Below are 72,089 nucleotides of genomic sequence, written 5' to 3' on the forward strand. Positions count from 1 at the left end.
CCTCTCTGAAGTCAGGCACTTAATTTATAAGCATCTAATTATTTTATCATATCTAGCTCTTAAACAGAAGCCTTTCAGGTCTGACCGAAGTAACTGGAAATTGCATGCACACGTTGTAAAAAAAATTTTCATTCTGTTTATCACTTGAATATAATGAGGACTTCCTTTCCTTCTCCTGTCCTACTTTCAGAAAGTTTTACTGTTTTCCTTTAACAAACTATACCTTCTAGACTATGTCTCTCAAATGTTGTTCCTAACAATGTCTTGGGGTGAAAGATACTAGTGTGCCGGTAAGAAATGGCCAGTGCTGACTCTTGCTGTGTAACGCTCACTCAGGTTGGGTACCTGGAACTGCAAAATGAAGCACATGCTCCTGCCAGTGTGCCAAAGTATCAGCCATATGATCACGAGCTTCATAGTCATGGGTGACGTTGTTCAAAAGCAGAAAATTTCTGAGGCACCTGCAGGAAGTAGCCAATTTCATACCTTAATTCTGAATATATCTAACTTTTCTTTGGATCTGTCTTGATGGGCAAATCTTACTCTACACAGTAAATCTTGTTCTACTATTTTTAAGGCTAGCCATTTCCAGCTTTTCAGTCTGAAGCACGTGGGGAACATTTTGAGGTTTTTAAGTGTTATTTTTTTAAGGAGCACAATCAAAAAATCTTTTTTGGCCAAGACTACATGGAAATGATCTGAGGGTAGCTAGGAGTGCTTTTGTTGTTACTCTTATTATTGCTGAAAATCTAAGCAAATAAAAAAGAAAATTTAAACAGGGCTGTGCTTAGTGTCTTGCAGTGGATTCTGGAGAAAGCTATAATATACATCTATACCCTGGGTTTTCAAATTTCTGGAATCCTCTTGTCTTCAGAAATATCAAATGAACTCCCAGTATAAAACTTCACAGTTTTAAGGAAAAGGATTAATAAAACTAAAAAGTGATGCCTCATAAACATGCCATTAGATTAATTCTGTCAGTCTCCACGTATGTTTTTTCTTTTGCTTGGCCAGTAGCATGAATGACAATGAATGTATTGTGAATTTATGATCTATAGATTTAGTTGATAGACATGCCTGAGTCATTTTTTCTTACCCTTTCCTAGGTGTTCATTCTCATGGGCAGGGGTGTTAAATGTTTCAGATGTTATGAAATTTTACACAGGCTGGTGGTTAATGAGTTCTAGAAGTTGTGAAGCTCAACAGTGTTGTATTCTTAGGTTCTCTTAAAAGCCTCATCTACCTCCTACAGTCAGTGATGTTGTGGTAGGGACTCAAAGGAAAACAATTTGAGTTCTGATGTGTGCTACTTAAAAAGAGCATATCCATACTAGCATATTAACATGCAAATTCTATATGCAGGCCTGCCAAAAAATATAAGCGTTCCATCCAAAATATATAAATACAGCCTACTTCTCTAAAGAGGCATCATTTCAATCAAATGTAGATTTGGAGCACTGCTCACTAAGAATTTATACTCTTCTTCTCAGTGTTTATATTAATATGAAACAGATTGCCAAGTTTTAATAAAAAGGCAGTTATCTTCTTCTCCTAATGGATTAAACACGGGACATTTGAATTTCAGTGCTGCATCCAAGAGCATAGGTGGCCCAAGTACTTTTGTCCTATTTCAACGTCTAGTTATAACATCACATAGACAGAAACGTATGTATGTAAAACAGCTGGTGTTCACAAGGGGGACCAGGAGGACATAAGGAGTTTGTCAGCTTCTGTCTACATTGCAGTGCAGCACGTCTTCAGAGTACCTCTAAAGGAGCATGTCTACCTCTCAGAGAGGAGAGTTCCTTATGACTTCGAGGACGTCTGAAGGTTTCACAGTAAGGCAAAATGCAACTTGATGCTTGTGTTTGTCAAATTTGTATTTCAATTCATACAAAACCAAATAATTTTGTATTTGAATGTCCCTATTTTGCCAACTGTGATTCACAGAAGAGGTGACGTGATTCAATAGTTTCGTGCTTTTAGCATCCTAATTTGTCCATGAAGATTGCTTTGCTGACTAAAGCAACCACATGGCCCTGTGTGATGTGGAAGACGGACATGTGGAAAAAACCTGGGATGAATATGGTGAGTGGGGCTTACCATTGTCTTCATGTTAGGATTTATGTAGATTTAGGAGTCTTCACAAAATCTGCTGTAAGAGTTTCGAGAGAGGGCTTCTGTTGTGCTGTTGGTACTTATTCCTTTTTTATTTAGCTTTGGAAAACTGGTGAAACTTCATTAGATGCAGAAAAGAAAAAAAACTAGGAGTAGGAGTCAGAGATCAACCTGGGCTGCCGGCTGCTCTGTGGACTTGCTAATTGCACACATCCCCCTGAATCTTGTCTTTTATCGGTGCTCTGTCTGAGTTTAGGTGACGGTGCACTGTCCTGCTACCTCAGGATCTGCCCAATTAAAGGGCAATAACTAAGTCTGCCTTCATATGATCCAAGAAGCTTGCTTCCTCCCTCCCAACTTTTCCAAGCCTAGTACAAACCGGTACACACTGGGAAAGACGCATGACCCTCCTTAAAGGTGCTGGACCTGCCAGCTGAGCTGACATGAATGCATCGCCATCCATCATAGTGTTGTTGGGGAAAGCTTAGCTCCCTGCTGATGCACAAGAAAGCCCATATTGTTTAATGGTTTAAATAGCTGTTTAATACATTCAGGCTTGTTTTTGCTGTTGTTGTTGGGATTTGTTTGTTCTTTTTAAGAAAGCATAGGGCTAAATTCAGACCTGGTGTAAGCAGATACAACTTTATTTACTTGTGAAGAGCTGCAGTCAAACCCAGCAGGACTATGTTCGGTCCGGTTTGGAAGCATGTTCAGGCAGTTTTCCTTGTCTGTGGGACCATGCCGTCCTTTGAAAACAATTCTTCGCATGCATGTGAAAGCATATTTATGTGTATCAAAGGGTTTTATGACATAGGGCAAACTGAATTACTAGAAATGGGAACCTGATGGCAATTCCTGCCTGTATTTCTTCTTGAAAAGCTGAAAAATTGGCAAATGAACTAAAACCACGCTTAGACAGTAATGAGGGAACTATAGCAAATAACTACATGTGAAAATGATCCCCCGGTCATGCAGTGTGTACACACAATGAAAGATGGGATTTATGTATATACATAGGCATTATATAACAACACTGTAAGTGCTGTGGAATCACAATGCTGGTTATTAAATTATTTGAATTTCTGGTAGAAAACGGCAGAGTAGTGCTACTGTATTGTAAAACATTTTAGGATAAGAGCTGATGACCTAAAGAGGATAAAAACTGAATGGCATACAGGGCAAAACATTATATCCACATAGCTAGCTGTAAATAGTAGATTTTTATGGTCTGACCTTTGAATTTAATTCTTATGAAGTAAGATTGATTCTCAGAATAGATCCCTACCCAGAAGCACTTTTAGCAAATGAGGCCACAAAAAAAGACAAAAATAAGTTTGGGCTGTTTTAGTCGTTTCCCTTTGTTCACCAGCAGATGCTCACAAAGGGCTCCCGGCCCTATCCATCCCCTGATACACGGTGCTCTCAGGCCAGTCTGAGCTGCTTTTCTCCCTCTTCATCAATAGATGTCAATAGCAAGCTTCCTACTCCCAAAGACTTCAGCCATTTCAGGGCTTGCACCAGAACTGTAAGGAGGAAATAGTGACTCCCTTCCCAGCAAGAGTTCGGCTTGTTGTGTACTTTCAGTTTGTCCTTAGAAGCTTGTTCCTAATATGACTAGGCATACTTCTATATTTCATGTTCTGAGACTCTTGAAACTGAGCCAACGTTTGTGAGCTTCAGTCATCTCATGACACGTAGAATCCCAAAATTTGACCCAGATTCAGTGAATTCAACAGCATTTTGCAGATTTGCAGGAACGTGACTCGAAGTCTCCTCTCCATCTTGATGAGTGCTAAAGAAAACACAAGTGATTAAGCTGGGCAGAGCACATGTTCATATCTTTTTCTGTTTCTCCTGCCTTTCTTTGGTTTCGGTTTTTGATTTCCACGCATGAAAAGTTCTGGCCAAGGATGGCAATTACATGCAAAATAACCTTCCTTGAAAACGAATGACTACATTCTCCAGTCATGTATATTGAATGTGAATGAAATGTAAATGCACTTTGCTTATACATTAGTGTAACAGTGCAGAGAATCAGAACCTGGATCTGAAAAGCCATATGTGGTGGTGGTGCTTCTAATATGCTCTGCCTTTCCTTCATTCCTCCCTTCCTCTCCTACATTGCAAGATAGCAATCCACAGGTGATATTGAGCATGACAAACTCCAAGAAACAGTCTGGTAGCAAACAGTATGTGAATCTGCTGGGTAACTTGTTTTGCCACTTTACTCTCAGTCCCAGCTAAAAATAAATAACTAAGAAGGTGGTGGTATCAGCAGTTAAGAGAGCAGAAATGGTGACACTGGCTCTCTTCTGTCAGCCAGGGATTTGGATTGCGAGGACAGGCGCCCACCCGCTAAGTGCATTGCCTGCATTCGCCTGCCATTCGCCTGCCATTCGCCTGCACAAATCATGCCAGTTGTTCATAGAGGCATCAGCAAATGTCAGCGTGCTTTAAGTGCTACAGCCAGCAGCCCTGCTGAAGCTAGCACATAGCTGTGGTGCTAGGAAGCCTGCGTCATAACCTTCTTCTGACCAGCTTTTTTTTAAATTATTTTTTGGATGGGAAGTGGAAGAGTGAACTCCTCAGAGTTATGGAGGATTCAACTACAGATAAATGCTGAAGTAAAAAGAGTTATGTCTGGGAATCCAAGAAGAAGCTCTGTGGCATCTCCCAGTGCCCTCTTCAGATGAATTTGCTTTAAATGTTTTGTTTTTCAAGGCAAAGATTCTGCAATATATTCTCAATTTCCCCATCTTCAAGACTTCTTTAAAGAGAGGCGAGAAGAGATATCTAAAACCAGTTGTGGCAGTTTATTTTAATCAGGTATTCTTCTGGTACAGAACAGACCATACCTCAGTAAATTCACCTTGCATAGATCACCAAACCAAACAGACACAATTTAGGACCATATATAAGTCACCATTATCCCACATTTGGTCTTGCAATGCAAAATTTGGAATTATCATCATTGCACACCTATCACATATTATTCCCTGACGTTGCTATGTGGCAAAACAAAGCTTTTCCAGAAGCCAAAGTAGGTTCTTGGAAATAGTAAATCGGAGGCTGTCGGGGAAAAAAAAAAGAAAACAGACACTGGTATCTGGCCAAATCCATCCTTTCAGACAGGACATTGGCATTTCTCTGTTAGGTGAGGAACTGACTAAAAGCATCAACAGTTGGGATGTAAGAATGCACTTCAAGGCATGCTATTGGTAGAATAAGGAGAAGCCGTCAAGGAGAACAGGCTCAAACTTGTTACAAATCCCATCTCATCTCCCTGATTGTCTTATGGAGACCCTGTCTTCTGCAAGGAGGATCAGAGCTCCAATTTCCTGTGATTTCAGGAAGTTCTTCATTTCAGTTTGATCAAGCTGATGTCTGGGTGTGCACAGAAGGTTGCCCTTGTGGTGTCTGAAAAAGAAGAGATCAGGTATTGCCACGGTTAGCTGTTCTTGAAACAGAAAAGGATTGGCACCAAGCTGCAGTTCCTTATTTGGAACTAGACTTCTGACCTGAGGAGTACTCAAGCCACCACCAAGGGCTTTTGAAAGTGTGGGCTTCAGATTGCTGTTTGCACTGCCTGAGACCCCTGAGCACTGGCTCAAGGTGGCCCCTTCCCAAAATCCCATTTGACAGCCGATTCAGCCTGGCTGGGTGCCAATTCTCAATCACAAGTATGACTCACTTCAGGGGTGCTACCTTTCTCTACCTGTAAAAGGAACACATTGCTTTTCAGGCCCTGTGATACAGGACTTTCCCGACTGAATTCTTGCTTGAAGCTCAAGAGCTTGCATTGAATCAAATGTGTGTTCTAGCTGAATACCCAGCCTTGGCTTAAAATTTCCTGGAAGAAAACCTTTATCACATCGGTTATTTCAATGGTCAGTTAGGTTTCTGTCTTTCAGATTGTTTTTCTTGAGCTTCCAGCCATTGAAGGATGCTGTATATTTGTATCTTTCTCTTACCAGAGTTATGTTCCCCATAGATTGTAATCAAGTGACTCTGTAATTTCTTTCTGATAAGCTAGAGAGACAGAGCTCTAGGAGAATCTCATGGTTAACAAATTTTCTAGATCTTAAATAATTATTGTTAGAATTGAGAAGGAAGTAGTTACTGGTGGTAGAGTCTTTTCCTTCTCTCTCTCTCTTTCTTTCTTATATTGAAAGATATTGAGATCTTCAAATTACTTTCTTATTTTAAGACAGAAGGAAAAAGTAAAATATCCTATTTTTTCACCAAGCACCAACCCAAAGAAAATGGTATTGGATTATGTTTAGCTTCAATAAAAGGCATTTGCAGCTGGAAAAAAAGTAAGTGCAAATGTCTCCCATTGATGACAGTGAAATTAGAACTGGTGGAATATCCTTCATAACCCAGGATTTCCTAACAATTTTTGAGCTTTTCTGTGACTGACGGCACAGTTAGCGTAAACACGGAACATCAGAAATGCTGGGAACAGATTCCGCTGCAGCAGACAACTTTGGCTAGGAAAAGTTCAAGTACAGACTTCACAGTGGCACAAGGCTGTGTTACTTTTTGAAATTTCCATCCCTGATGATGCTTTCTGCCACATGAGTTCTATCTTTCACTCCTGTTTCGCATCACACTATTCCTTTGCATGCACTTTGGCTAACAGGCATCCCCTGACTTAAAGATGTTCTGCAGGGATGCGTTCTGTCTGCCTGCCAGCTGAGAACTCCTTATCATCACAGCCTGTCAAAAATCCCCTTGTGTTTAGCAACAGTTGCTCTTGCTGCTCTTCTTTCTGGTTGGTAGCGTTGTTATCTCTTCTGCAAGAACAGTGTTCATGTCTGTCATTTCAACGACTCTGAATTTCTTATTTTTGTCAGGATTGATGGCAGTGCTGCTATTCCTGTTTGTTGTACGCTCTCCAGGACTGAGTCATTCCTCTGAGCTCTGTGACTGCCAGGTCAAGTTCTTTTCATACAGGGGAGAGGCTTGTAGAAAGATTGGATAAGGAATATTGCCCAACTAACGCCTTAAGGTAGCTTTCTGTGATGTGACTAAACAATGTGTCTCAAACCAGTTTGACATATAAGATGATTTTATTTTAGTAAAAAACAGCAAATGGAAAGAAACAAAAGTTTTTACAGTGACCCATGGAAGTATTCCTGTGGCTTTTCCAAAAGCAGGATTAAAAACACCAGGGTGATTTGATGCAGAAGATAAATACGAAGGTGAGTTTACCAAGCGTGGAGGGAAGGATTCACACTAGTTGTCTTTGTTTTTTCATGTGAAATTCAAATGCTCAAGGAAACATTTGTGACCATCAAACTATTTTCTGATTGTAAATCATTATTCAGCTAAACTTATACAAGAATTATACCAGAAACACTTGTTGGGTTTTTGTTGGTTTGGGGAGGGGGGGAGCATTTTTACTTTTCCTAGTTAAAGGTTCACTTGTCCACTGAGGTGTAACCAAGCTAACATAGATCATGAGTCGCAAATACAAGAATATAAGTGTAGTTCGACTGGGCCACACCAGAGGTCCATCTAGCTGAGCGTCCTTTCTCCAAGAGTGTCAGCAGCAGATGTCTAGGGAAGGCAGCAAGAACAGGGCAACTCTGCAGTAATATTTCCCCAAAATACAACCTCAGTCCCCACTTATTTGTAGTTTAGGGATTATTCTAGTCTGGAACTGCTTTTTTTGTGTTTACATACCTTCAATAGGGTTTTATTTCATTTCTTTTTCCACTAGGTTTTTCAATCTAAGTAACTGTTAACATCCAAATTATCCAGTCGCAAGGTGTTCCACAGTTTACCGTTGATTTATGGAGGAAATCTCTCCTTTGTTTCTTTCACATTTCCCACCCATTAGTTTCATATAAGGTCTCATTGTTCTGTTTTGACTGGCTTTGTGTTAGAAGAGGCAGTGGGTGTCTGTTTCCTACTTGCCTTCTGTAAGAGAAGCATGATTTGAGAGAGCAGTGCTGTATCTCGCCAGGTGTCTCCTGCTCTCCTCAGTCACTTCTCACAGAAGATGTGCCCTACTTTGACAGCTCTTCTTCGCCAGACCTTTTTCCAGCTTTGTTACATCCTTGTGGAGGCAGAGAGGCCAGAACTGCATGCACTGTTCCAGACACCACCACCACAGGTTGCATGGTGGCATAATCATATGTACTTTTTGTCCTCTGTTTCCTACCAGTGCCTAACATCTGATTCATTTTCTTCACTGCTTCTGCACGTTGAGATGGTGTCTCCATTGTGATGGTGTGTATTGTAATGCCAAGATCTCATTCATGAAAGACAGTGGCAACAGGCTTCGGGGCCCACCACTGAATAGGTAAAACTAGAATTGTCTTTTCTTTTATGCATTATTTCACATTTACCTACATCAAATATCTTTCATTTACTCAGCTACTTAATCTTGTCAGGTCCTTCTTCAACCATGAAGAGGCCCTTGTCCTTACCACCCTAAATAACTTACTATCATCAGTGTACCTTGTCACCTCATTATTCACTCCTTTTTCTGTATCACTTATGAACATGTTGAACAGCACAGGCCAGAACACAGATCCTGCAGGATTTCACTCATGACTTTCCTCCACCTTTCGTTCCTAACTTTTTCTTTCCTAGCTTTTAATCAGTTATTTAGTCATGTCAGAGTTTTGGTTCTCATCCCATGGCAGCTTAGTTTCTCTAGCAGGCATTGGTGAAGAAACCTTGCTGAAAGCTTTCTGGATTTTCAAACAGGAGAAAACAGATGAACCTTCCTGATCTGTGTGCTTCAAAAAACTAATATGAAGACTTGTATCTGTAATCACTGAATATATTAAACAAAATACAGCGATATTTTTTTAAAATTGAGATTACTTCACACACAATTCTCCTTCCAGCAGTCAGCTCTGTTGTGTCTGCTATGTCTACGTAGCTGACAGAAGACAGTGATACTTACCTCGGCAATATCCTTTCTGCTAATCCAAATGGTATCACAAGCTTGACTGTTGTTTTAAGCTGTGACTTTTTTTTGCTCCAGAGTTTGATTTTGTATAGGGCAATTGATAGCACTATTGACCCAAGACCAAGTGTGCGGTTTGCTTGTTTGAATGATACCTCTTGGCAAATAATCATCTTTTCTACTTGTTATTTTGGCCATAAAACACACCCTGCATAAAAATCCTCACTGAAGTCAGCTTTGAAAATACACATACCACATTACAAACATGTACTAGGCTAAAATATTTTTGACATGTATATCCACTCAGAAAGTTATTAAGAAATATTCAGCTTGATATTATTTGAAATGAGGGAAACACTGAAGTATGAATATCAGGAGTTTTAATCAAAATTCCATTGGGACTTCAATTTGGGATTGAAGCTATACAAAATATTTGCATCTGAAGCAAAATCCACAAATATTTGGATTTTCATCAGTTCTGCTTGGATGCAAAACTGTCAGACACTGCAGTTTTGGCAGTCAAAAATTGCTTTTCCTAAATGTTAACTGTGTTTCCCACCCATTGGAAAAATTGCAGAAGACCCAGGGGGCTTCTAACTCGTATAAAGCCAAGTGCCAAAGAAAAGAACTTCTCCAGGGGTTCCTTGTTTCTCCTCAGGGGTAGTCTGTCACCTCCAAACCTATGCTTCATTTTCGCAGAGGAATAATTCCTTATGGCAACTTTCCATGATTCGGCCTTGGAACAGGGTAATTCCCAGCAGCGGCGGATGCTGCAGTCTTACAACTTTGTTTAAACATCTGCTTAGATTAAGAAAATATTAGCACAATACTGGGCACAATGGTCTTTCCATAAAAGGACCTTAAAATGTCTCTGCTCACGAAGTATTGTTTTCCCCAGCACGCAGGGGAGGGAACCGATGGCAGGAGTGAAATTTCAATGTGTGTATATATTTTTCCAAAATCCTTATGAGGAAAATGTCACAGACTTGTGTAAATAGCTTCAGAGATGCAAGAACCTAATTCCTGATGATGAATGTTTTGAAACCTTACTGCATGACAGAGATACTGACTCATTCTGTCTTCTCAACTTTTCTCACATATAAGATCTATCAGCAAAGTCATCAAATACTATGAAGTTTTATTAGCTCAAGATAACTTTTTTAATAACAATAAATTATTTAGTGAAGAGTGTTAAGCAATTAACAGGGGAAAACCTACCTGCTTTTCCTCTTTCTGTTTTTGTCTTTCTGAGACCTGCTTTGTTTATACCTACTTTATGTTTCTAGATATCTAGAAAATACGTCCCACTTACAAATAAAGTTTAGAATTAATCTGTTATTTGGAGTTGGTGCCTTCAGCAAATGATTGTGTAAATGTACGTTGGTTGTGAGATTTGCTCATGTTAACTGTGTTTTGTGACTACTGTTACAAGAACTTTTTTCTCTTCGTTCACATCTCCAGCTCTGTGGCTGACTAAAATAGGAAGCATTCCTGCCTCCTGCCTGAGGAGATGACTCCTGAAACTGCAGAGTTGTTTCCAAGACAATTATTCAGGAACTTGGTGCAACTGTGTGTGCATTAACACCCCTTCTTCTCTGAAAACCTTCTCATTGGCACGAACACACTCACATGGGAAAGGAGGCAGGACGCAGAATCTAACCACATCAACATCTGTATCTAAAGAAATACTCCTGGCTGGTGCATGGATGAGCTATTTCACACCCACCTCTCCCCTGCAATGTCAGTAGAAGAATAAAGTAGTGATATTGTGCAGTGGAAGAAACAACATGAAGAAGAAAACATATAGATCCTTCCCATATACACCGCAGATCAAGGCAAATCCAAAGTTGTTGCACTGAATTTAGCAAGATTACATTCTTGCCAATAAACAGACCTTATTCCTTTTTTTTTTTCCCTTTGAGGAGCTACTCAGCAATGTGAAGTGTTTGTGTTGAAAATTAAACCTTACTCTCACTTGTATTTTAACTACAAGACCATCCCTCCTGCTAAAAATAAATTGACCCTGGCCTGAGCAAAGTATTGGACTGAGTTTTGTGTTAGCAATGAAATCTTATAGCCAGTAAAGTTTTAAGTTTCATTGTGAACCTTTCACTCTGTTCTAACTTCATAATTCTTTGAAAGCCTAATGCTGAAATATTTTTCCTTATCAGTTGATGTGTTTGTGTATGTATGTGTAAATATGTATATATACTCATATAAAATAATAACAAGTTATATATGTAAACATAATATATATATTATGAAGACAAGATTCTGTGGATATTGGTATGAAATAGAAATGACTACATTACTCATGACTGATAAAACCATGAATGCTTTTCTCAAATGAGTGCAAATACAATGTTTCAGCCAAGCAAAGTTTGTATGAGATTAAGAACATTATAATTAGATATAAAAGTGGGAGTTGCAATGGGAAGTTTCACTTCAGTCGTAACTATACCAGTCACAACTGCTGCAATGTGTTTATTTCAGCAGAGATAAGTAAATATATGGGACTGGTTTACTGCTAATGAGTTACACCAAGTGAAATAACAACTTCCCACTTAATGTTAACTACCATGATATTGATAATAACTTTGTGTCAGTATGGAGGGCGGCATAGCTCAATTTTTTATTCAAAAAAAAAAAAGCAAGAAAGAGAGGGAGAGACTGGCCCACACCTAATTCTTAGTTATACTAAGGCTCTTTGAGGTCTTTGACAAAGAAAAGGGATTTTAACTTTGCTGAAATTATGGACCTCCTCTGTTCTCAGGTCTGTAAAAAGGCATGGAGTACCAGCGATAGTCAAGGCCTGTTTTAAGAACAGAGACAGCTAAGTTGTGTTGATAGTATTATTTTACAGTGCTGGAAGAATTAGCCCTCAGCTGATGTTCAAAACACTAAGGTTTTAAATTTCTGAACAGACAGTTGTGCCCCTCCAGCACCAAGAGCAAAACGTTCCCGAGCATCACTTCAGGAAAAGAAACAGAAAGGGCTCATGTTCAGTCCAGCCAAATGTAGAAGGTGTTGCTCCGGGCACAGGTATAAATGTCACTCTGTCTAACAGATAGCACCTTGCAAAGTGGTGATAGAAAAGCATTTCCTTTTCCAAAGAAACCACAGGGCTGGAAGGAGCAAATCTTGGACAAATGACAAGCAGTTACAGCGCTCAAGGGCTGCCATGTGTCGAACATGATGGCTGCACATATGCAAGGAGATCCAGGCGAAGTCAGAATCATTAGCACAGTGATTTTAGATAAGATTCATCCCACGTAATTACAGGCATCTTGCTACATCTGAGCTAGGCTCCCTAGGTGCCCTTTGTAATTCTGGGAGAGCTAGCGGAGTTTGTAGAAAGTAATTTATCTGTCCTGGTTTACATGCCTTCTTTGGGAAAAAAAAGAGGAATGGAAACCTAGAAGTTCCAATTTTCTGCCATGCGCTATAAAGTAGTAACTAGACAACCAGTTCATGCATTGTAGATATCTATGAAGAATATATATAAAGCCTGTGTATGTGCACAGACTCCAGCCTTTGACGAATGGTGGCTGCTCAGTTCATGGTTCCCAGGCTGCCTTCTTGGTAGAGCTTCCATCATACAAAATGACATGACGCAGGCATGGTCTATTCACGCATGCAGGATATATTCACATTTCATTCTATTTCTACTTTGTTCCATCTTCATTCCTGCCTTCCCCTCCCTGAATCCTGCCCCTGGAGGTATCCTAGAAGGTGCAGGAAAGACGACGACCGTGGAGCAGCTGAGCCTTAACCTTGGTTGTTCAGAGAATCCCTTCTGTGTGTCACTTCGATCTCCGGTTTAGGCATCTTGTTAACTAAAAAAGGCAGGAGCAGGAGCAAAGGTGGTTTCTGCTCAAGAATTTTACATGAGAAAAATGTCCCCTTCTACCTCTAACTACTTCTCCATTCATGTTTGCCTCTTATATTGATTCTTAGTTAAACATGGGATAAATGTTTTTGAATTTTAAATCTGAACTTTTGCAAGCATCGTGATAGACAATCACATCCTTATGAAAAATGCAGCATGGTTCTAATTAATTTTTTCAAACATCAATATCTCAAGGCTTCAAAATATTTTTCTTTAACAATGTTAATCATCAAAATAAAAAAAATATCTGTGTTCACTGAAGCCTAATTGTTTGCAAAGATTGTAAATCATCACCAGTTAGAAAACTGTCTTTTAGTAGTTTTTTTTAAAAAGTCCTTTGTTTCCTTTTTTTGCTACTTTTTATTTGTGGGAGAAGGTATATGGAAGTAATGAACAGCATGTTAAAGAAAAAAAAGCAACAAGGCTGACAGTTTTTTGGGCAAGTTTCAGCTCAATGGGATTTCAAGTGGCAAAGATTTAGAAACCCTCCCAAATCATGGCTGACAGGGGAGAGACAAAGCAGTATCTGCTGAAATGAATTCACTTTCCCAAGACCTAGATGTTTCACATTGCAAAAGATTGCGAAGTGCAGTGCTATGCAAAAATTTTCCATTTTACCTCGCTAGGATAAGACGGCACCGCTGCCAGCTAATAATATACCACATCAAATATACTCTTTAATATGAAACCCCTTTAACATAACTTGGTCTTAACACCTGGTGCATAGAAACAGCAAACCCGAGAACAACAAGATCTTAAGAACATGTGGACAAAATCTGCTCATGTGCTGGCATTTTAATTATGTTTGCCCTGACCCTTTTCCCATGTTCTATAAAACAGACCAACGGTATAGAGGGGGGGGGAAACCCCACCTCAGTAGCACCACCTCAGCTAAACCAGATAAGTGCCGTGCTCAGGATATTATTACCAAATAAAAACAAAACAAAACAAAAATATACTGGAAATGAATAAGGAAGCTGAAGCCGATACTTAAAATAATAGTGTAAAGAGCTGTCACATAGTTCCTCTTAATAGCTTCAAGGACACCTTCCTCTGGCTTTTAAGCAGGGTCACAAGCAGTGTTACGTGCTTTTATGGAGTCAGACTGTTTCTCTTCCCATCCTCCATGCAAAAGGTGAGCGGGGTGAAATGGATTACAGGGATTACAGAAGCTTGTGATCGAACACACCACTGAATCGGCGAAGCAGCCTCCGAGGTGATGAATTCCAGCCCCCAAATTCAAACCTGAAAACAACCCGGGTGGAATTATTCCACGTGGAGCCTGAATGAAAGAGCCAACGTTCGGCGTAGCGAGGGCCCTGCAGACGGCCAGGACACCTCCCCGAGCATGAGCACTATGTGAGGAACCCTGCTAGTAACATGCCAAGGAGGGGTTGGCGTCATTTTTTTAATGGAGAAATTGTACTGCACGCAAAATGATATCGCACTGCAAATCCTCCAGGGAGATGGCTGAAGTTGCCAAAATGAAGGTGCTTTTTCTTAGTGTTCGAGTACTTTCACAGTCAAAGCTTAATCTTATCACTGAGAGCACTGCTGTCTTCTGTTGGCAATATTTATTTTTAAGAACTAATTAAAACAAGCTGGTAGCAAGTCCACCTGAGTCACACTTTTCTCTCTGAGTCCTATCATTTAACAGCTAAATGAGGTTATACAGGTTGCATCTATGAATACGAAAATCAATAACCAAAGAAACAGCACAGGGAAGGCTTATTTCCTTTGATGGTAACACTTCAACTAGTCATGATGAGGGGCTGAGCAGAGCATGGATTCACTGCTCTGAGCCTCCAAACAGCAAGAAAAGGAGAAGGTTAGCTGCACCCCAGTGACCCAAGCCACAACTGTCCATAATCCTTGTTCAGAGCAGTTGAGAAGGCGTAAATGCCTGAGCAGTGCTGGGAGGCAGTTTGGGGTACCTGTAGGCTCCTCAGGGATGATCTGAGCCTATTCCACAAGGACAGGCTATTGCAGACCATTGTAATGACAATTTGCTCCAGGCGGATATTACTGCAATATCCTTGCTCTCTCTGCTCCCTACCCCTTGTCAGCAGGAGCAAGGCAACACCTCGTGGTCTGATCCTCAGAGAAAGCAGTTACCTGCCCTTACCACTCTGCTGCACCTCGCTCGGAGCGTGAATCCGCAGCTGCTCCAGTATTAACATAAAACACATAAGCCTGGGCGGAGGAAGGAAGCTGAAGTGGCAGGGACTATGACAGATGTTGCGAAATGTCGACTTATTCATAACAGAAAGTCAGGCAAATCTTTTGAAAGCTTTTTTTTCCCCCCTCCCCCCCACTTTTTTTTAATGTGCAGACTTCAAAGCAATGAATTGTGGCATCTGTAACAGCTACCAAACCGTGCCAGTTGAAGCCAATGGAGCACAGTCTACAGTGATAGAATGCAAGTCATGCAATTATTCGAGTTTGCAGTCCTGGTTTTTGAAACAACATATGGTCTGCAGCAAGGAAGCCAGGATATTTTAAAAGAGCTCCTACAGGGTTTCAAACTTTGATTTTACAGAGGTGTGGGAAAAGAAGCAGACTCCATTCAGGCTCTGATATTTAAATACATGTGTTGTCGTTTTGCTTATTGAAGAGAGCTGTGCTGTGCTTTTACATATGCAGAGTGTATTCTGGGTTTCTAAGGAGCAGGCGGTAACATATAGGTATTTCACACACTTCCTCCTTTTTATTCACATTTAAGGAAACCGGGTGCAGTACTGGACCCTTAGTGAATGGCAAGTGGCCTGAACAGCTTTAAAAAAAAAAGTTTAACGTATCAATGTGAGAAAATTCCTGTTAATTGTCACAATGAAACTGCCCATCAAAGTATTCACTGAATCACTGTTGTCAATGCAAAGTGAGGATCTGTGAGGTCCCACCAGGACCTACAGGCATAAAGCCCTATGACAAAATGGCGTGAAAGACTCTGGTTGAAACATCTGCCTATCAGGTCAAAATGAGTGATGAGGATCTGTGCTGTGTCCTTACCTGTTCACTCCACACTGAGGGCTGCCAGAGATGACAGGCAAGCCTAGCACAGTTGTGATACCATGAGTTTCAATTTGCGTGTATGAATGATTTATATGTGCAGATATCCCTTCAGTCTACTCATTCCCTCTCAACCGTGAAGGCTTCTTAGCCCAAACTCCACCTTTTAAAAGATGTGCATCTCCAAATCAGGCTTCTGTGTCAGTGCCTGTCTCCGGGACACTGTCTTTCTCAGGTTTGGTAGCTATGTTTGCTTTAATGAAAAGAAATCTAGTAGCTGCTCTGTGCCTTTATCTTATGGCTAGCTACCTACATCCCTTCAAAAGCTCTTACCACTGCTGGATGTTGAAAAGCTAATCCTGAACATAAAGCAAGCCTTACAGAAAGCATAAAAAAATCAACACTAGGCACAACCACAACCATGGTATAGGATGTTTCTGTTTATTAGATGAATTATAACTCAGTTTCCAATGTCACTTTTTTATTGTCTGCCTTTTAAATCTATTTTCTTCGGTATATACCGCCCAAGGCTAAGCTCCCAGGAAGTGTGGGACACCTTCCCCAGCTTTCAACACCAGAAAGTATCCCTGTCACATCTGGTTTGAGCCTATACCTGACACAAATCAGAGCTCTGACTAGTAACTCCTGCAACAGGTCCAGATTATTTGGCTGAGCTGCAGCTGCAGCAAAGCCCTCTGACCTCAAATACAACGAAATATATTAAACCTATTCTGAAAAGTTGACTGGGTTAGCTTCAGAGTGTGAGATCTTAAGTATATATTTTTCATGAAGAGGAAAGAAACATCAGTCAGCTCAGAAAAATGGATTTGTTCTCATCAGCAGCCAGGTGCTGATGCTTTATGGGACTACCCAAACTCTTTACCCCAAGGTTGTGTAGGCTTTCACCAAGCCTCCCTACTTGCTACTCTCCATCTCCATACAGTCAGTCTCCTCCTACACGCATCATATTGGTCCCTGAACTCTCTCCAGTTTAGCAGGAGTCATCTTCTATGAAGCTTCAGCAATCTTCTACACCATGCCCATGGTTTGAGTAATCCAGAGAGAGTCATGCAGGAGGCAAGGAGCAAGCAGCGCAGTTTTCTCCACAGCCCTTCTTTTGAGAGGCTGAGAGGGCCCAACCACTCTGCTTTCTGTTATATCCTTACTCAGAGATGCAGATGCTGTCTCAACTTTTCTTCTGGTCTCCCTGGCACCTTCTCACAAGGGAAGGTTGAAGGAATTAAATACATGTGGCTTGGCTACCAGATCACTGAGGAAGGCTATGATAATGCTTTCTAGTATCTGAAGTACATAAAAATCTATGAAATAGTGGAATTATTTAGACTCACAGAGAATGTATAACTATCAAGAATGGGATGGCAATTATTGAAGCACGCGATGCCCGAGTGTTTCCTAACATGAAGATCTACAGCTTATGAAATCATCCCTAGAAGAAAGTTATCAGCAGCAAGGTCTCAATCAATGGTAAAGCAGACAGAGTATGCTATTACTGACATAGAAATTAGTTCAATCTGATTTTGCTTAGGCCCCCAGGAGCCTCTAGAGCACACAAGGTTTGTACAGAACTGCCAGGTATTTGCAAGGTCACTCCCCTATTCACACTGAATCACTACTTTTTAAATTGTGCCCCCATTCTAACAACTTCATGTTTGTTTCTGAACCATCGAAGTTTTAACTCAAACTCCTGTGTAAGAAGCCCTCTTGCTTAACATAGTGTATTTGGGTGTATTTGATAAATCTCATCCTCTGCAAATTGCTGCAGAGAAGGAATGGAAAAGTATGCACTCAGAAGTGGTTTAAGTTAAAGTAAGTTCCAAACCATTTTGACAAGTGTTTGGATTCTTGAATCTGGTCTTAAGGCTGCTCTATGCCTGCTTTTAGAATAGAAGCTGAAGCTTTCCATTTTGCAGCCTGGGAAAAGACCTGCATAGGATGTATTTATGTTTGATTTGTTTTTATGCAGCTGACAGTGATAAGTGCAGAACCTGCTTCACCAGTCATTATGTGCTTAGGAGAGAATTTGATCTCCCGGGAGAATGATGCCACTTGGATGAGGTAGTTGAGTGCATCCTTTTTTCTAAAGGCATGTATGCAATGTGTAGTGTACGGATAGTTTTGCACAACAGAAATAAGCTGTTTGCTCATGCATGTAGACAATCTGCATGTAGCAGTTCTTGTGCCTATGCAAACTCTCAAGCAGCAAAAAACCCAACAACTACAGCAACAAAAAACAACTAAAACACAGTTCTTCCAGATGCAAATTTGGTGTGCAGAAGCACACATGTAGTAGTGGAAATCAACCCCTCATGGCTCCTTTCAACTTCCTTTGAAGTCAGTAGCAAAATTCCCATTGAGTTCAATAAGAACAAGAGGCAGCCCTTGATCTAGTAAAAAGTCGTTATGAGGTTTTATAAGCTCTTTATACAACACTTTATTCCAGTTGTATATGAAATACATTTTGACCCTATATCCACCCACAAGACTTTGTGGCTGGTTGAGAATAACGTGACACCTCCACTCTGCCCAGCCAGTGACTGTCACTCAAAGCTCTGGTTGTGCAGATGTAGCAGGGATTCCAGGATACCTGAGCAAGTTTTGCTTTTCAGAGAAGAGCCACTAAAGAGAAGATGACAGCTCAAGTAACTTGCGTCCCGCTCTTCAGGAGCAGGTTAGGTCAAGGCCATTTCTGGCCACTGATTCAGCCTCCCTCATGACAACGGACACATGACAAATGTCCCTGCTAATTCTGCTTAGTCTTGTGGTAGCCTTGGACACAGCTCATCACAGGGGATTAATACCAAGACTGGAGAACCTGGCACAAGGAGATGGAACTGCATTAGAGCAGTTCTGTTTCACTCCTTTCTGATCAAGTCCAGAGGGTGGTGATGGGCAGCTATTCCCTCTGCTTGAGGGCGCTCAGCTGTGAATTCCCTAAGGGATTTCTCATGTTGCTTCAGCTGTTCTACATTTATATGAAGTCTCTGGAAATTTGTGAGACAATTTGGGAAAATTATTACACTCGGTACTTTGTCTGCTTTCCAACTGACTCAGAAACCGTGGTCACTGGGCTTAACCAGTACTGACAGGAGTTATGTTTTAGGCAAGAGCCAGCTGGCTGAAAGTCCACCCAGAAAATATGGAAAAGATGGTGATCGGCAAATATAAACACTGGTGGACCTGGCAGCAGCAGGAACCGCAAGATGGTGATTTACACCTCTGTTATCTCTCAGTTTTGTGGCACCCAGATCACACTTCAGGCCAATTAAGAGAATCTCTAGAGCTTCCAGGCAACTCCATAAAACTGCTGCTCACAACCTGGGCAGCCTGCTCTAGAGGAAGCAACCCTCTTCCACACAAATGCTGGGGTCATGAAGATGCAATACACAAGCAAGTCAACTCAGTCGAGACTATGCAGCCCTGCACCTCAGCCCTAGAAAAAACACTGCTCAGACTCTGATCCACAGTTCATATTTTAGGCTTGAAAACATGAGCTTTATCTACATGATGGGAATTTCACTACACAGTGTACAGCAGGATAGATACCAGCAAGAAATGTCTGGTTTATGGTTGATTCAGCTACGAAAAGATAGATGTTTCATGGTTTAAAATATTTATATGAGAATAAATTTTCTTGGATCTTTGAAAACTTCCCCATTAAATTGTACCCAAATACTGAAAAACTTACTACAGGAAGAGAGATACTGTCATGTTAGACATTTAAATCTGACTATCTGGAACAAAGGCAAACTTTTTGTGGAAAAGTACACATTAGTAGGCTGGATTAATTAAATGCTAGTAATTTTAGCTCAGGTTAAAACATCTGAGCCCTTAACGGGTTCAAAAGCACAGTATTAATCAACAAAGAAGGTTTGTAATCGAATTTGGCCTTGGGAAATTCTCTTATATATTCTTTCTGGGTGATATTATTGGTTTTGGGGAGCTTATCTGCTATCTTGCTGGGAACAACTATCCACTTTAATAAAGTGCCTAAAATATTGTAATAAACACACAGCTTATATCAATAGCATCATATTTCCCCACATAGTATTTGTGTGTGGTTTAATTAGATGGAAGGATTACAGGAAAAGTTTGTGTCATAATGATTCTTTAAAGCGAAACCATAGATCAAAGTTCATAGCTGCCAAATATACAACTTTCAAAACAAGCTCAAGTGCTGCTATTAATCATGGCTGCTGGGGGATTTGATGACAAAGATTAAACTGCTGTAAAGGATACTGCTGTGCATCAGATTCTTGCAACTGTCATCAAATACTCTGCCAACTATTAACAGGTCAGAAGAGTTGTCCAGCATTTACCACGGGTGGCTCCATCACTGCAGTTGGTGTGGCCATCTATGCCATGGTGACAACCAGTGACACCCTCCCAGATAGACATTTGTGGGTTGTTATTTTTTACAGTGTGGCTGAAGTCTTAAGGTCTGCCTGTAGAGCAAACAAGAGAGGGAAACTGCGGGACCTCAGCCTCACAGCCCTGTATCCTCATGGGAACATCACTTGTGTGGAGTATTTTCCCTCTTATTTTCCACGTGGAGTACCTTCCCTCTTGCTTACTGCATGTTAAGAGTGCCCACCTGTGGAGCTGAGGTGTTGTAAATTCACCTCCTACTTTATTTCTCAGCAACCACTCTGTATAGATAAGCCCTCAGAGAGTGCCTCAAGGACCAGCTTTCATCCCATTTGCAATTACGCCAACCCTCTCTCCTTCCACACAGGATCACGTAATATCCCTGTGGGAAGCTACAGCATTCGCTTACACAGAAACATAATATGAAGGAAGTATGTAAAGCATACTTTGCAGGGCGGGAGCCAACAACCTGTGACCCACCAGCCAGTGCTCTGTGGTGGGTCACCGATGGCCATTAGATGGCATGTAGAGAGTTGTTAACCTACAGACCTGCAATATGCTGCTGTCGCTGCTCATATGTAACAGTGTGCTTGAGAAGTGGCCTTTCTGAGGTGCAGCTTTGCAGAGTCTGTAACTGGTATCAGAGTTTTGCACTGAGCTGTTGGTGTAACAGATGTGAATGACAAGTCTGATGCAACAAGCAACTGGAGATTCAAATCCAAAACCACAGATTTGACTACAGTCTTCAAAGTTTAGGGGAGTTACAGATCTGAATCCAAACTTCACAGCTGCGGCCAGCTATAAAACAAACTTATCTATACAATGGGTTGAATCCAAACTACATTTGAATATCCTTCATCTCTGGGAAAGTTTGGAGACACATCTGGCTGGAAATTTTTAAGCATCATCTCATCTTTGCTAATAGTATCTTTCAAAAAAAAAAAAAAGAAAAAAAAGAACAGAATGTTAAAGACTTAAAATGGCAGACATTCAACCTTAGATTATTTTAAGTAATTCAGCCTTCAACTTACCAAACAAAGGCCTTCATTCTACCCAACACTTCAAAGTTAAAGGTATCACAGATCACTCCTTAATGTAACAGTTCCGTCCTCTGCTGAATGCAAGGACATGATACCAGACAGACCATTTTTAGACATTTGTGATGGGATATTTTGATGTCTAAAGGTTCCTTGCTCATAGACCAGCCTTCATTTGCCTTCTCTTGATTTAAGATTTGTTTTCCAAAGCTCCCCTCTTTCCACAAAAAAAAATTCCTATGGGGCTGAAACATTCAATATTACAGCCGCCAGACATTCAGTTCCCTTCCCCTCCCAAAATGTTGAGGAAATTAATATATCCTTTTCAGTTATAGCAAAGTGAAATAAATGCCTGCTTAGATTAATTGCTTTTATATTCATTGTAAGATGCTGTTTAATTACCACCACGAGGATGACTGGATTGCATGGGCTTGGCACATAACTAGTTCTCCCTGAGAACTGGTCTCTTAACATAGCTTTGGGATCTGTTTAACACTTGTGCAGCTACACTTCTGTGGAGGATTACTAGAACCACATAAATGGCATATGCTCGCACATCTTTGTGTAGCACTGACAACGCCCTGCCTGAGTGCGGGGCAGGTAATCTGTAGTGCACACTGTGTCAACAAGGCATTTATCATACACAGTTATCTACTTGGTGATATAACAAAGGGTCTTTGACGATGTCTCTGGAAACATTAGTGTCCATATTGCACTTCAAAGAATACAAAGACTATCCGGGAACATTTCCCTGAATTGGGACCCATTTTTCTGGTTTTCTGGTTTCTGCCATCTTACATTTAAAAATGGCATCTGGTTTTCTTCTTACTGAGAACCATATACCAAGCGTAGTAACCAGGAAAGGGTGGGGAGGTGTTTTCCTTTGGGTTAGTGAAAAATATTGCCTGAGGAATGGAAACACTGCTTTGATTGTCATACAGCCTCTATTTTTATTACTTTTCTCTGTAAAATACAATAAAAACATTGTGGGAAATACATAGTCAATTATCTGCAGTGGGAGGGAATACACCATCCATCGGCAAGGCTTCTGGGGGAGGCAGCACCGAGTTCCAGCCTTGTCTTATCTTTCAGTGTGAGACAGACTGTGGCTCAAAAACTGCAGAAGCAAAAATTTAAGAACAAAAATATGAGCATGTGAAATGCAAAAAGCCTGTTATCCCCCTGAAAAACACCACAAAGGGCTAGAAGAATGTCCCTGAAAACAGAGTAACTACAGCTGCTGCATGGGTAAAGCACTCAGCGACAGAAAGAGGGATGGCTTAGGGTCTGAAAATGTGGTATCCATAAAGCTCAAGTCAATGGCAACACTACCAACGGCCACAGAGGAGTCCAGCTTTCCTCCAATATGCTCTAAATTTACTCTTGGCTCTATATTATAGCATCCAAATAAAACCCAGTGGTGTGCAAATGAACATAAGGGCACGGCATAGTCCAAGTGGCTGCAGTGCTGACATAGGCTAAGCCTGTGCTGGGGCTACACTTAACGTTCAGTGCAATAGCCCAGCTTTCAGGTAGCACAAGTATTTTCACATCATGCTTTATCCTTCTTGACTAGCCCGTGATGTCAGTTCTCGTTTTAGGCTACAGACTCCTGTGAGAGGTGCACTGAGATATATTTGGATAGAACTATACATTGTGGGCGCCGTCACCGTACCTGTGACATTTCAAAAGTGGATGGTGGAATTGCAGGGTCCATTTGTGCTACCTCCACTTCTGCCATTCCCTGCCGCAGAATTGGAGCCCAAGCGCTTGCCTTGAAACCTGGGCGTTACCTCAAACGTTTAGAAAGGCCACAAAGGAAAATGTATTTTGTCAGTGGAAGTGAAAAGGCAGCCCACAAAGACTAACCATTACCTCATTACGATGAATTGCAGTTATTGATATTAAAACTTGAACTTCAGAGTAAACTTAAACATTAACGTCACGGGAGTTCGACAGCACATTCGGAAGAATGTAACAAAATAGTAATTTCATATGTGAAGTTGGTAAATAAACCTCTGAAAGTAGCTACTCTTCAGACTTTTGAAACACACTTTTACACAGTAGTAATTAGACGGATTTTCTTTACAGGAAAAACATACCCACAGAACCTGTGAGCTACTTCTGATGATGACTTATGTTCCTTCTGTTGAACTGCTCACGGTATAGACTTGCTAGCATTAATGCTGACATTGTCTGCGATTTTAAAGTTTCTCCTGCTGTCCTTTGTTGAAGCAGAAATGAGCCCTCTCAGAGTCTGATTGTGCTATTCCAAAAAAGGCTCTTATTAAAAACAGAAGCTTTCATTCTCTCTTGAGGCCTGATATTTATGATCAAGCATTTCATGCCTACTTCTTTTGCCCTAATCCTGGTCATTTGCAACAATGGTGGTGTTAAGTGACTATGAAACCCTAAAGTAATCAGATTTTCAGGCCCTGTGCCCTACGTCACATGGAATCATTTATTGCAGTACAATAGGAAATAAGGCCACTACGCATAACAGTATTTCTGGGGGGAGAAATGTTGCTCATTGCTGAGTAATAGTATACCCAGCTGATTATAGGCTGTAAATTGTGCCTTAGGAATGGATTTTTGCATTTAGAATAAGCAGAAGAGAGAGAGAACGACCAAAGTAAGAGCGCAGAGAGAAAATATGCAGGGTACCAAGCTCCTGCTCAAGCACCTGGTCACATGGAAGTGCTAACTTCCCAGATCTGGCTGACATGGGGCAGCTGAACTGGTCTTGGCAGCTGGGATGAGCTGGGCTATGAGGAACCAGCAAGGCTCCATCACTGGCTAATGAGCCCAGCAAGCTGCTCAGTCCCTTCTTCCCACATAAAAACCTCACAGCTCTGCTATCAGCCTCAGCATCTCCTTGTACCCAACATCTGTCATGACCTTTGCATACAAATAACAGAGAGGTTCAACAGCAGATGGTTAAACTGAACCTCGTAAGAATTGTGGACTAGTTGTTATTGTTGCAGTTTGTTGTATTAAGTCTTTGAATTTCAGAGCTTACCTTAGAGCCACTTCCTTTGGTCTTGCTGAAGTTGTAGAGAAAAAAAAAAAAGGCCCAAACCCCTCAATTTTCCAAATGTAGTAAAAAGTGTTTGAATACACACTTTAATATATTTTCTGTGGCATTTTTGTAAAATACAGATATATAATTATAGATATAATGCATATATAGCATTTACTATATTGATAAAAAGCTAGTCTTTTCACAATGACACACCAGTAAGTATGTACAATATGATTCAAATTTTAAGGAACAAATGTTTCAAACAATATTGTGTGGTTATATGATAAGAATAATTTGAGGAAAAATAAGAGACCAGTTCTAAAAAATTCCCAGACGATAAAGTACATACTCTTGCCAGGAGCACCTCCATGAACATCCATGCACAACCTTTTTTTTTTTCCCTTGTAGGAACATGCATGATTTAGCTGTTCCACATTTCTACCTCGTCACAGCCCTCACGATGACATGATAATTATCTTCAACCTTTTTCAAGTACAGATTAATTGTATCATTCTTCCCATTTAAAGATTTGTCCAACTGCAACATTTCAAAGTTTTGGCTAGAGCAGGAATTACTATACACAAGTTTCTTGTTAATTTAAACCAATAGAGCTATGACAATTTACATAACTGAAAATTTGCCCATCTTCTACACATCTTAAAACCATTTCACAAATTCTTAGTGTGCGGTTTTTGAACAGTGTTTTTAGCACTGCAGGTCTTTGCTAGGAGGTCTGTCTCAAAGGACACTGCAATGCCAAAACTAGCGACAGACCTGAAGTACACAAATGCTCTGTTATCCTCATATATGAACACTACCTAGCCATTCATCTGTAATGTACTGTCCACAGTACAGTAGATGCAAAGATGATCTTCATCTTTAATGTACCGTCACCTTTTACTGTGAGGCAGAGAAGTGCTATTATCACATTTTACAGAAGAAAAAAAATTAGATGTAGAAAGGCTAAGTGAATTGCCCAAGGTCACCTGGGAAGTTTGTGACAGCAAAGAAGCAAACCCACATCTCCTCAACTGCAGGCTCATCCTCTTGTCTTTCCAGCTTTGAATGAGAACTTTCTACGTGTGTTAACATAAACAAATGTGTAACTAATAGAAATAAAGCCTTCTCCAGGCACGGGCTTAAAGACAGCCCTCTCACTATCTCTTCTTATCATTTGGGAATAGAAGAGGGCTGTTTCTGCAGGCATTATCTCCAACCCACTGAAGAAATACTAGCTGCAATGAGTCTTTCTTGAAGTGGGAGCAGTTAAGCCCACTGTTTGCCAGAAAAGATGTAGGAACTTTTGAGAAACACAACAATCCACCTTCACCGAAAAATCTAAGAGAGAAAAACATAAAATTGGAAAGGCCTTATTTTCCTTCAATGCTGACCAGGGAAGCATTTTCCATTTCATTTGTACTCACTTTATAATGCCTTTACATCACCTGCACAATATAAAGGAAGCTTAGCGTACTGCTGAAGACAACCCATTCTCTCAAGCATTAAAATCTGTTCTACAACCTCCATGGTTCAGCTCTGACAGGCGGGCAGCTGAGAGGCAGCTTTCGCAGCAGGACTGATGCGCACCGGGGTTGTGCAGGTGCAGACAAGGGCAGAACTTTTGCCACGACAAGTGTCTCCCCGTGTCCTTGTCACTCTGGAGAAGCCTGGTCAGCAGCAGGTTGCGATCTGCGTTCTTACAAGCATCAGCTAAAACCAGAGCTGGGAAGGAAGGGAACCTCTCCAATTCCAGGGCAAAAACTGACTGAGAAACAGAGCAGCAGTAACCTCATGACAGAAAGGAGTAAGAGGAAGACAGATGGCTCCCTGGAGGGAGGGACACAGGCTGTAGGTGTCATGTTGGAGTATTCAAAGTAAACTATTAAAGGAATTTTGCCTATTGTAATCCTGGTCCCAGTTTGGCCGTGTTACAAGCAGGCAGCTATGACAAAGTTCTGCTTCCAGCAACACTTGTGGGCAAACTGGGTCATCCGCCTAATTGCTACAGGCGATGTATTTATGAGATACTGAGGATGGAGAACTTTTTGCCCTTATTAAAAAAAAAAAAAACAAACCCAAACCCAAAACACAACACACACGCAAAAGGGTAAAACCGATAATGGAATTTCTCATCCTGCTCAGCTTTTTTTTTTTCCTAAATCAAACCTGCATTTTCCTTTAAAAAAGTAAAAATACAAAAACAAAGATACATTAGAATATCCTACTGTCCAGTAAATGTCTTATAGGCAATATTTATGGAGGAAAAAAATGCATCAAGCCCTTCCTTTGACAAAAATGAAGCATCCCAAAGTTCATTCTGTACCAAGGAATGCTACTTCTTCTGCTGTTGGTTTAAATTACTCCTGTCACCACAATTTGAATATGCATTATTTGTCTTCAAATACCTAAACATAAATCTAGACTAATGCTGAAAAAAATAAATCCTAGTAAGAATGCTGTGCCGTTGATAAGCTAAAAACAGCATATCATGAGAAGGCAAACTAATCTTTCCGTTTACTTTGTAAATAATCCATTAGCTAAACTTCTATTTCAGGCTGGATGCTTGATGCTTAACACTTAAAAGTCCAAATACCCTTCATATCCCTTATAACAGAAAAGAAACTTGTAAAATGCCTTTGGTGCATCAGCTTATCATTGTATGAATGTTTTAAAGAAACTCGCTAGTACTATAGGAAATATAAGTGGGCTTGTTTGTGTTGTTTAATACTCCAAGTGTCATTTCATTCTTTAAAGGGGTTAGAACAGAGGAGGGGGAAAGGGGAGGAAGTCTTACTTAATTTGTTGCATATGTCCCAACGTGTTATACAACTAAGTGTATTATACCAGAAAACTAAAGCAGTCTGCGCCGCAACAAACTCTGTGTAACTCAAAATCGGAGAATAATCTGGCCACAAGCAAGTCAAAAATTCAGTGAAACTTCCTCTCATATTATATATACACACACTTTACAAGCTACATCAAGTGTCCTTTCATATTCCAAAAGAAATACATTGTAGACACCAAACATACTGTACTTTTACTTAAAGGCTTCATCAAACCATATGTGCAGACACTTGAGAAGATGAGAGTGTTAAGCTTCCTAGGGTCCTAGAGTCAAAGAAATTCTGCTGCCCCCCACTGCTAAGTAAGTGCACTCCTTCCACGGGGGGCAACATCTGCCGATCCGTCATGGTTCCGCTTGGCGAGGACCCCAAGAAACTTCCTTGGGAAGAAACGATTTTCTCAGGACTGGCAGCCAGTTTAGGGGATGTGGAAAAGTTATATCCATAGAGCGCACAGGGACTGTGCAGTCTAAACGTGTTGTAGGAGCCTTGGTGGGTTTGATTAGTGGTAAAGGCATTGCTGGATGGGGATGGCATGATGTACTGGAGCTGTGGAGACATCCCTGAAATCTGCATAGATAAGCCAGTCTGCGGGCAGCTGAACGCATCCCCATCATTGCCACTCATAGACATATTCACAGTTGTGCTACTCGACACACCGACATAGGAGGGAGTCCTCGGGGGTGCAAACGTCTCACTGGTTTGGTTTGTGAGCCTGTTGTAGGTTTCAGCCAAAGAAGTGCTGTATCTGTTCAGGGTCAAGCCTGAGCGGGCACAAGCTGTGTAGTCAGCTGGAGCAAGGCTACAGAGCTGGCTAGTGTTGGGACTGAGGTGGAAGGCTGGAGATGAGCAAGGGGAACCCGGTAAAAGGTGAGGGTGAGTAGATGGCACTCCACTGCCAGATCCCTGGAGTAAAGTAGAGGAACCTGCATTTCCTGCAAGAGAATATTACAGTGTAAGAAGCATGTTGGAAAAGGTTCACTTCCTAGGTGACAGATCAAGACCTTTGTCTTTTATAATAACCCTTGACATGAAACACGACGCAAATTCATTCAAAAAATGACATGTACATACATGTGCAGGGGGGGGTGTGCACGTGTGGCACATGCGTATTTTTAAAGAAACAACCCGTCCAAGAAAGGGAAGGCAAGTTAATCTTTTGCAACCATCACTCAATACTTAGAGCTCCTGCCCGAAAGGTTAACTACTCTTTATTTGACACAGGAAGCAAGCTGCACGGCAGCTAAGATGTAGCCAGGCGAGTACCACATCACAGGAAGCCTTCTTCAAAGTTATGAATTTTGTATTGTCTATGCTGTGGCTACACCCCAGAGCGCGTTTCAAGCACTCTGTGCCTGACTCACTGTCAGAGCACCAGCTAAGGAACCGGCTCCTTAGCTCAAATGATAGAGGCTCCCACAGTTCAACAGCTTCAGGAAAGTTCACAACCTGAGAACAAAACTTCAGAACAACTTCAGGAAAAGTGTAGGCTGAGTACTGTGCACAGCTGCTTCATTTCTTGAACTGGTAGGTGGAGGTTTAGGTTTGCAGCAAACTGTTCACAAACTGTTCGTTTACTGGTATGAGAACTTTTTACGTGACAAATACCAGTGCTGAATGCTCCTGAAAACACACTGCTTGGTACAGATGAAGCATTTTCTCAGGACTGAAAGTTTCCCAGCTGTAAGAAACACGTTCTTTTCTTAGAGATTGTATCTCCCTGAAAAACGAGCACAGAAAAATTGATTTGGGCCCTTCACAGTCTCCTAGGCGGAAGGCACTTAACACGGAAGACTCTCCTGTTTGTGAATCACACTATCAAACAGCTTGATGCTGCAGAGATACATGCTGTCAGTAAGTTAACAGGTTTTCATGATAGGTGAGCTAGTAAAAAGAAAAATACATTATCAGTGAACTCTGCCTGCTGCTTCTTGCTCTGTTGACAGGCCACAACAGGCGCAAAGCACCATAAGACACTGCCACGTTCAAGAAATCCTAGGCATAGGATTATGGCATACTTATTTTTCTTCCAGCCTATGTCAACGCCTCCACTATCCAAAGGTGGGCACTTCCACCATTAACCACCAGGACAAATTTCTAATGGGGTCTTTCAGCAAGTCTCTAAACCACTCTACTGGCCACAGTACAGTTGACTAAAGATTTTCCAAGGATCCCAGCTCCCATTCTGTGAACATCAACAGTAACTTCAACAAGCTCCATAACCTGCAACAGCAGAAAAGGAAGCGGGAAGTTCATGGCAGCAGTTCCCCTGCTCTCAAACAGTGCTGCCATATACAAACAGGGCAATACAGCTGGCCTGTCTCCTAGACATTTTAACTTCATAGTGAGTTGCCTTTCAGTCTTACACAGTCTGACAAGGTATTTCAGGTCTGATGCCGGCTTCTCAATACAGGCCTTTTTTACGAGGACGGTCCCCCCACCCCCATCTTCCACGCAAAACTCTGCCAACCCTGGCTTGGCACAAAAACTCCTCTTTAATTGCACACATCAGGCACGGATGCTCAAAATTTCTCAAAGGAGTGGGCCAAGGAGAAGCTGACAAAAGTGATTCCTGTGTATTTCTGTATCCTCTGGGGTTTTGCTCTAAAGACGCTTAATGGCTTTGGAATACATTGTCAAGAAGGCAGGAAGAATGTTTGTAAATTTGGTAGCAGAGAATGCAAAGAATCAATATTTAGTTGGGAAACATCTGAGAGGTTTTCTGTATGTATTGGGGTACTTTGGAAATAAAGGAACTCAGAAAAGAGTACAGAGACTCCCTTCTCTGTCCAAACAGGCCATTTAAATACACCTCCCTCCCCCACAGCACTACCTCTACGACGGAGAAAGTGGGAGCCAAGAGGTTATAGACTGGGGAGCAGGAAAAAACAAAATGGAGACGAAGTCCATTTTTTCAAGCTCTAGGACGCAGATAAAGTTTGTTGGGATTTTTACTGAACAACTTTTAGGTCTTTAAGAATCAAGGAGGAAACCCAATTAAGCTTGCCGCTACTGATTCATTACTCAAAGGACATTTCTTCTCCCATTCCTTTTTTTTTTTTTCTCTTAAACACACAAGTAATTCCTATATTGGACTCTGGATGTGTACAACGGAAGTCATCTACAAATGAACTCTGCCTTGTGTATCTAGCCAGAGCATAACACTAAGGAAGAGGTTATTCCATCCTTAAATAACTGTCATCTTCCACATGTGATCTAATTTGTCTTTACGACCTAACATTTTTACTGCCACAGTGCTTAAGTTAGCGTTAGTTTTCTAACTTAGAATAGCTCTGATGAGAGGTGATAGCCTGCACTGGGGTGGGTTGGTTGCTTTTTCTCTGCAAGTGACACACTCATCTAGATTTTTGTAAAGAATGATGGACAAAGCTTTATCTTCATGCATTTTTGTTTTGAAAGAACACAAAGGAGACCATTACCTTGTTTGGGTATCCCAGGTATATCTTCAAATGTAAGTGTCCTCAGCGAAGGTCTCCAGAAGGCATAAGACTCTACCAGAGCTTCCAGTCCCATTCTATTTAGAACAAAAACATCACGGTGTCATGAAAGCAAGCTGTATTTTCTCTGCATGGTTTACCTCAGAAACATATAAAAATTAGTAACATTTTAGAATTATTTTGAGTTTCATTTCCATGAGATCGCTGTGATGTGTAGTCACTGGGCTGGCAGCATGCAGAGAGTTTCCCATTTCCACAGTCTGGCTCTTGATGTCAGTCTTGGCTTTTTGGGGTTTTTTTTTGCGGGGGCGGGAGGGGGACAACTTGGCTAAAATGACGTTAAATGTTTTCCTAGTATGACATTTCCTTAAAGTAATTTCCTTAAAAGTAATGCTCTAACTGCCAGAGGTATGATCTCCTATTTCTGCCTAGAACAAAGGTGATCCACTGACAACTTCTATTAAAACAGGATTCCCAGTCATTACCAACGAGTTGGAAAATCACGCTTACAACATGAGCAAGCCCTGGGTGTACAGCTCTTCGGCAACTAAAATGTATAAAGCGATGTTGTGTCTCGGTTATTATGTGCTCAGCAAAATGAAGATTTTCATTTTCTAAAGGCAATCATTTTCTTTCAACAGTGTCATGACAAAACAGAAATAACTGGGTAGACAATCGTGGCAGACTATTTAGAAGAATCTCTATTTCCTGAAGGCAAAGGCTCCTATTTTTTCTGACAGAATCTATGAATAATGCACCTCAGAGGTATCATTTTGCTGTTATTTTTGGCTGCTGGGCCCCAAAGGCCTGTTAAGCGTCAGCATCAGGCACACACCAAATACAAGTGCTCGCCTTTGAGCAGCAGCACTCTGTAAACTCGAATTATGCAAATAGCCCAATTTGAAGCTACCGACATGGTTCTTCTGATACTGCTTCTTCCCCATTGCATTTCCAAATGTATTTCAGGAAACAGTTATAAAATATTTATTAGCTGAACCTGGACTAAAAAGATAGCCTTCATTTTCCGCAGCAATGGTGAATTTTCATTTCTAGTTAAAGCGGAGATAAAAGCCACCTCCTGGAGGAGTGTAGCCAAGGCGATAATTTATACAAGATGCCTTCGAACAATTTCCACATTTTATCACCACCCTAATTTACGCTATCAAATGGCCAAGTTTATTTAACAAAACAGTTATGTTTTTCCTGAAGTATTTAAAGGGAGAAATTCTGGTCCTTTCCTGAGTAAAAGTTTTTATAGGGTCAAACTTAAGGCCTAACTGAAGAATGAAACTATTCTCAGCACATAAATTCTGTTGCACTTTGCAAATGCACAGGGAATGCTTTTAAAAGGTGAAGCTACTGATTTCTGTAAAATAGCCTGTGGGACTGAACAGGAATGACCTGAAAGGGAATATTTTTAATTAAACAGAATTATTGCATGCAGCAGTGCTGAGTAAGATAGCTGCAATAATTAAAGCAACATTGGAAAGTTGGATATAATGGTACCACAGTATTTTTTTTATACTTTTCTTGGAGATTAAAATGCCTCGGTGATAAGTATACCAGCTAGAACAATGAAGACAACCGAATCTTAATGTTCAGCAACAGAGTAAAATAATAATCAACTGATTAGACGAGTAATTTAATTTAAAAAACCGAAATTTTCCTTAACAACTAAAAATCTGAGCTGCATTCCCACACACACTTATTCAGTACCACAGAGCCTATCAAAGAAAACAGCAATATTGACTTCAGTAAACCAATGTCAATTTGCAATGGACAAGAGTTTGCAGAGTCAATTCTGTAACGAGTGTGTTTGTTACAGTAAAAGCATTCAGACCTCATCCAAAGCCAGTTCCGAAACATTTATACAAAGGCTGGCCCTTCCTACCGGACTGGCTTCCTAATCATTTCCATAAACCATATGTCTTTCAATTAAAACACCCTGCTTTTTTTCTAATGCCCGAACCAAACTTACTGCTAGCAGCCAAACAAAACAAAAAAACCTCTCTGGATATCCCCAGTCCTACAACTGGGTTTGCACGGTTGCAGATGCAGTACTCTTACTGCACCTACATCATCCTCGGGTAATACCAGGTCTGTCCCACCACGTCAAATCCAGTTCAAAACTGGTTTCTGAACGATTCTTTGCTCTCTATTTTCAAGGGCATCTTCTCTTGTTTCATAGAACATTATGGAAGAAATTCTAACTCCACTTAAACTCAGAAATTTCAGAGGAGTCAGGGTTTCACACTTCTTAGGAGGCTCTTTAGTACTTATTTTATAGCTCTGCAAAAAGCATGCATAGCGGAGACACTGCCTACGGAGAGCTGTCAAATAGGGCATGTACAGCAACTCTTTTCTTCCCCGAGTACACACAGCATGTTTTGCTTCTTCAGTCACTGCATTTATCTGAAAGTTACTGTCCACTTAATTTCAAACTAGAAGGCTACAAAGGAGGACAAAACTCTATTTATGCCGGTGCCTGGGGCGTCACTTCCAGGCCCCAGGACAGAGCATGGCCGATTGTTTCTTGCTTGGAAGACAAAAATTTTAGAGAGCAACAAATGCAGAGTGCAAACTGAAAAGACACTTACAGTGGGTTCCCGTAAATCTTTACAACTACGCCACCCCTTCTGTAACTGTTCATCTTCTAAAAACTACTTGTTTGCTGTCTGGTTTCAGCACTTATGCAACTTAGGTGGAAGCACAAAACAGGCTTTGATGCTGTAGCCTCTGCTAAAAGAGCAGCTCAATAAAGCAGCTACCAAAAGATACTCTCTGAGCATTCCTATCAGCACAGAGTCTGCTCCCTTCTCTGCAAGGCTAGGTCATAAATATAGCAGCTTTAGACACCAAACGCAATGTGGTCACTGGAACTGATGTATAATATGCACCACAATTAAATGCTGCTTTTTTTAGCTGAAATGGTTTAACATACAATTCATAACAGGCTTAAGTATTTTGCATTAAACCGTCTTTGGATAAAATACCTCATCAGTACTGGCAGCAGGGACTAGACCAAGTCTCCACCTTGCACTACTCAGATTCCCCATTGCTATTTTGAAGGATTCATGGATCAAGAGAGAGCAAGCAATTAATCAGTCCAACCGCAACAGAGGAGGTGGAAACCAGGCTCGTTTCAAGGTCATCTATAGCCTAGTAGGAAAGGCATTCACGTAGGAAGTGGATTTCAAACTCCTTAGGCTAAAGAGACACTTGAACATGGGTCTTCCACCTCCTAGGCAAGTGTACTAAACATAAGGTTACTGCATGAGGCGACTTAGTTTTTCCCCCTTTAAGAGAAAACAACGAGCCATTCATCTATACTAAATGCCACTTACATGCAAAAGAACCTGGGCTTATAGTTTGACACCAGTATCTGCAATTTGTGCCTCCAGCCAGGAGAAAGAGGAGATTTCAGGAGCAGCCTGAAATCACAGACCTGAGTATGCATTTATTCCATTTGCAGCCTCCATGGTATGCCACCACTTCCACCGAAAGGAACTTGAGTACAAGAGTCAAGCTGAGTGCCAACCTGTTCTTGACCTAGATGGTCAGAGGAGTAGGAACGGGAACCCACCACAGAGAACATTACTGGGAAACCTAAGTGCTCCCTCAGGGAGTCTGAGTCCTCAGACTAATTTGTCTGTAAATATTGGTATTCCCCTCAACCAGCCTTCACAAACCTATCCTGTCAGCAGTAACAAACCCACCTCCTTCCCCAACACCTACCTGTTACGTCCCGAATCTCTAAACCCTTTGGCGAATGGATTCCTATCAATCTTCAGACGAGTTATCTGTGAATATGATCAGAGAAATTATTACCTGCAAACTCAGCTAAGTAACACACAAAATGACTCTCCTGACAGAATTAAGCCGACAGTGGAGTAGAAACATCTTCACATTTGCATGGTTTAAGATGGATGTCCTGAAACACAGCAAAATAAGGGCCAGCCTTCTGATCATTATTTTTGCAAATCCCCAGAGAAGCTAATAGGTATTTAATGCTACCAAATGGCAGGTTGGAATTCTTGAGAAAAATCTTCTGGCAAATGTCATTCTTCACCTAAGAGAGTATACTGCCTAACTGCAATAAAATTAAATTAAATTTTATTTCTGTACGGGTCAAGAAGGAAATGTGAAAAGAGAGATTATGTCTAAGCTATTATCCTCCATAACAAACCAGCAACTCCCCCCCCAAACACTTGTAATTTAAATAAATGTGATATAATATAAATAATATAAATAATTATATTTCGGTATTTACATGGCTCTCCTGCTCTTCTCTTTGTAAAGATAGCAAGGCATATATAATTTCCCAAAATACAGCTGCAGTAACTTATGTGGAATTAATAAAATGTCACAACACTAACTGTGGTGTCACTATATATGTTAATACTTAAACAAGTGGTAATAAGAGCCAAACACCGGAGTCACGCAACCTGCAGTTTACTTTTGACTTTGAATCTGTGTGGACCCAGATAAATTGCAGTTAATAATATACGCTGAATACAGCTAATGAAAACAACTGCAACTTTCTTCAGACCTCAGCTTCTCTGTTAAGGTCCTGGGAGTTTTGAAATCACTGGAGTCAGGAACAAAAGTGCTTTAAAAATTCTATCCAGACATGTATTTACACTTAAAGGTACAAAAACACCTTTAAAAATTAGACTGCTCTTTGCCTTGTGCTTCAATGCTGTATTTATAATTAAGACACCATTAACTATGCTAATTAGACTGTGTGATCTCCATAATAAGAATTACTTTTTACACACAGCATCTAGCCCACGTGGCCTGAAGTCTCAGCTATAGCCTCCAGGCGCTGCTGCAATACTACTAGTGAAAGCTACTTGTATTACAAAAAGGGTTTAGATAATGCTTTTTAATAAGTGGTATAATAAAAGTATCTGCTTTTCTCCTATCTCTTACTTCCCTGGTCTACTCTGAAAAGCCTGTAAAGTGCTAAGCAGAAAGTCCAAGTTACCTGTTGATTTTGGTACGCTGTGACAGTAGTGAAAACTGTCTCTGGAAAGGAGAAGGCTTTCACCCCTTCTCCTGAAGGGATAGGCTTGACGGGGGACAGATCATCTCCACAGTCTTTTCGGATGACGTGGACACGAGGCTGATATTTATGCATAGAGTGAAGGATAATCTATGCAGTCATGAAAGGAAAAAGATAACATTTATTAGAAAGGACACCCTGCTGTTTCAGGACTAATAGCTTTTTGGAACAGATTATGGTATGTGTTTACCATGCCACTTACTGGAAATCAAATGTTTTCTTTAACCTCTGAAGGTTCTTATTACAGTAGTCTAATCCCTGTGCATTTATGTTATTGCCAACCCTAAGCACTTAAAAATTACAACTCGGGAGCTCCAAATTCAGAGACTGGCTCAATTAAAAAAAAAAAAAACAGAAAAAAATCAGGAGTGAAGTCCTGGTCCCACTGGAATTAGGAAAGTTTTGTCACTTTTTTCCACTGGAGCCTGGATTTGATCTGACAGGATTAACAGCTGCAGCATTTGCCTTTTGCTTTTGGAACCTTCAGGGTATGCTTGGAGCAATTTTCTTCCTGATATCCCAAAGGTTGGAAACGTATCTTGTTTTAAACACAAGCTGAGACTCTCACACTCTGAAGAAGCAGAAACTTAGAGTAAAATAATACCAAAATCCAAAACTCTAAAGTGTTAATAACCCTAGATTTACAATACAGACAATGAATATCAATACACAAACCCCTCCCAGCATACAAAAACTCAATTAAGAATAAATTATAAACGAGAAGTATATGAACTCACAGTTCATAAAGTTAAACACAAAAATACCTCTTGATATTGCTCCCAAATTTTAGAGGAGATTTAAAATACTGAATTTTTCCTCTATTTTACTCCACTTCAGCTAACTACTACTAAAATAGAAAATTTCAAGAAAAAAAATAATTGGAAGCTGAACTATTATTGTTGGAAGGCCTAAGAAATTAGTAACTCAATAAATAAACAGTCCTATGGCTATTGGAACCACTAATCAACATTCAGGGGAAGCTTTTTAATTTCCTGCTCCTGGAGTAGCCTCAGAATGTGCATGTGCTCAGGCACTCGACAGAGCCCTTATGCCAGACACCGTGGAAGTTCATTCATCCAAATGACACAGAGGACATTACATTCATTTGGATAAACTAGAGTTTGGCTAGTTTAGTACACTTGGTCCTGGCCAGATGACATGACCCCGTTTTGGATAAGCCAAGTTTCTGGATAATCAGGGGTTTTATTAGCCTGTAAGTAAGGTTTTGACAATGACATCACAGGCTCCAATTAATTTGCTCAGGGAGTGCCCTATGGATGTTCTCATATGAAGCCTTTTCCCAGTCTCTGGAATCTTGCACAGAGCAAGATTTTTATCATGCAAATGTGTATTCTCTTTTACAACACTCCTTTCAGTTCTCCACTGGCAAAGACCTACAAAATGAAAATGCTGAGAGGACAGCACATTCCTAACCCTGTTTTCCTGCGAACACCCAGCGATACCAGGGGAGGTACTGGTGCAACTGAAAAAAACCATCAAGCAAAGCTCTGTTCCACTGTTCAAACCCATCGCTGTTCTGTGCCTTGCCATTTGCCTGGGTGCCACTGAGAGTGCCACATTCTGCTCCCACCCCGATTACTTCACCCCATCAGCTCTGCAGTGCAAACTACCACTTGCCTACACGGCGGACTTGACCGTACGCAATGATAACCCAGGCAGCTACGAACAGCTCTGCTCATGTTTCAGGACAAGCGAAGTCATGGCAGTATGGAGATGAACACCTCCCACTCCTTATCTGGGTGGCTATTACAGCTAAACTGATCCTTGTCATCTCTTAAGAGCAACCTGGCTTGGCTCTGCGCTATACTGAAATTTCCTGCGCTGACACACGGTTAGACGATTAGCAAATCCATAGCAAGAATTTTTTTTTTCTTGATTTTGTTCAGTGCCTTGTACAATGGGATCTTTGTTAAATGATCAGGACTCTGAATTCTAAATAAATAATATATAACTGCAGAGCCCTGGTGAGTTACAGAGCAACACTATGTAGATAGGACATAAAAAGAAAGGGAAATGCAATGCCCACTCTAAAAATCTTTCAGCTCTATTATTCTAAGCATCACCAAAAGTTACTGTGATGAAAAAGCTAAGGAAAAGGAGATTCCTGCTTTTCATTCCGCATCGCTTGCACATGTAACAGCACAAACGAGATCTAACAGTTTATCTGCAGAACCATCAACTTTCCCTTTGTACCCTTAAAAGCCAACAATAAAAAACCCCAACCAGAACAAACCCCACCAAACGCCAAGCACAAACTGGCATTGCTTTCAACTCACAGTTGAAGAGCCTGCCTCTCTCTACAAATCTCTCACAGGGCAAGACCAAAACACTTCAGGGGGGAATAAACCTCTCCCGCCAAAGGTAAAATTACACTTTGACCACTGCAGATGTCAAGACATCATTATCGGACTGAAGACGCCGCAGCAGGGAGCCCACAGGTAGGCAGCAGGGCAAAGCAGCAGCCTGGCAGAACAAAGGTGGCCAAGGCACCTGCAGACACACAAAAGCTGGGATTACCTTTGCAATACGACTTTTGAGAGATGCTGCCGTGATGAGGCCTCAGCACTGACCCTGAGCTTGGGTACCATCGTGGCACAAACGTCACAGCCAACACAAGCGAGAGCCCAATTCTCTTTCGCGGGGGAGATGCCGATCCTCCGGCAGCTCGGCGGTGCACAGATTACACAGCCACCTCCCCACCACTGGCATGGTCCTCACCTTGATGTTGTTTTCACCAAAAATCCTCCTTTGTCCTCCCTGCAAAGCCCATGTTATTCAGGCTTCTTGCAGTCAGGGAAGCGTATGGGGCCAAGGAGCATGGACTCCCTCTTCACAAAGACAAAAACTGCAAGTGCAAATGCTGATGTTTCCCAGCTTTTCATTGTGACAAGAACATATAACTACCCGTTGACTGTAAGCAGAGCTCACTACTTGGAGCCAAGTCTGGGCAGAGCAACAGCCTGCCTCTGCTTCCAGCCTCACCCCACTTTCAAATGGGGAAAAAAAAACCCCAACCACCAAGGAACAATTAACACGCCAACAGCCTCATTTTCACTAAAAGATGTTCCTCTGCATCAAAAAATACTCAGTTGAAAAGCATGGAAAATAGCATTAAAAATATTGACTTTTCCCCCCTACTGAAATTCAGATTAAAAACTGCAACAAAATAGAAAAATCAGCCAGCTCTAACCAGCCGGAGGAAGAGACTGCTTTTACAATGCAGCACTTACTCCACAGATGCGAGAGGGATGAAAGGCATTAACAAAGGGCACCCAGACCACGCACTTCTCAGTGTCAACTGCAAAATGCAGGTTTACTCTTCCTTACCATCACAACTCAGATGAAAGACGCAAATGCCACAGTATGTGTCTTAATGATGCCATTGGGCCTTAATGCCTCTATAAGCACACAGTCTTTCCAAAGTAGGGAATTCACCCTGGGACTCCCTTTTGAGATCGAAAACACACAACAAAAACATATCCTTACAAATTTTGCTTGATTTCCTCAGCCTTCAAGTGGAACCCATGTATCAGAGAGTGTCCTACATGCAGATGTACTTCAAAATCTCTCCGCAGAACAGCACTATAAAATTACGTCGTCACGAACTCCCACTCAAAATACTGATGAAAATAGCAGCAGGCAGCAAGGAGCCAGAAAGCGTTCGAGCAGCGAAGCAAGTCGTCTTAGAGATGGCTGGTCTCCTTTCGCAAGAAGCTAATCCCAGGCCAACACAATGCAAGGGGAGTTGGCTGCCATGAACTACTGCTACAATATAAATACTGCACAGGAACACTACCTTAGCATCTGTTTGCAAATACTGTCCCCATTCCCATGGACGTGGGTCACTTCTCTCACTGGTTCTGAGAGTTAATACTCTGGAATAGGTAAAAGGGCTCTGGGCTGATCTCATGCGAGCTCCCTACCTCAGCGCCTGCAAGATCAAAACCTAGCCCTGGGATTTTACACAAGAACACTGCAAAAGCTGACACCTCTGAGGAGCACAGGAAGAATAAAGGAACAATTTCGACAAGGATTAAAGCCCCAGAACCAGACAGCATGGAAAGCACGCCCAAAGAACAAGAGCTAAAACCCGACACTGCTTGAACTACTGGAGGAATGATGGCAGAGTGTAGAGACCCCACCGAGGTTTCCCTGAGCCGTTCTGCCTAAGCAGGAGGGGAAAAATAAAAAACTTTCTAATAATCTAAAATATACCCCATCTCCTATACAGCGGCAGGAGAGTCAGAACACTTGATGTAAAAACACTGTTCGAGGGACAGTACAGCCTTGACCCCTCACTCTTCTAATCCCCCATCCTTCCCCTGGTACCCTTTTGAGAAAAATGGTTCCTTCCTGCTTATGCAAAACAATTGGTTTTTATATTCATCACAAAATATGATTATTCGTTTTCCATTATTGCTGGAGGCATTCAGAGGCTACATAGCTTTTTCAATACAGCATTCCACACTACCATAGCTTTAAAAGAAAAAATGTACCCATTGGAAGAGACACTTTTCTGCTTTCTGCTTTTGCCTTTTCTGGTAATTATGAATGACAAGTTTGCAATTTCCCAGATTTGAGAAATATGAAATTATTTTACAGTCATCCTTCTTTTGTCCTTTTATTTTAATACTTAAGTTTCCATTTTGGGGAGGAGGGGCGCTGCCGTAGCTCTGAATCAGTTCAATGTGTCTCAAATCACTGTACTAGGGCTTTGCTTTACTAGTTTCCAAATCGAAACACTTAACTAAAGACCAGAAAATTTATATCCCCCCACATTATGAATAATGGCGTGCTGTGTACACTACACAGGTTTCAGTTCAAAATAAAAACAAAGCTAAGATCCGGGATGGAAAAATACAGCAATACAATTCTCTACATAGCCGAAATTTTATCACAGGGCAGTTTGTGACTGCAAGTGCACGGGTGGACCACAGTACCCACACATCGCCCCTCTGAAATGACGGAATACAAAAACCAGCCGCCCTGCTCCCCGCTGGAAAAGCGACATTGTACCGTTTGCATCCGCTTCGCTTTTTAAAGCCCTTAAAATAGACTCAGGACTCAGAGAAAGCAACTCCCACTCGAGAAGAGTCGCAAATACACGAATGCTGGGGAAACTACGGGAACTACCTGTACTAATCTTTACTCAAACAAACACTGCCAAATGAGACCCCGTAACTGTAATTCTGGAAAGAAGCGAAGTAAAACATCTTTCTTACAATCCTTAACAAAAGCACTGCTAACTCAAGAGATGTAAATACCCCCACCTTCCTTTTAAGTAAGAGCGCAATGAAATTATGAACAGTATTATACGAAAGGGAGACTTTTTATCCTTGTTACCACATTTGCTAGCTCAGTCCAGCCAGTCTCCTGTATTCCTGCCTCTGTAAGGTAAAAGTTGTAGCTCCTGCACAATTTGACCAGAGTCTCAAGTTAATCTCCTTTGCAAACACTAATGGGGAGAAAAAAGATCATACTTAAACTTGGCTTACGTATTGACAAAATACCTGGCTTAATGTCACAGAGTTACAACTATGCTGAAAGATGCATGTAGTATCTTTGTACTCTGTGCCAGGTACATTTTCTCTCGCTCCCTTCCGTTAAGGAGAAAGTATCCTGCTTAATAAACTGGGCTATACTAAGGACAATGGAATCCACATCCTGTCTTAAAACTTGCCTCTAACATCTTAAAACTCTACCACTTGGAACTCGATGCTCCTTCTGAAAGCAAGCCAACATTTGCCATTTATTACAGGATTTTGCAAAATTAAAGACTTCACCCTGACTAAAAACAATTCTCATTTTTTAATTATTTCCTAAGGTGTCAAGTAAAACTATTTTAGGGATTGCTGGAAAGATACTGGCTTACATCTGTCATGTTTCAACAGTTTTGAAGAGAAAAGGAAATATTAACATAACACATTTTGTCACATTAGATAATGTCATAACTAAACAATTTAGAACTTGCAAACAGAACACTCATACTGCATACGTCTTCGCCAGTTTTTTCAGAAGTAATGAGCCTCAGCTGTGAAAGGGTCTTGCTTCATAAGGTATGTAATAAATCATTATCGGAGCAAACCCAGCTCCCATGTTGTTCGTTTTTGACTGCAATTATTAACACCTCATGGGATTTCACACAAATGTTTAGGTTAAGAAAATAGTTAAGTGTATTTTTATTCACATGAAGTTATTACACACTATTAATGTTTCTTCTAGCCACTTGTGAATTTAAGCATCCTTTTTGATCAGAGCAGAAGTTGTGAGTAACACACTCGGTGGGAAAACATGACAGCAATTCTGCCCCTTCGTATTAGGCAATTTAGCCTTGTAAAGTCTTACTTTGCAGAAGGAGCTCTGTTTTTGAGGGGGGAGTAAAACAGCAGGCTCTAATCAGCACTTAATTATCGGAGCAGAAAGTAAGCAGATTTTAGATCTGGACGGTAAAGTTCCAAAACAGCTTTGAAAAGTCAAGCCTATTTCTGGCACCCTGAAGCTGTACGTCAGTCTTTCGAGGCTGAGCAATGTGCCTACATGTAATACTGCAGAAGAGCAAGTACTCACATGCCCTTGATCGTCCAGCTCATTATTGGTAAGCTTCAGTTTGTCAAAGCTGATCACTTGTCTCATCCATGTCTCCCCGGAGGCAGGTGAATCCGGGTGAATATAAACACGAGGCGGTACCGGGGAGTCAGCATTACCAGCCACCATCCACTTGGAGCTATGATAAACATACCTATAAAAAGAAAACAAATACCTATAACCACAAAACCCGAAATAATTTATCAGACCCATTCAGTATTAATAAATTAGGGCCCATACGTACAGCAAGAACCCACCAATTAACAAAACATGAAAGGACAATAAACAAAAGGTATTTTTTTAGTTTCAAAACATAGTTCTGGTATCTGCAAAAGTAAGGTTAAAAACCACGCTCTGATCTGACCTTAGTCTTCTTAAAATCAGTAACAGTCTTAATGCTAGGCTCCACACTGAGCTTTAAGCTGGTGTCAGTTCATCGATTGCTACAGCTCTGCTCTGAATAGGCATCAGCAAACAGGGAAGAATCTAGTCCTTCATTTATCAAATCGAGCAGTAATTCCATATTTGGAAGATTTAACGTGTTGAGTCTAATATAAGAGTCTATAAATAAAGCTATTGAAGGGAAAGAACGTTATGATTGGGAAAAATAATGAAACTATGTCAAAGTATGCTCTTGCTATTTCTGCAAGACCGTATTAATTTTCTTGAATAATATTGCAGAAAGGCTTAAAAATGAAAAAAACGCAGCCCCTATTTCATTTGATAGGCCAATGCTGACAAAGTCATTTTCTAATATAAATAGTGCCTGCTTTGGTAGAAAACTTATTCTGAAGGCAGACACTTCACAGGGCAATTTAAAAAGCACTAATTAAAAATGTCAAGGTATTTTCTTCAAGTACAGTAAAATTCCTGTAATTCAGCTGTGTTTTTTAATAAAAACAAGAAAGACTTTATCAAATCATTTGTTTGTACAATTCAGTTTCCAACATAATTGGAAATGAAGACAAAACGATCCAATACATGCATCGCTGCGTACAATTCATATCAAGCTGTAAAACTAAGACCTAGAATGGTGGTGACATTCTCTCCTGGAGAGAAATTCTCAACCCCGGATCACACAAGTCAACTGTTGTAAGGTTTTTCATTTATTTTATATTTGTTGGTTTATACTAAATACATGTTTTCGCTACAAAAGTAAATAAAGTCATAAATACACATGAAATATTTTGAGCAACAGCTTCAGCTTCCAAATATTTACAACAGGGTCCAATTTTGCTAGAAATCTAGACCTAGAGGTAATTTTCTTCATTTCCATTTAGTTTTGCTATCTGCTATGACAGCTAAAGACTAGGCTCCATATGTGACTGCTGTGGCATCTTTCAAATCTGAAGATCTGCAAGACAGTTTGTAAAGCCACATGAACAGCCCAAGTTAAAATAACAGTCAGCAATAAAAAAAATCATAGACTGCACAGCAAAGAATGAATAGTGGAATCAAGTAAAACACGTAAAACATTAATATTTAGCGGGAAGGTTAAAGGTGTGGTACTAACACATGATTACAGAAATTTAAGTTTGCCAACTAAGAAAATACTGCCCTTCATACAACTTCTGTTAAGTGACTTCAGTTATCTGGGCACCACGTATCACACTGGGCAGACAGTGCAGCTCAGTGTGACTGTATTTATTTTAAATGAAAGGAGGTGTAACCAACCCATATTCAATATACCTGTTTTCAGTTTTTAAAATTAACATTTTTATTCCATTTGGAGTAATTACCTTGCTTTTTCTATGAATTAAGGAATTGCTCAGACCTTCTAGGAATGATATGCTTAGATTGCTAAGTAAATGCACACGTGCAACACAAAGCAAGAGAAGGGCTTTCATTTGAGCTGCACTGCACTGGTCCAAAGAAAAAAGCATTTCTTCTCTATGGTACGGTCAGAAAAGCCTCCCCCAACCGTATGTACTGAACATCCTCAGCACTGGTATCTGCACCTCGTTGAAAAACACAAAATCTAAAATGATCCTAAGAAACGTCTTAACATACCGCACGAGAAAAGGACAAAATTGCAGTTAATGAGGTAAGGACACGCAGAAAACACAGGGCAGTGTTTGCGTAGGAAACGAGGCAGCATTCCTGCAGAACCAACCTTTTGGTCTTGGTCTGAATATTCCTAGTTCTACAATTAAATCTGCAGCGGTTTTCCCTACATTATACTAAGTATAGGGTTGAAATAATCAAACCAGCAATTGGTAAGGACCTGATCCTGCCTCCACGGAACTACTTGGCCAGGCTCCTCCTGGCCACTACGGAGCACGGGATCGCATCTGCAAAGCCAGACCTACAAAACGTCGACAGCTCACAGCAGCAACTGCTGCGGGCCCAATCCTGCCAACGTTTCTACAGGACCAGCGGTTTCAGCAGAGCCCAACTAGCTCCCTCGAAACACGACTGCCCTCGCCATAGTGAGAGTTTCAGCACATAATTCCTACCCTTGAATGTTCAGGGAACAACTACTTCTCTTCCTCACGTTATTCTTCAGACAATAATGCCATCAATTCTTTAAAAAGCAGTAATTAGAAACATTACCCTTTGTGAATCTAAGCAACCAAGTATCTGAGTGATAAACAGCTTTTAAATTAAACGATATAATCAATTTGAAGCGTGACCGAGAAAGCTTATATGCCATTAAATCAGACATCAATGCTATTAATGTTATTAATTAATGTTAATGCCGTTTAGCACTAGAAAAACGTGCATTTTCATATTTATTTGTTAATAGGAAATAATTCCCACCGACACGATGAGGAATAAAATACGGTGACATTTCCTGCTCGCACTAGAACTGCACTCTGCAAGCCCAAACCTGGGCGTCTGCCCACAGCACATACACAACAGAAGGCAAATGCATAAAGAGCTTCAACAGAAATTTTAGTTGGTTTTGCATACTTGGCACAATTTTATTTATTTTTTTAAACGCACTGGGATGAAAATAGGAATCTGAAGGAGAGTTAAACACGACCTTCTGCTAATTCATACAGTGTTAATGTTTTCTTCCGATAGCCGAGCTCCCCACGGCTTGCATCATATGTTTTTTGCCTTAAAGTCACCATACCTGTATCTTTTGTTATCCACTGGCACAATATCCATAGCAATATAATACTGCTGATGTGGGTCTAAACCTGAGATCTTCACTCTCATTGCGGGAAACATCCGCCTGAACACGGAAAGAGAGAGGTCATTTTTAATACGAAACAGACTCGGGAACGGTTGTTTAGGAAAAGTAACCGGTTCGTGGGATTTTTCTCGTTCTTCCTTTTAGCCTACGGAGTCCTTTCGGACGATTGTAGTTACATAGCCATGAAATGGCCCATTCGATATGTCAAAACAGATTTCTAAAGTGCATTTACTCGAACAATGCTTCGTATGTTTTGGGATACGCTTTGGGAGTACAGCTATTACCACATCATTTCAACTTTATTGTTAGACAGTAAATCATTTGGTTTTGAGACTTTACTTTAGCAGGACACGCATTTAAAGCCGTTCGAGATAGTAGCTAGAAATGTATTTCTGGAGATGTGCAAACGCCGCCTCCTCCCAGGGAGACCAATACTTACAGAAATGCAAATCGCCACTGCAGTTTCAACTGACAGCAGCAAATGGCGTATCATTTCTGCAGCAGCAAATTAGAAAGCTAAATCCACGGCGATGCAATTGTAACACCGCAAGGATGCGGTTATAAAAGCCAACGTGCCATGCCGTAACCCAACAATGTGGTCTTTATTGAGACGGGACTTCCTGTCTGCAACTTACTAAAGGTGAAGTGCAAGAGCTACTCTGTCTTTGAAAGGTATAGTAAAACTTCTTTATTGAAAGCAGAAACGAATCTACGAGGTAATTTCTTAAAAAAAAAAAAAAACAACAACCGCCAAAAAAAACCCCCAAGACCCAAACGTTCACGATTTGGATCCTGCTGCGGAGAAAGCGGAGTAATTAACTGATGCGGTGGTTTTAACGCAAAAATGCGTTTCTTAGCTCACGTTTGGCATGCCTTTTATCAAGAAAGTTCATTCTTGAAGCCAAAAAAAAAAAAAAAGAAAAAAGTCCTAGCGACGAGCTGACTGCAAGCTACTGAAAGGCACTTTTCTGTATTTTATAAACCTGAAAGCCATTCCAGTTTATTCAGTATTTGCTGCTGTTCTTAAATATGTATGTATAGAAAAAGTCAATTAGAAGTCGTTACTGGAAAGAAAAATCCTATCTTCCTTATTTCTGAATAAGCAGGGGGGGTAAACCTGACTGCGGTTAACTAGTTTTCGCTGTTATTTCAGTGCACCTGTAAGATAAAACAGAAATTCCCCGACTGGACTCTCTGAAGACAAATGTTGCTTTGTGCTGTTTAAGACTGCGTTTCAATCATTAATAGAGCCTCTCTGAAAATGTAGAAGGTAGCATATGGATTCAATAAAATATGTTTTTGTAATTTCTAATAAGCTGAGATACTTTTATACTACCCAGGTTTTTACCATGTGTATCCACTGGAAAGGGGAAAAGTTTCCCCTCAGAAGGACACGGCGCTCCCAGACCTCGCCCTAATGAACAGGAAACCCGAAACGCCACATGCTCCCGTGCCCATCTAAAATTATCGCCATCTACCTGCCTCGTAAATCTGGGGGGGGGGGGGGGGTCCCCGGTTTTTTGCCCGCCCGCCGCCCCCCGGCCCGCCGAGCCCGGGACAGAGCCCGGGAGCGGCCCCGCGGGTGCCCGTTACCTTCCCGCCTTGGTGATGATCATCTCGGTGCCGATCTCGTGGAAGCGCTTCCAGAGCTCGGCACCCTGCAGGTCCACCCGCGGCGCCTGCGGCGTGGGCAGCGGCGAGCCGGGCCTCGAGCCCTTGGGGGAGCCGCCGGGGGAGGCGGGCGGGGAGGCCGGCAGGAAGCCCTCCTCGCAGCCGCCTGCGGAGAGAGCGGAGGAAGCGAGAGGGGCCGGGGGAGCGCGGACCTCCCGACCGGGGGGGACTTCCTCAGCCCGAGCCGGGCCCCGCCGACCCAGCGGGGGCGACGGGCTGCGCCGGGCCCCGGCCGCGGCCTTGCGCGCCGGGACGGGGGGGCGACCCGAGTGCCGGCCGGTCGTGCTAGGGCGTTCGGGGGGCGAGAGGGGCGCCGAGGGCTCGGGCTCGGCTCCCCGACGCGGAGCCCAGGGGCGAGCCGCCCCCAGTGCCGCGCCCGGCCGGGCCGAGCCGAGCTGGGCGTGCGGCGCCCCCGGCCGCGGGACGAGCGGGCGGCAGCGGGTCCGTGGTGCGAGGCCGGCGGCGCGTTTCGTTTGGGCGCCTTTAGCGTGACCACCGCCGGCCGCGGCCTTCTGCCCCCGCAGCGTGAAAATGCACTCGCGTCCGTATACAATAAATTACGGACACACACACACACACACATATATGTGTGCTGTATATATATACACGTAGTTGCATATACACTTCTAGCAGTACGCATACACATATGTATTGCATAAGCGCTTTCCCCTCCTCGGAAACAAGCCCCCAGCTGTTGCTCCACCGCGCTGCGGCACCGACAAGCCGCCCTGCTCCGCGCCGCGCCGCCGGCCGAGGCGCCGGGGAGCCCCGCGAGTTTTAAGCGGCAGCGCCGGCGGGGGGTGGGGGGGGGGTAGGGGGTGGGTGCCCATGCAGCGTGGAAAGACAGAAGGAATAAGGGGGAAACAGAGTGGAGTGCAGGCTGCGGTTGGGGAAGGGGGGAGCCGGAGCCCAGCCGGAGGAGCGGGCCTCCCGCCCGGCAGTCAGGGCAAGAGGCGGGCGCGGGCGGCAGCGCGGGCAAAGAGCGCGGCGGCGGGTCGCGGGGCGGCACTCACCGGCGGGGGCGCGGGCGGCGCAGCCCAGCTCCATGTCGCCGCAGGTCCTGCCGGCGGCGGCGGCGGCGGCGGAGCTCTTGGCGCAGCAGCCGCTGCCCCCTTCGTCCTCCGCCGCCTCGTCCTCGCCGCCCAGCTTCCGCCGCTTGGGCTGCCGCGGCGGCGGCGGCTGCTGCTGCTGCTGCTGCTTCTCGGCCCCGATGAGCGCCTCCACGGAGAAGGCGTGAGCCTTGAGGCTCATGGTGGTGCCGGGCGAGGACCGCCGCTTGTCGGCCATGCCCGCCCCCCTACAGCCCGCGCATCCAGGCGCGCCGCGGCCGCCGGCACCGGCACCCGCGCCCGGCCCGCCGCGCCGGCCGCCCTCCCGTCCTCCCGACCGCGCAGGCAAGGGGCTGGGGCTTTTCCTTGCCTTTCTTTTTAAATCCGAGTTACCGGCCAAGTTTTTTTTTTTTTTGGGGGGGGTGGTGGTGGTATTTTTTTTAAAGAGGAAAAAAAAAAATCTATTCCTTTCTGCAGATGCGCTCCTTCTCTCCCCCTCCTCCTTCTCCTCCTCCACGTTCTGCCCCGTCTGATGGGCCAGGCAGGACTGACATGGGTAACAAACGCTCTGCGGACACAAATTAGGGCTTGTAATTGAAATTTGTTGCCTTGATCTGTCAGCACTTCCAGGCAGGAGACCGGTGGGAAGAACTCGCTCATTAGTGTCACTGCGGCGGCGGGGGCAGGGCGGAGCCGCGGGGCGGGGGCTGCGACGGCCCGGCCGCCCGCAGCCCAATCAGCGCCGCCCCGGCCCCGCCGCCCCGGCCCCGGCCCCGCCGCCCTACCAGGGGGCCCCCGCCGCGGCGGCCGGGAGGGAAGGGGGGGGCCGCTCCGCCGTCCCGCACCCGCGCCCAGGCCGAAACAGCCCCGCGCCCCCGGCCCGCGGGCAGATGCACCCCGCAATAAACGTTAATGAGAGCCCCCCGCCCCCTTCGCGTCTCCCCCCGCGGGGACCGGGCTGGCCGGGAGCCCCAGCTCCCTTCGAAACGCAGGGGGAAGGGGGGCCCTCCCGGGGCGCTGCGTTTCGCTCGGGAAAACCGTTCGGGCTTTAAAAAAATGACGTTGTGCCCTTTCTTGCTGCTAGGGCTTAGTAATTATTAGTATTATTCAGCTGTTGCACTCGGAGGTTCATCGCGTTGTTATTCAAACACCGGCTGCAGAGGGGTTTCAGCGCAGCACCCATAGCCCCCTTTACACCCGACCCGTTAGGCGCTGAAGCTGCAATAAAAAGAGAATTAAACCGAACCTTGTATGAACATCGATGCATCCAGCCGCAGCAACTTTAATAATAATCATATTCAGGTGCATAGAATAGTTACGGTGAAAATCCTTTCGTATCTTTCCAGTGAGTAAAACTATTAAAGATTTGGAGCCAGATATTCTTTTCTTTGCATGCCCAGGGAAATGAAAAAGCTATGGAGATTTTTGTTGTTTTCTTTTTTTTTTCTCTTGTTGGGAGATATTTTTTCCTTTTTTTTTTTTTTCCCCGCAGAACTAAGTGGGGTGACATGCTCCGTTGAAGGAAACAGAATAGAAATCCTCCTTCCGTAAAAAATCATGGGGCAAATTTCACAGTTTCGGGGAATAGGATCTCAGCTTCACTTCGCTGTTTTGGTCAACAGAAAGAGAGAAACTCGTGGTGTGGTTCGTCTGTGTTACAGCCTCGGAGGTCCTGTTCGGGCCGTCGAGTGGCACAGCTGAGATTTCTGATCGTAATCTAAAAAGGAAATAGCTGCCATTTAAGAGACGTAACCGTTTCCACTATCGCATTTTACCTATCCTTAAAATGCAAATTTATCCCAAATTTCAATAGCTGCTTCGTCAGAGAGTCTGAAGAAGGGGCCGATTAATAAATATACCCTAGAGATAAATTATCCCTTCGAATAAGGTTATCAGCGTTAAAATTGTAGCAGTGCTTTCCAGACGTGAAAATACAGGTACGCGGCAGGGAGACAACTGATTAAAGGAAAAAAAAACAACCAAACGAAACCGCCGCAGGAGCTCGAACTCTCTCCACATTGGAAGAGATGGCAATTTGTCTGAGAAAAATTCATCACTACGAAAAAAATTCCCCTGCAGTGGCTGCCGCTCTGAATCGATAGGAGAGCAGAAAATGCCTAATGCCTGTCACCCACGAACAGTGCTGTGGAGTTAGTTTATCTTTACATTAAATCTGGGACATATTAACTGTTCCGTGGTCTGAAGTCTGTCTGCTCTGCCTATTCCAGCCGTGATTGAATCTGAAGGAAATCAGATGTGCGAGAGCGGTCGAAACGTGCTAAGCTGGAGGATCTTGCAAGAGTTTGAACGCCACCGCGGTGGGGATGAGATCGATAGGGAGAGGAAGGAAGGAAATGGACGTTATCTGCCCGAGGGCGCTCCGGCAGCCTCCTCGCCCGCCCATCTCCGACGGCACCTTCCGCGGCCCCGCTCCGCGCTCCCGCTGCCCGCGGCCGCCGGGCCACCCGCGCCACCGCCACCGCCGCCGGTGCGACGGCCCCGGCGGGGCCCGCGGGAGCAGGTACCGACCCCCGCCGCAGCGGCCCGGGGGGGAGCGGAGGAGCGCGGGAGGAGGAGGGTGCGCTCGGCGGCGGCGGGGCCCGGCGTGCGAGCGGCGGGGGGCGCGGGGGCTTTAGGCCGAGGCTGCGCCTCTGGCGGAGCGCGGCGCGGGCGGGGAGAGCGGGTTCGGCCCCGAGCCGCCGCCGGGACCTGCCGGCGGTCGAACTGGCCCCCGCCTCCGCCGGGCTCTCCGCGGCGCGGCGCCGGCGGAGCGCGGCTTCGGCGCACAGGCGGGGACGGAGCCGGAGCGGCGGGGGCGCCGCGGGGGTGTCGGAGAAGCCTCTGGGCACAGGGTTGCTGGTCCTGCCCAGTTTTTATTCCTTTCCCTCCCCCTAGAGCCAACCGCCGCGCTTTCCCGCGGAGGAGACCCTGACCCCTTGCTCCGCACCGCTCCGCGCCCCACCGCGGGGTGCGCGCAGCCTGCCCGTCCTACGGCGGATGGACAAATCTCCCGGGTTATTTTTTTCCGGGAGGGTGGGCGCTTGTTGTTGTTGCTGTTGATTTTTTTTCTCCTTGCCAGATTTCTGTAGGTTGATATGTGGCATGTTGTTTTCATTTCTCGACTTTTTAAAATAACTGGGTGGATTTAAATTTATCGAACAACCTGTGATCCATATGTCTGTCCGGTTAATTTTTTTATGGGATGATGAAAGAGAGAAGGATCTCTATACATAGTGATCCGCTAATGGAATAATAGATATATTCAAAACACCTTTCTGGGGTTACTTTTATTTCCGGACTTCAAAATGCAGTCCGGGTTTTTAGGCAGTTGGGTGAGGCGCTACTTATTTGATGTAGGAGAATCGCATATTTAGACTTCCTGAAAAAGAAAAAAAAAAAAAAGAGGTTTAGACTGTTTTCCACCAGAAAGATATTTTCCTGCGCTCCCTTCGAAAATCTCGAGTGACATTTAGGGGATGGTTATGGCCGTGTTTTGCCGTTCACAGTGTGATTTCCGCAAATCTTTTCGAACATTAAAGCCGGGTGCCATCAGAGAGAAAAATACCCACAGCGTCCTTTTCTCTTTAAAGGCACGGTTTTCTGTAACTTCCCAGCAGGGGACCGTAGGAGGGGTCACTAAGGGAAACATATTTATATCATTATCCGCTTTTTCCCCCAGTGAGCCTAACCGCTTCACCCTAAGGAGACGTGGCGTATAAAACTGACAGCAGGTAGCTGACGGGGGCTAGTCGGTCAAACATTACCAATTAGAGAAAAATTATAGACGCCGGTGAGAAAATCGCACGTAAACTCTGTTTCTGTACATCCCAAGTACACCTTCGCCCCCGTCTCTCTTCCGTGCTCTCCGCCGTTGCGGCTGAGCGGGAGGACTGGGGAGGTTTTGGGGGCGAATTAGCATTTCCAATTTTCCTGTAACAGGGTGCACGGCAAGCCGGGAGCGACTCTCCCCCAGATAGAGATCACCTTCAAAACAGGCTTGAGAGAAGGTTAAACGTGGCTTAAATTTAAAAGAGGCAGGAAAGACCCCCTCAGCCCCGCTGGCCACGGCGGGGTATTACAGCCTGCCCGTCCCGCTCTGCCGGGGACCCTCCGGCCAGGCTGCTCTCGCCGCTTCCAAGCGGGCTTCAGCCCGGCGGAGGAGGTGGCATCGGGGAGCCGGCAGGAGCGGCCGCCCGGGGCGGCGGCGGGGGTCTCCTTCGGTTTCCGATGAGAGCGGCCCGGACCCTGCCCCCGCTTGTGTGCGTCGTCTTCCGCGGGCGCGCACCGAGCGCGGCTCACAGCGAGGGGCGCGGGCGGCCCCGGCTCACCCCGCGCCTCGCCGGGCCCAGGCCCGCGGAGCCTCAGCGACTCCGGGGCTCAGCCCCCGGTACTCATCCTGGGGCCTGTCCCGGAGACACCGCCCCGTGCGCCGGCCCGACGGGCTTAGCTCCGCGGCCGGGCTGGGGCGGGAGGGAGCGGGGCCGGCTTCCCCGACACCTGAGACTTCCCGGGCTCGAACTCGACCGGCGGCTCCCAAAACAAGGGGACGGCGAAACCGACCCGGCCCCAGCCTCCAGGACCAGGCTGCATGCAGCATCCCGCTCGGTGCTCCTAGCTCAGGAGCCGAGAAATGGGAACCGGGCCGGGGCGGCGAGGGGAACCCCAGCGCCCTCACCGTTTACAGAGCCGGGTGACGCCTGCGGTGACCCGGAGTTAACCCGGACCGCGGGGAGCCTCGCTGCGGGCGTCGCCAGTCGCCCCGAAGCCAAGCCCAACCTGCCGGGAGCGCGGCCACGACGGCGCGACGGCGGCCCTCAAGCAGCCGCCGTGAATGGAGTTAGAGGAGGGCTTAGCGGTGCGGCGCGGCAGGTTTTGTTTCCGCTTCAGCACCGCGGCGCGCTGCGCCGGGGCGGCCGCGCACCGAGGAGGCGAACGGGTCGGGGTCGGCCCGCCGCGCCCGCCGACGGGGCGCCCGGTCCGCCGGCAGGCGCGCCTCCTCCCCCGCGCGGCGCTGCCGGCCTTTCCCCGCGCACTCCACCGAGCCCCCCGGCCCGGCCGTCCTTACCGGCCGGTGCCCCCGCAGCCTCAGGTCTCGTTTTGAAACTGCGGAAAAAAATATTCGCTTCCCTGCTGCGGAGTATAAATAAGATCAGAGTACGGAAATAAGTGCGCAGCCAACCGACCGGCTTTCCAGACGGGTGAAAATGCTGAGGAATCGCATTAAAGAATTGAAAACGCAGTTTAAAGGCACCCGTGTTAAAATTATAAATATTCTGGTGATTGCGTTTTACAGCGCTTAAATTGCTACCTTAATTTGGAATTACGTAGCCACGAGTATGCATCATTTTTAAGGAAATCTCCGGTCTTTAATATGACGTTCCCACTTACAGTTATTGTTCGTTTCAGACAAACGATTTTTAAAAATAGCCTTTTCGTTACTCCAGTCACAAAATGAATGTTTGCAAACGCTAAATGAGGGTTGAAGAAACCTCTGGCTTTACTTTATTGCTTTCCTATAAATTTAATTCATATTTTCACTATTGTCTCAGGAAGAATACGAAAACATGTATGGAACTAAATTAAATTAGGTAGCCTTAAATCACTGTAGTTTAGGGTAGAGTCACTAATTGGAAATATTTATGTTTGCGAGGCTGGGATTTCAGCAGTAAAAAGATACGGCATATCTCCGTTTTATCATAACGTGGGTCTACGGGAACATTTATATCATACCATTGTAAGAAACGATGTGTAGTTAAACAACATTTTTTAAGCAAGGCTTGTGTCTTTTTATGGTAACCCTCGGTCTTTAGTCAGGGCTACTTCTCATATTACATGAAATGTACTTTAAGAAGTACTACCTGCTCCAGCTGTCCAGGAAAAACTGAATTATGGAACTAGGAAACATATGGCAGTTGCATATTGCACGAGTAAGGTACATATGAAAGTTATAAATTTCTTTTTTAAGTAACCATTGTAAACGCATTTTTATAGGTTTCACAGTATGTATTACATCTGTAATTTTAATTTTTGCAATATACCTTTTTAAAGATACCTATGTTTTCTGTACTCCAGGGAAGGAAATGCAAAGAGACGTTTATGCGTAAAAAAAAAATGCTGCGAGCAAAACAAACAAGCAAGGTAAATAAACGGGGAAGCAGAGCTTCCTCACAGTGGAAAGGACACTATGCCATCTATTGGCAAAGCAGTTATTTACAAAGCCAAGGGTACCCAAGCGAGTATTTTCCGTTCTTTGAATACTGCGCAGCAAAGTGTCGCAGTCATAGTTTTGGTATATTGCAAACAAATGAATAAAGACATTTCCATGGAGGCCCGGCGGGGGGGGCGGGGGGGGAGAAAAAATAAAAGAAGAAAGCAAAGACAGTTAGTGAATTTATACCTCACAAATTAGGTCATTAACTCACAGGGGGATTTTGCAGCTAATTGCAAACTCCCTTCTTGGAGCGCCCGAGTGGGAGAGGTTTAGTTTTTTCGATTGTTTTATTCCTGAACCGTGTCAAAGAAGGCTGCTTCTTTTTTCTTTCTTTTTCTTTTCTTTTCTTTTCTTTTCTTTTTTTTTTTTTTTTTTTTAAATGCAAGGTTACTTAAGGACTTTACGGCCACGAAACAGCCCGTTAGGCTGCTTTAGAAGCTGACCTTACGGTCTCTGCTTAGTTAAGACTCCCTCCGAACGTTAGGCCAGTCCGACTGCAGGACGGGGCCTCCTCTTCCACGCCTCGCAGAGCTCCCCCGAAACACGACCCTGATCCGCAAGGCGGTATAAGGCTTTGTTGGAAAGAGAGCGGCGGGGGGGGGGGGCAGCGGACCGGCGGTCCTGCCGGGCAGGCGGCGGGAGCAGCGCCCGGCCGCGGCGGGGCTGGCAGGGGCGGGAGGTGCGCGGCGCCGCCCCCAGCCCCGACCGGCCGCCGCCGGGTCTCGCAAACAGCGCTTGTCCCCAGCGGCGGAAAAGCTTATCCCGGTAGGCGAGAGCTACTCGTGCTTTTCCCGTTTGCGAGGAGGGGAAGGAAAAGATGATATTTCCCCATCAGCTATAAATAAACCGAAATAATGGGACAGATGTGAAGGGAAGAGTCAATTTTTCCTGTTCCGAGCGCAGATCAATTTCTGAACGAAAGTCCCTGCCTCTCCGCCTTGAACTGGCTTTCTTCCTGCTTCTCTCACTTGCTAAGGACTTGGCTTTTCCCCTGCCATAACTAGCCCGGTACTGCTCAGTGGGAAACACGAGAGCCCTTTGTTTTAGCTTTCAACGTTGTAATCTCCCTTTCGCTGCCCCGCAGAACGCGGCTCTGCCGTTCTCGCCTAGATGTGTGCGTTGGGGGGGAGAGATTCCTGGGAGCACCTGTATTTCTCGGCTCGAAAGGTTAATCTTTCCCCACCCAGAAAAAGGGGGGAAAAAAATCCCTAAAATAAAAAACAATTCCCTCCGTCTAAAACCAGACCCCAGAGGACAGGAAAATATAAAATCCAGACCCTACGCTCATACCCTTTTACTGCTCTTCTCGGTGTGAACGTGTGAGTAGATGGTGTTTTACAAAGTTGTCTGAATTTCTTGAAAGGCCGTTCCTGTGTTTATATGCGAGGGGAATTGAAATGCCTCGCTGACTGAACCGCACCTTCGCCGACTGGTTTTTACCCCGGCAGCTGAACGCGGGGCTGGGAGCCCGAAGGCTTCGCCTCGGAGCCTCACGCCCGGATTTTCGGATCAGCCCCGCGCGTCCCTCGCTCGCGGGGGAGCGCAAACCCACGCACCCGGGGGCGCAGGCCCCCGCTTTCTGCTTTTTTTCTCCGCAAACACCCCCGAAGCCCACGCGAGCCCCGGGCCGGCGGCGGGCGGCGGCGGCGGCCCACGCCGGGGGACGGTGACGGGGCACCGCGCACCCCGGGATGTCTCCGGGGCTCCCCGCCGTCCCTCATCCGTCCCGGGGCATCAACACCGCCCGCAACCGCGCTCCCTCGGTTCCGCCTGCCCGCTTTTGGGGGGACTCCGCGTGGGAACGGGGCCGTCGCGCCCCGACGCCCGGCCGGGACACCCCGGCGGCGGCGGGCGAGCGCGTTTGCGGGAGCCGTCGGGCAAAAGAGGCAGGCGGATAGGCTTTAGGGGTAGAAAGGCACTTATCGAGGAGAAAGCTGAGCTCCGTCTGGGCAGCGATTTTTGAAGAAGCCGTCAAACAGGCTTCTCTGCCGCGCAGCCCACGCACGCCGGCTCCCCACGCCGCCCCTGGCGCTCGCCCGCTGCAGCGAGGGTGCCGGCCGAGCCCCCGAGCACCGTCCGATTCCCGCTATCACCTGAAAGAAGGGATTTGGCTGGTCAAAATTAAATTCCTCTGCAATCAGCCAGACCGAAATACTTTCAGAGTAACATCCAGGAGATCATTTCCCCCGAGCTCCCTATCAAGTGTTGCATACCTAATATATCTTTTAAATATATTGCTTTTTCGATGTGCTGAAAGGGAGACAGTTATTAAAAACCGTGCGAGCACTCTGCTTGTAATTACCCGGGGAGCGGGGCGAGGGCGAGGCGCTTGTGGAGACTCCAGCTACGTGTCGCAAAGCGGGGCTTTAGAGCCGCTCTCCTTTAAGGTTTGCGTGTGTAAAGCCCCTTGGCGCCTTTTTAAAAATAAACAAATGCGTGTGTGTATATACATACACATATACATAATAATATAAATCTATAGGTATGTATAAACATACATGCACGCACACACATATATATGGATTAAAGTCTTCCCATTAAATATAGGCACGCCTTGCGGTCGGGATTCTTTCAGTCGTTGATTTCTGTAGATAAATGTAATTCTTTCCTCTGTTTTTGTTTTTTTTTCCCCCCTCTTTTTTTTTTTCTTTTTCTTCTTTCTTTCTCTTTCTCTCTCTTTTCTCAGTGGAAAGTGCACAGTAAGTGTGAAGAATACATCATCGCCGGAGGAATTTGTCTTGAAAAGTCCTCTCAGCCCCCTGGTGTTCAAAGGCTGAAGGATGGTTATTGATTATTGCGCTAGATCAGAGCCCGCATTAAACGCCAGGGAAACGAAATGGACCGTCTGGGAGGGCCCGGCTCCCGCCCGCGGCTCCCCGCGGCTCTGCGCTGCCGGGGCTCCGCGCTGCGCACCCGCGGATGGCGGGACAAGCCGCCCGCGGCGGTGCCGCCAAACGGCTTAAAGCCCGGCGGGCGGGGGCCGTGCCCGCCTGCGCGCCCGCGGAGCCCCGCGCCGCCGCCGCGGACCGGTGCGCAGGGCGGGGGGCTCCGCTCTCCCCAGCCCCTTTCCCACGGTTTTCCTTCGTCCCGGTCCGGCGGCGAAGCACCCGGCGCGCCCTGCAGTCAGTGCTCAAGTTGGGAACACCTGGACGGGACGGACTGTAGACACAGACCTTATATATATGTGTGTAAGTGTATATGTACAAATATACACATACGCATATATAGGACTTCAGCTGGGCGGAAGGGGCCGTGTGTTTAGACCGATGAGCTCTTGGGCAGGCTTGTCGGTTCTCGCCACGCTCATGCATCCCTAAATCCATCACTTGATCCGTGAAAAGCCTCACTAAAGGGGCAGCAGGGGATGCTGGGGGGTGGGACGGGGGCTGAGAAGCCCCCTGGCAACAGGGCAAAGCAGGAACCTCAGTGCCAGGGTGTGGTGCAGGACGGGGTGAAGGCCTCGGTTAGCACCTACCCCAAGCACCCCACTCCAGGGGATGTGAGGGGGTAATGCAGCACCCCTGCCCCCCTGCCTGACCATGACTGTCTGGGTGGCTGTGGTTCTCCTGGGGGTGCATGCATTCCGGCCTTCACCACCAATGATGTTATATAGGCATGAACTTCTCCACATGCCTTAGGAAGTGTGGGGTGTTAACTGGCAACCGCCAGCTCTCCGGATCTGTTGCTTCTTTGGCCAATGCAAACCAGAAAGAGCATCTTTTGCCCTTACAAACTTGACCAGCAGTGGGAGAAGATAATGCTGAACTTGCTCCCTTCAGCTGGGGAATGACGGTGCTGTTCAGAAAGGGGAGGGGGGCAAATAAAAGAGGGGCTTTGGAAGGCTCTGTGACCTCAGGCTTTAATTTATAGCAATTTTTGTCTTGTATATAAAGAGAAGATAAAGTGTGGAAAAGTTCAAAATGCATTTTAGATTTTATTCTTTTTCTCTTCCTTTGAGCTGCAGACACTTGAATTCATGACAACTGAGACGGTTTGCTTTATGAATAAGAGCATCAACCACCCCATTGTGTCCTGTCACAGTATCCTGGTATTTCTACATCCTCTCTAAGGTCCACTTTCAGACTTGGAGGAATGTGATCTGGGAATTAGGTTTTGGACCATTTTGTTTCCATTTTGCAAATGCAAAGATGCTACAGTGAAACACACGGTGGTTTCTATTTCTTCCTCTCCATAGGCATGTTTAACTCCCATTGACACTGATGTGAGTTATGCACATGTCTAAAGAGAAGGGAGTCTTAGATCTTTTTCTCATCGTTTACATGAGATCAAAGGAAATGAAATAGAGTTAATGAAGGGCCAGATGGTGCTTTATTTGTGCTCTGGAAGACAGTACAAGAGAATGGGAAGGAATATCTGTAGTTTAACCTGGCAAAGAGGAGGAAAACTTACTATCGCATTTAATGGGCACTGAAGCAAGTATGCCATATCTTCAGAAGTGGGAAAGGTTTGCTTGTTTTCTCTCCCTCAGTAGATTTTGGATGCGGGGCTAGGGTTGCTTTTGGAAGGCGTTGATTGAAGGGATTCCAGACTCCGAAATCATTCACTTTTTGTCTTTTTTGGAAACACAAATTTCTTTGGACCCAGTCAATTCTTTAGTTTTTGCTTTTAAGCTGTAGGACATGGGCGCTCCTCTAGTCTGTGGAAAATGTGTAATCTAAGCTGCTATGAGGAGGCAGGGCTGTAGAGGCAGGAGAGCCTTTGATTTGGATCCTCACTGCGAGCGAGAGTTTGGCAGGAGAGGCACAGGATGCAATAAACTTTACTAACTGTGCACACAGAGCGACTCATATCCCAGAGGATGCAGACAGGGTTGGGACCATCCTGCGCTGTGCCTCTGTGCCGGCTCTGAGCCTTTTCCCCTGGCTGCCGGGCTCTGTCAGCTCCAGCTGCCCCCAGGATCTTCAGAGAGGAGATTGTAGCCTTGGGCATAGCTAATGACAAGTTACTTTTACCCTCACTGCTGGCAGGATTATCCGAAAAGAGATGAAAAGTTTGTTTCTCTGTAGACCTTACACTGATCCTGCCAGGCTCTTTCTTATATAGCATACCCAAAAGCGTCCTACTTGGGAACTGGTAGGGAGAAACGGAGATGTTTCTGCAGAGGATTATGCCCGCCCGTGCTGATCTTGCAGGAATGAGTCTGTGGGGGCAGTAGAGGCCATCTTATTACTTGTCCTGTGTGCATCCCATCATTGTTTCAATGCATGACACACTTATTCGAGGATAACTTAGCACCAGGCCACAGATTTCCCAATAGCTTGATGTCATGTGTTGGCCTTGCATGATATTGTAATGCCAGTTGACAAAAAAGTCACTTTAGTGATGTTCCCCAAGGCTCCTTTTGTTGACAAAGTAGCTCTCTGGATTTGGAAGGCTTTGCAGTTGAGCTGAAGGCCTGGAGGCTTTCCTGTTTGAAAGGCAATGGGAAGAGATGCAACTAACATCTGTACATTTGTTTAAGGATGCCAGAAATTGTTTGTGTTTATGATTTCTTTTCAGAAAATTGTATCAAGAGTACTTTAATAGCAGTATAGCCCCATCTACTCTTTGCCCACTGGTACAAACCTAACATTACAGCTCCAGCTGACATTATTTCCACCTGCTTTAAATGTGTTCATGTGCCTCTAATCCTGTGTGCAGCTTCACATTTGTACCCATTTCCTGTATTTTATAGGCACATGTGGTATGTCGAGGTTTGGAAATGTAAGCCCTCATTTTGTACTGCTTGTTTTTTAACATTCATTTTCCCTGGCTGTACTCCTTGTTTAAAAAAAAAAAAAAACACACAAAAAACCCTCCCAAACAATTCTTTTTTTCCTGGTGAGGTTTAGGAAAAACCTTAACTTCCTTGCTCTTTTATATATCTAGCACTTTTATTGAGTGAGTGTGCAGTAATTTGGTGGGTTTACTAAGTAACTTGACAGCTAATGGGATACATCTGCAATAGATTCCAAAATAACTGGCTGCTTAGAAATATGGAAAAGACTAGCATTCTCACTCCTTTCTGTTCTTTTGAGAAAGTCCTATCTGCTTCAGCTCCACGGAAGTTGAGATTCCATTAAAGATCCATATACACCGAGAGCCGCTACCAACTATAATGAAACTCATTAGAGCTGACCCTTCCAAAACCGCTATTATATTAGAAAAATATTATGGATTTCAATCTAAAGGATCTAAGAAGCTACATTAAAAACACACAAAACCATACACACACCTGGAGCTACACAGTGGCTTTACGAGGCTTGAGAGAAAAAAAGAAACCTCACCCACAGAAGAAAGAGTCCAGACTTCATTTTCCGCAGACATATTGTCTGCTTCGCATCAGTGACCCATACTCGTGTGCTTACTCGCTCCTATGAAAAGGAGAAGAATAGCAACGTCAACGGTCCTTCAGCTGGTGCACCATGACCCAGAAGGGTTGGGAACCCTTCAATGTTAGGGGATGGAGACTCAATCAACTGGGGATGGAAATCTCTAAGTGCGAAACCCAATCCAGCAATCCCATACCCCTGAGAAAATGTCTGTATTTCCTAAACTGACTTCTTCATGGCACAACAACCATGAGCTACTCCACCCTTTATATTAGGGTTGATTTTTAGGGCTAGCCCCCACTAGAGGGAAGCCAATGGTATTGTGAATCCATAGAAATGAGCAGGATGGGGGAGGAAAAACAACATTCATGCTGGAGATGCAGAGCCTGAGTGGATGTATCTAGTGTCCTGTGGTTCCCGAGAAAAAAAAAAGGAACAAGATGAAGGAAACAGAGCAGAGCTTTCCTGTGCCTGAGTAACTTCCCATATGACGGGGTCAGTTGATCTAATATCTTTACTGCAGTACAATTAACTTTCATTTGCCAAATTTTAGATGGCTTCAGATAGGTATTTCATGGTAATGAAGACAAACGTTTTTGGTAAACTGTTGATATGTCACGGTGCCCTCTGTGACACCGGTGTGTCTAGTCTTGCAACGTATGGGTCATTTCTCACTTTTTGGGGTCAAAAAGTTGGTAGTGGGAAGACCTCCATCAGATTCCTTCTGCAATTTGTGAACAAATTCCCTATACTTTCTTGCCAAATGCTGTTTAAAGCCCCAACATGTGTCTGTTTATTCATTAGAATGAACAGAAGGGTAGAAACATAGTGCTAATGTTTATGTTCCAATTAAGGAATTCATTTATGTTGCCTCACTTAAAAATATTCTCCTCAGAGAAAATATGAGCCCAAAGCTGATTTATCAGGTTTAAATTTAAGAAAACTATATTGTCAGAATAACCACACATTCCTTTTTGCACCACTTTTGAAATCTGTTTCCTATTACCATCTCTGCATCAGACAAATACAACCAAGTTATTTACAGGCTGTGAAAGATACTAAATCTTTTCAGAGTAATATTACATTGGATCACAAATTCTCACTTTTAATAATAATTGACAACAAACTAAAGCAAAGGATATTCACAATTAGTAACAACACCACATAATGCTCTCCCAGTGACTTGTATCTTCAAGACCCTATGCAGACATAAGCTGCTGAAGTCTTATTAACATTTACTTTGGAAGGATGTTAAATATTGTTATCTCCGTTTTACAGATGGTGAAAGAGGCTCAGTAGGATTGTGACTTGCCTAAAAGCCTCAGAACAGTTTAATTGCAGAAGCAAGACCAGAACTTGCAAGCTCTTGGCTCCTATTTGTGTGAGAGAGCGAAACACATTTTTAAAAGCATCCTGTGACTTAGGAATCCCAGTTCCAGTGCACATCAGGGCTTGAGCGGCGCTGGTGCAGTGCAGCTCCTCAGGGGCACTTTGGGCTCCCAGCTCCCATTAACTTTGAGTGATTTTGGAGCTCTTGAAAACTCCTTTCAGTCCTTCGAGGGAAATCCACAACACCTGTGATTCATCGAAGCGGCGCACGGAGGGGTAGAGCGAAGGCTGGGAGTGATGGCCAGCTCCATGTGCAGCTAAGCCACGATTCAGAAGCCGGAGGACCAAGCGCTGAGCAGGTCTTCCAGGGCTGAGGAGTGGGGGGAGCCAGCGGTGCTGCCAGGTCTTCTCACTGACATGATTTTCTCAGGAGTGGAGCCAGGAAAGATCTGAAGGCAGAACTCTAACCCTTTTATAAATTTCAGCTCTGCCTTCGGGAAGAAGTCCTCCTTGCCTGGCCCCTTGCGCCTTGCCCTCCACCTCCAGGAGAAAGCAGCAGCTCAGGTGGATGCACATGTCTGGGCTCTCTGCACCCCTCTTCCCAGCCAGCCCCTGCTGCCAGGCTGGGAATGGGGGAACTGGGAGCAGGAGGGCGGGCAGAGACCTGCAGAAATCCCTGCAGAAGCAGATGTATTTGCGTGTGTGCATGTGTGTGATGGGAGTGCAAGAGTGAGGAACCAGTGTGCAGCCAGGGAAGCAGCCCCTTGGGGCTGGGAGTGCAAAGCGAGATGGGGCTGAGCAGCAGGGGAAGGCGGGGGCAGATCTGGGGTGGGTGGAAAGAGTCAGGCAGCAGCATCCGCTGCTGTCAGCTGAAGGGGTGCGCCGATGCAAGGCATGCAGGTCCTCAAATGAAGCAAAGGCCAGGAGGAGCCATCAACACCCTAATGCCCAAAGAGCTTTCTGTGGGGCTGGGACTGGAGCAGGCTGGGCAGCTCTCACCCACCCGCACGCAGCCTTGCACCACCGTGCCCACCACAGACTTTGGAGATGAGGAAACGAAAGGAGTTCAAGCTCAAAGGAGGGATCAAAGACATCCCACATACATGTAGGTGTCTCGCAGTGTCTGTGTCTTGCTGTTGCCCAAATCGTTATCTTTTTACTTTGGCAATACCAGTGTGCAACTAACTGGGAGCCTGGAATAAGAGTGGTTAGAGCTGAGGAGGCAAATTGCTTCATCAGCAGGAGAGAGACTGGATGTTGCACAGAGCAGGACCGGCTTCCCCAAAACACTGCTGAGAAGGGAACGAAAACCTTGGACGGGATCGAGGATGCTGAGGCAGGTGCAGAGAGCTGGGTGAGAGGCAGCTCTGGAGAAGGCAAAGCATCCCTGCAGCCTCAGCAGGGGTGCAGCCCTCCTTTGAGAACCAGATGCCAAGCCCTGATTTTCATGTCAAGGTTTTAAACTTGATTCCTTGGCTCTGAGTTTTGGCCTTAGACAATGCTCAATGGGATGCAGAAACCATTTACAGTACAGTCACAAATATTTGTGTCCATGTTTAGAAATGCTCAGTGGCTTCATCACATTAAAATATTTTGGGGAGGTGTATGGCTAACTGAGTGCTTACTGCTAAGAAGATCTCGAGATAATTCTGAATAATGAAGAAAGAGAAAGGCCTCCCTTATGTGGGAAAAACTAGCAGGCCAGAGGACCAGCTTTCTAGGCCAAAACCTATTAAATTCAAGGGAAAAACAACTTTTAGATGGCCTTGTGCCTACACTTAGAAATTTAATTGAATTTGGAGTAGGCTTTATAGATCGAGGGACTCACAGCATGAGATTAATTATCCATTGCAGTGATGGCAAATGAAAGCAGTAAACTGGCCAGTTGGTCCTATCTGGGGTATAAAAAAAATCTAGTGGGGGTGCTCAGGATAAATCAGGTAACATCTCTGGATGGTGGAATGTCACTCCAGGGGCCAGGATGGGGAAAGGTTAAGGGTTTCTGGGAAAAAAGTTGCTTTTTAATGTTCTTTTTGCTTGAACATGCTAATGTCCCAAAGGCCTGTTCTTTACTTAATTCTGTTTGCACAAGATGAAGGGGGTACCAGAGCTTTGCCAGCTTCATGTAACTCATTGCAAAATCCTTGAAAATACTGTTTAAAAATATTTATGCAGCAAAAAAAGTTATTTCACACATTTCTAGTCAGCAGCCAGCTTTTAAAATAAACCAATCTGTCCTCAGAAATAAAAAGAAGAAGAAATAAAGATCCAAATTTACAGTTGGTGTAAATTACTAGACTTCCACTGAAGTCAATGCAGGGTTGCCAATCTAAACTAACAGAGAATCCAGTCCAGAAACCATGAATGTGATTTTAAAAGTCTTTGAAACAGGGTCTGCGAAACATTATGCGCCTGTAGAGTACCTTGCAGAATGGCAAAGTGTGGGGACAGCCTCCAGGTACCCCAGGACAGACAGCAAACGGCAGTACTAGGATTGAAATTTTGCTTGAGGAATGTTACGTCAGTTAACATCTAGTGTTTAGAGAGTACTCATAAATGCATGTATCAATCGATAATTACTTCTCCAGTAAACCAACTGGCACAGTGACTAGAGTTTTCTCGTGCTAACAGAGTTAAATATTTAACTAAATATGTTAAAGCTAATGAAATACGTATTTTTTTGAATTCTTGACATAAACAAACAAACAAACTGTGGGCTCCCATGCCTCTCCAGCAGATCATGTCTCTGAACCATGGAAAGCTTCCTTCAGACAAGCCCTGTTTGGTGACATCTGCCCTGTCACCCTCTTGCTTGTACAAGGGTACAGGGCACTGTACAATTTTTAAAGGCGTGTCCGAGAGCCAGAAGCTGGGAGCGTGTACCTTCTCACTCCCTTTTGGATGTGAAAGGGTGATCTCAGCACCCCAGGAGGGAGCATAAGCCAGTTATTGGTTACCCTGAGCCATTAAAAGTCTCTCTGGAAGGGCCAGCTCATGACTGGAATATTTCTCTTGAAAAACAAATCAATTAAGCCTGTGGTGGTACACAGTTCAGATATTTTCTTATTTCTTCTGTGAGGGTCATGATGACCTTCCTTCTTACCCTCTGTCTTATGTTGCAACCTATAAGTTTTCTTTCTGGCAGGTTTCTTTAGATTGTGAAAAGGAGGGTGAAAACCCACCCTCAAGGCACGAAAGGGTGGGTATTTGAAGACAGACATGGCTGGTGCGCACCTGCCTGGCAGCCGCGGCTATCTCCTCTCACTCGGTACCTTCAGCTTCTCTGCGGGGACATGGCAGTGATTGCTGTCGTGGCAGGGCTGATGCCTTGGCCAGAACCCACAGCTATGTTCAACATACGACGTGATGGGACCTTGTTCCAGGCCTCTGGGTACTACTATAATATTAACATTACTGTCCCATAATAATAACAAGAGTACATGTTTTATGAGAACTTTTCTCTCAGCACTGGAAAAAGCAGTCACTATTGGAAAGGGAATGCAAAGCTTTTTGGCTGAAAAACTCCTGGTGAACTTCAAGAGAGGCTCCTGAGACCAGGGGCCAGGTCCTCAGGTGACATAACCTGGCATAGCCTTGCGTCGATCGACGGGGTTGCCCTGGCTCGCGCCGGCTGGACCCCAGGCTCCTGACGCATATGGATTAAACAAGAACCGACCATGCTGAATTTGCTTTTTGTTTACTGCAGCGGTCGCCACCAGGCAGCCCAGAGAGGCTTTGCAGGCATCTCGGCAGGCAAAGTCTGAGGGCATGGGAAAATCGGTGCGCTTAGCTTTCCTGCGCCGAGCAACGGGCTCGGCTGGAAGCGCGAGCCCCGAGGTTAGCCTTACATCACTGGAGGTGGGTGCAGAAACCTACCCTCTGACTTCTGCCAGAGTTAAATTTAAAACCCTGATGGCTTAAATGAGTTCTGTGGGGACAAAGCGGTGGGTTTGAAAGGGAATGAGAAAAAAAAAAAAAAGAAAAAACAGGGAGAAACAGCTACAGAGCTTTGACACGGCAAAAATGGAGAAGACAAGACTTATTTGTGGGCAGCAGTTAAGAACACAGCCTGGAGGGGAACCAAAGGCTGCGTGTCCTTGCTCACAGCTGGGAGATGTCCACCTGCCTTTGGTGAGGAGCTTGCACCAGCCACCGCTGGCTGGCTGAGGAGAAAATGACTTTCTCGAGCCTGTGAACTCTTCAGGGCAGCAAAAATTTTGTTCTTATGTGTGTGTGAGGTGCCTGAAAGAGCCAGGTCCTAATCACTAATAGAGATCCCTAAGCACCAGCAAGACGGCTAATACTGAAGACCCATTTCAAAAGGTCAAGGTCTAATGTGGCCGGTTGTGCTGGTCGACAGCAAGCAAGTGCTGTCTTATTTCTGCAGCGAGAGGGCTGAGCGACATAAGCTTTGCTGCTACGTATTATAGGAAAACATCCACAGGGAAAGTTTTACATATTTGCTGTGGAAAAAAGAAACATCCTTACTTGTATCAGATGAACTTTTGGATATTAACTGGTCGAATGCTCTACATTACAGAAGTAAATGCTTCCCCCATGGAAGAAGAATGCAAATGTTTGCATTAGTTACATGTCATCCAACTATCTGACTACATATGTGTGGTATATTTAATACATGCTTTGCAGTAATACATTTGTTGCACACTGCTGGATAAGATCGCCAATAGAAAAGAGATTTAGTAGGTACACAGTATAAAACTCAGACTTCTAATTTGCCATCATCATTTTATCTTAAGTTATAACTAATAATTATAAGAAACATCTGTGTCCCAACTACTCTTGCATGAGTTTATTAAGCAGATCTTCACATTTTAAAAAGCTGTCCTGATAGCCTGCTTGTTTCCACGGAAAAAAAAAAAAAGAAAGAAAAAAGAGAAAGAGAAAAGGGCAGCTCTCCTGCCAAAATAAATCAATTAGCTCATGGATTAAATGTGTCTTCAGAAACCCGTAAAGATGGAGAGTAATGTTCTCCCTTTTCTTGGAGTAAATTTTAGGACACAAATTCTGTTTCTTGAAGTGTAGATATTATTTATTCTTTGGCAGCAGTCCTTTCAAAAACATTGCTGGCACTTTTTGAATGTGGACTGGTAGATTCAGGCTTTAGCAGCATCTAGGAACTATAACATGTTATTTCCCATTTTTCACAAATGAAGAGTACCTATAATATTACAGAAAATGGGACTAAAGCTAGATAATTTTTCTCTCTTTTTCTTTCACTGACCCATTATTTTTCTTTTACTGTAATTTCTTACCACCTAGGACCAGATAACAGAAGAGAAATGATAAATAGGAAACTAACCATAAAGAGCATTCCCAGGAAGCTTTGCCTAAATATTGAACACAAAGATGAAAAAAAAAAAATCGAAATATGAATAGTATGGTAGGATACTTAACATTTTCTTGCTACTTTTATTTTAGACATATTTTAAGTTATAAAAAGCCTGGATAGAAGCTTTCCATTGAAAGTTTGTTTCCTGATTTGATTTAATTTCTCATCTTCTTACCATTATTATTGTCAGACAGATGCAATACTTTTCCTTAGAATTTGTTTGTTACTATCAGTGTTATTTGCATGACTCTGTGTTTTATTATTGTGACTGAATTGCTCTAAGGCTCATTAAATTTATTGTAATATTGAAGACAATTTTATTGTGTTACATTTGTTTCAGGATTCAAATGCTATTAATTTGGAAGGGGATTTCCATGCACTCTTCCCATCCCCCTCATGAAATCAGTAGTCTTAAGCAGTTCCAGAATTTTTTTTCTGATAATTCTTTACAGTCACTGGTCTGAGTAACAAAAAGACTTTGATAAGATACAATGAGATGAATCTTGCAAAGCAAAAGGAATGAGTTCTGCTGATTTTGGTGGAGATATCACAAATGTCATCATGATTGAATGAATCTTCTAACAGGAACCAGCTGATTTTATAGACAAAAGTCCTGATCTTCACTTTGATAAATCTCTTCTTATTTGAATGAAGATTGCAGTATTAGACCCACATGGAACTTGGTCGGAGGCCAACAATGGGAAAGGGAACAGAATTTTTTTCCCTCATCCGATGTGCTGAGAATGGAGACATTAGTTTGTGATTAGAAATCTGACTCTATTGTTGTGCAGATTTGCTCTAGCTATTGTCCTATAAGAGCAAAAAAGGGCAAGTGAGGTAAAAACCCTTTTCCCTTAATAAGAATTACTTTTCACCCACGCTCACAAGACCCCTACATGAGCTTGTGTATGGCAGTTTGTGGTAGGTATGCCAAAAGTATTGCGGTGCTCTCTGCAAGGAGGGGAATGCTCAGCTGGAAGATGGTGGGACTTCCACTCCTGCACCTCAAAAGGTCCCTCTCAGCCATGAAGTGACTTTCTTCTGCCTTTAGCAAGATGCTGGGTCAAACTTGAAGAAGACGAAATGTAATTAACTGTTGTCCTGAGATTTAAGTGCCAAGTATTAAATACTGTGCAAGACTGTCAGCCCACAAACATTCTCTGCTATATGGAGATCTAGGAGAAATAGCTCAACTCATGACATTTCTGAGGAAATGTGAATTTTTCAGTTCTTTGTCTCCCATGGAACCAAAACTAGGAGCAGATTCAATGCTGTATCTATTCCCAAAATTTAGCTCTCTGAGTTAAATGAGCTCTTGATCTGTGTTGTGACAACTTCCATTGACAAAGAGCAATCGGATAAGTCTACTCCACAACCTTACAGGAATTGCAGTCATTACTCATGTTGGACCATGAATCATATAGAAGTCATATACATGTGGAAATACCACCAGATATCTTTACTGACTATACTGTCCCATGAAGACTGCAAATAGGCATTTTGGTAGTCTGTCAAAGCCCATCAGTGTGGTGGGATTATTGTTGAACTCCATCCAAATTGCCAGATTTGGACTTTAGAAAGCATGCTGCACTCATTAACAGGCAGTTAATTAATAGTGGTGGTGAGTTTGTGGAAAAGCTACTGATGTTTAATAAGTCTTTTGTCTCCGGCTTCTATGATGTGTATTAGCAGAAGCGCGATATATCAGATTCAGGCAGTAGTGCATTACACATATTTCTTACTAAATGGCTACTGTTGAAAAGGAATCTATCTTTATCAAGCAAGAACACACCTGTGCTTCAAAGTTCATTGCATGATTAGCATTTACCACTGTCTTTTCAGATGTATGCTGTAAAGAAATGTATGCTTTGGTACGTATGAGGTCCAAAAGGGGAAAATAAGCCGTGTTCTGTGGAGCAGCTAGAGTGAAGGCTGCATTTAGAGGCATCCAAAAGAAAAGTCAATTGGGTCAAACTACTCTCTGGCTTATTCTCAAGCAGCTGAGTAACCACTTGTATTTTAGTCATGTCCCTTCTCCCTCCCCACTCCCAAAGCTTCATTATAACCAAACTACTAAGAGCGTTTCACTGCCCCACTCAAAAGAACATGGATGCACTTGCATGAGGGGACAGGTTTCGCTTTCTATGGGTATTAAACATGAATTCTGAGCTGTCCTCAAGGAAGGACAGGTACGCAAATACACACATGCAAACACCCTGGGAAGCAGAAAGGAAAACTTTACATCATTATTCCTTACCTCCCTACTACCTGGACTCATGGGAAGTTGACAAGAATTCAGCTCTTACAATTGTAAGTTTTTATTTCTGCTACTTATGTACAGTCTAAATTTTAGGTCGTCCCTTTTACCATAGTTACTTCCTAAAGAAGCTTTTGGAAGTGATATTATTGTTATCATTTAATTCTTCTGCAGAATGAATAAAGTTGGAATATGCAACAAAAATTCTGGACCAGGAATGTTAACAAATTATAGAGTTGTTGGCTGGTTAAACTATTCTGTTTTTCAAGCTGCCTTCCTATAATTGCTTGACTCCATACATGTTGATATATGTTTTCATGCAAGGTGACAATGGCTTCTAGCTTTCTGTAGATCAACACAAAGCCAGGAAGATTATTTTGCCCTCCATATGTGGTGCTGATCTCTCTTCCTCTTCAATTTTGGCTCTGCTTAATATTACAAGAGCTAAAATTTTTCCTGATATCACTGTTTAAGCTAAAGAATAGCGGTACTTCCAACAAAATTATTATGGGCAGATAAAAGAGGGGCAAGGTGACAATTGTGAAGAGCAATAAAGGTCTGCTACCAAATCTATGTACCAAAAGGTGATCTACATCATCAAAGTCCCTGAGAAATCTGCTTTATGGTTTAATATATTTAAGAAAATTTATACATATATAAAAATATTTATATTCCAGGCTTTTGTTAGCCTCTTTGCAACCTTAACAGTAATAGAATTTTATGTTTTAATTTCCTTAAAGGAAAGTCTTCTTTGGAACCCATGAATGTTTCAGTGTTTTGGAAAGATCTAAGTATCTGTTAAATATCTATTGAGACCTATGGGTTGTTTTTTTTTTCATCCACTCAGCAATCGTTTAATGTATTATTTTAAGAAACAGGACTATATGTACTGTAAATAATACAGAAAAAAAAATATATATGTATTATCTGATAAGCTGAAATAGCTCTGTCTGTTGGTTAATTACCCAAATACTAAAGAAAAGTTAGGCTAATGATTTCCAGACAGTTGTTATGCCATATCATGTTAAAGCAGCTGTTAACCATATGCACTACTGTAGTTCTGCTTATATTAACCATTATGAAATTTTCCTTGGGGAAAAATGCTCACGTGCTTGCAGAGAACCTCTCTGCCCTCTTTTTAAATGAAATGAGTTGGTTATTCTTAGAGCATGGTGAATAATTTGTAACAAATCACTTCGTGATTTTCCACTCCTTGTGAATAGAGATTGTGTTTTTCCAAAGCCACCATGCACCCAAGGAACTGAAGTCTCACCAGCAGTTTGGGACATGTCTCTAGCTTGCAACAGAGCAGGGGGCAGCGCTGGGACAGCCCTCCAAAACCAGCACTGGTGTAACCGCACCGGTGCAGCACTGACCCTGGTGGCCGCGTGGCTTTGGGACACAAGGTCGCATTTCTTCATGGCACTGCACTCTGCTGCACCGACCTGTCAACTTGTCTGAGGCTAACGTGGCAATCCCTGACACCGCTGCTTTGCACAGGAATATGGCCCTGCAGCGGGATAGGGTTTCATCTGACCTTTTCCTTTTTGTCTTTTTGAGAGAGAGACAGAGAGAGTGATCTGTGAATTCCTGGGGGCTTATGGCAGCAAATATTATAGTGATAACTACCAGAGAAACAAGATTTATGGACAGAAGCAGTCTCTTTTATTAGGCTGACTAATATAGTTGGAAAAAAGAGACAAGCATTTGGGTCAAAAACCCTTTTTCAGGTCCAAGATAGAAGCATGTCTTGAGGACAGCTTGTGTGGATGAAAGCTTGTTTGTTGTTGGTTCCCCTCCCCCCGCCCCCCCGCCAGTTAGAGCATACTGTTATGATATATATGATATATATATGAGATATATATCAACATATATATGTTAAGATACTGTTTTTTCTTCATAAGTGTTGCCTCATTCTTCTTAAATCATTAAAACTACAACATGATGTACATCTATTACCAGTTTAATGAGTATCTACCATTATTCTTATCAAACTTGCAGAATAACTTATCATCTTGGGTTGTCCTAAGGAAAAGTATCTCTATTAACTCAGAATGAGACTACACTTACTCTTATTTTAGGAATATTTGAATTTGGTATGCCTGCCTTTGTGTCCTCAGTTACATTCACCTTCTGCGAGTATTCAAATGTTCATGAAAATAAATGAACTTTAAGATGAAAATGGTTTTATCAAATAATGGTCACAGAAAAGTTTTGTCTTAAAAAAGACTCTACCCTGGTCACAGTGTGAAAGATTCACATTTCTTCTCTCTGCCTCCCAATGCCAGAGCTTGGAAGAAGGCAGTTGTACGGGGATATCACCTGTAAGACTTAAGACATGTTCCTTCTATTCAGTGTGGGTAAACCCTGGGTGTTGCACACCAAAAAGA

General features: G+C 43.7%; 1 protein-coding gene across 1 annotated transcript; it reads right to left on the reverse strand.

Annotated features, from left to right (window-relative positions):
* Positions 1-24,365: 24,365 nt before the first annotated feature.
* On the reverse strand, positions 24,366-48,473 carry TBX18 (T-box transcription factor 18). The gene is made up of 8 exons (XM_076333172.1): positions 48,185-48,473; positions 47,094-47,277; positions 45,438-45,539; positions 42,341-42,512; positions 35,675-35,842; positions 34,423-34,487; positions 30,670-30,764; positions 24,366-28,164 (listed from the first exon to the last, which is right to left on the reverse strand). Exons 1-8 carry the CDS (start codon positions 48,456-48,458, stop codon positions 27,440-27,442), a joined length of 1,785 nt encoding a protein of 594 aa, XP_076189287.1. The 5' UTR covers positions 48,459-48,473; the 3' UTR covers positions 24,366-27,439.
* Between the last annotated feature and the right edge of the window lie 23,616 nt (positions 48,474-72,089).

Source organism: Aptenodytes patagonicus, chromosome 3 (genome assembly GCF_965638725.1).
Source record: "Aptenodytes patagonicus chromosome 3, bAptPat1.pri.cur, whole genome shotgun sequence".
Taxonomy (NCBI): Eukaryota; Metazoa; Chordata; class Aves; order Sphenisciformes; family Spheniscidae; genus Aptenodytes; species Aptenodytes patagonicus.

Excerpts from the sequence above, each read along its gene's own strand:
- TBX18 (XM_076333172.1), bottom strand. The coding sequence starts at position 48,458 with ATGGCCGACAAGCGGCGGTCCTCGCCCGGCACCACCATGAGCCTCAAG. Across the intron at positions 45,540-47,093 it reads ATCATCACCAAGGCGGGAAG|GCGGATGTTTCCCGCAATGA; the intron begins GTAACGGGCACC and ends TTCCGTGTTCAG. Across the intron at positions 35,843-42,340 it reads AGCTGGACGATCAAGGGCAT|ATTATCCTTCACTCTATGCA; the intron begins GTGAGTACTTGC and ends ATGACTGCATAG.